This window comes from Bufo bufo, chromosome 7 (genome assembly GCF_905171765.1).
Source record: "Bufo bufo chromosome 7, aBufBuf1.1, whole genome shotgun sequence".
In the NCBI taxonomy this organism is placed as follows: domain Eukaryota; kingdom Metazoa; phylum Chordata; class Amphibia; order Anura; family Bufonidae; genus Bufo; species Bufo bufo.
This window is the reverse complement of record NC_053395.1, coordinates 196639417-196700364: the sequence shown is the minus strand read 5'-3', so window position 1 is coordinate 196700364 and position 60948 is coordinate 196639417. Positions and strand designations below refer to the sequence as shown.

Below are 60948 nucleotides of genomic sequence, written 5' to 3'. Positions count from 1 at the left end.
TATACCTGGAAAACATTCAACCTTTGTTGAAGGGCAGATGGTGTACGAACTCCAGCTCTTACTAAGATATAGCATGTCACCCACTATATCTGAAGGGGGTGCATAATGAGAAAATGAACTATCTGAAAAAAAAAAAATTACTACAAGTATACAGTGCTTTTTTAAATGTTACCAAATACTATGCATTAAATTGACATTTCCTGTTCCTGCAGCTCACTGTGAAGCTTTGCTGCATAGACTGGAGCAGAGGTGGCAGAGTTATCTCATTGTCATACGAGAGTCAGGAATGCAGTGACATTTAAAGCAGAAATAATAAAACATTTTCTCTCTTCTACAGACTTAAGCCTCATTCACATGTCCGTGCTCAAATCTGTGAAAAAGGTGGTCAGCGATGTCTCCATGAAGATGGCCGTCAAGGACCCGTTTGTGGTCCGTGGGACCGTTTTTTGCTGTCCGTTTGTCATCCGTGTTTCACGTACACTGTGTAGCCGGAAAAAAAAAAACATTTTCAAAGCATCTCTTCCTAATGATTAATGAAACACATGTTGCATCCATGGTTTTCATGGACCTATAGACTATAATGGGCGTGATGGATCCATGAACACGGACAAAATAGAGCATGCGTCCATGCTAAAACCACATACCCACGGACCATGCTAAAACACGAATGTGTGAATACACACATTAAAATGAATGGGTACGTGTTGTCTGTGGTGAACACTTACAGCACACGTACGTGGAACACTGACCTGACGTGTGAATGAGGCTTTACAGCTAACTAATGAAACTAAAGTCCCCTTTCAGAAAGGTACCCTGGCCAGATGCAAGGCAGGAAAGACTTCTATTATGACGGAATGCAATACGGAATGCCTCTAATAGGCTTCCATGGTGCATGCCGTCATAGAATTCCGTTATGGTCCGTGGTAATGGAATCCATTATGGAATTCTTAGATAACCCGAACGCTAAACTTGCAAATCGCAAGTTCACTCAACACTAACTGTTATCTTGCCAAAGAAAGATGAACATAAGAAATAAAACACTACTAATGAAAAACGAAATGAAACACTACTAATTAGCACATAATGTATTTATTCATGGGCAAAATTGCAAACAGATTGATAATCACCTTGATTAATCACATAATACAATTCTCCATCACAATTTGTCATAAAACAGATATATATATTAAATAAGAAGTCACTTAGATTAGAGTCAGGTCTTTCTTTGGGATGGGAGGCTCATTTGTAGGAGTACCAATACCCAAGAAAGAAGGTGGATAACTAAAAGACGATCGAGTGTTCACAAGACATCTTTATCAGACACACGCTCAGCCTTTAATACCTCGAGTGCCTTATGAATCGGGAACGGCGATTACATTGCCCCCCCCCCCATCATTGAACCCCTCAGATGCTGAGTTCATTGCTGATCGCTGCATCTGAGGCTACAATTTAGGCCTTTCAGGGGCTAAAAATTTAAATACTCACCTTATTTTACAAAAAAAAAGTATATTTTGTGCATTCTAATGTCATCATTGAACAACCCCAAATGTTACGCTACAAGGACAGTTTTTCTCCAAGACAGTTTTAATAAATGAGGGCCATAGTGCTATAAAGTCAGTCTTCTTCTGCTCCACCCTTAACCAGCTCTCATGCGATGTATAAAAGCACAATTAATGAATTCATTTTCAGGATAAAACCAAAGTAATATTTATCTTATTCCCGTATAATACAACCCCTCTCCTCCACATCATTTCAAGCTCCAGAAAATTGCAGGAATCCATCATCTGCATAATAGTCCAGAGAAAAAGTCCCACTGGTGGACAAGTCACAGCAGCCAGAGATTAGCAGTCTTGTGTTCTGGAGAAATGTTGCATTTAGTCAGAGTCACTGTCATCAGACAGAAAACTAAACTGACGGAACTTGATCGGGAGATCTCTCCAAACATCCAAAGTGTCCTTGGTCATCTTCTCATCCTCATACTTGATGACAAAGTTACAGATCTTCAGGCAGGGAACCTCAGTACCTTTGTGCACCATTATAGTTCCCCATGGCTGTGGAACAAATATAATAAGGACATTAAGAAAAGCATTACAGTTTGTCACCCATGCAGGGAAGCCATAAATGATATGTCCTTCTTTGAATTCCATTTTACAGTTTATATACAGACATAGGGGGTCTTTTACGAACTGAAGAAAACTGGCATACATCTGTCGCAGATTGTGGCACAAAGGTTATTTGCAACGCGTTCTGTGACTTTTCCTTACTCATGCCAGGTCCAAAAAAAGGGGGGGGTGGCATGTGCGGGGAAGGGGGCATGCCTGTGTTTGGCGTAGAAAAATCTCTATTTCTACGCCAGCAAGGAAGCTGGCGTAGATTTAGACTGGCACCTCTACATAACTTTGGCGGAACCACCGTCACTGTCTAAAACGCCAGTCTTAATAAATGAACCCCATATTCTACATACAAATTAGAGTGACGTTTACTAGTCACACCCTATATTACATTCCAGAGCTGTATTTACACATCTGCTGGTCGTCATTGGAAACAGTCAACACATTTGTTGTCAGACACACCCCAGATTAACACCAGACACCAGTGCAGTGCCTGGCACATGTACCTGGGAGAACCTCTTATAGATCATAGACTTGGCCCAGAAGCTTCAGGTAATGCCTCTGTTGAGGGAGTTCAGCTCTGAAGCTTTAAAGAGTTACTAAACCATTGAATGAAATTTTAATATGATGTCCCTAATTCCCTAAAAACCTTTTTCCAATATACTTTATTCATTTTGTACATTTATTAGTGTTTACTCTACCTAAAGTGCACCATTCACTGTGTGCTTAAAACTCAGTTCCCCGTACACCGCTGACAGGTAGGAAAAACGCTAAGAAAAATACAAAATTAATAAATAAAGTATATTGGAAAAAGGTTTTTTAGGGCATTAGGGACATCCTATTAAAATTTCATTCAAAGGTTTAGTTACTCTTTAAGAATTTTGAATGCAGCTCTGAACTATAATACTGGGACTGTAAGGGCTCTTTCACACTTGCGTTGTTTTGTTCCGGCATAGAGTTCCGTCGTCAGGGCTCTATGCCGGAAGAATCCTGATCAGGATTATCCCTATGCATTCTGAATGGAGAGAAATCCGTTGAGGATGCATCAGGATGCCTTCAGTTCCGGACCAGAACGTTTTTTTGGCCGGAGAAAATACCGCAGCATGCTGCGCTTTTTGCTCCGGCCAAAAATCCTGAACACTTGCCGCAAGGCCGGATCCAGAATTAATGCCCATTGAAAGGCATTAATCCGGATCCGGCCTTAAGCTAAACGTCGTTCCGGTGCATTACCGGATCCGACGTTTAGCTTTTTCTGAATGGTTACCATGGCTTCCAGGACGCTAAAGTCCTGTTTGCCATGGTAAAGTGTAGTGGGGAGCGGGGGAGCAGTATACTTACCGTCCGTGCGGCTCCCGGGGCGCTTCAGAATGACGTCAGGGTGCCCCACGCGCATGGATGACGTGTCGCATGGATCACGTCATCCATGCGCATGGGGCGCTCTGACGTCATTCTGGAGCGCCCCGGGAGCCGCACGGACGGTAAGTATACTGCTCCCCCACTCCCCACTACTACTATGGCAGCCAGGACTTTAATAGCGTCCTGGGTGCCATAATAACACTGAACGCATTTTGAAGACGGATCCGTCTTCAAATGCTTTCAGTTCACTTGTGTTGTTACGGATCCGGCGGGCACCTCCGGCAAATGGAGTGCACAACGGATCCGGACAACGCAAGTGTGAAAGAGGCCTAACTCAGAATCTGTAAAAGATAAGCAATGGAATGTCCTATATGTTCAAAACTACTCAACTTGTTATGCACATTCATTGTATATACTGTATAAACTGTTACAGATGGACATTCCCTTTAAGTTACTTGAGAAAATTGTTGGTCATAGGCTACCACATAAGTCCATCATTAAGTATGGAAAGCTTTATCAGATTTATAGTTATAATTCATCAAATATCCTTTAAAATATAGACACTTACCCGACCACAATTGTTGCAAATGATTTCACCATTTGTTTGGTAATCTGCAAACTTCTCTTGAAGGGTTTTATTTTCCCATTTTTTGTAACGTTTTCTAAAAAAAATAAAAATAAATTACTACAATATACACTGCATGCAGAATTATTAGGCAAATGAGTATTTTGACCACATCATCCTCTTTATGCATGTTGTCTTACTCCAAGCTGTATAGGCTCGAAAGCCTACTACCAATTAAGCATATTAGGTGATGTGCATCTCTGTAATGAGAAGGGGTGTGGTCTAATGACATCAACACCCTATATTAGGTGTGCATAATTATTAGGCAACTTCCTTTCCTTTGGCAAAATGGGTCAAAAGAAGGACTTGACCGGCTCAGAAAAGTCAAAAATAGTGAGATATCTTGCAGAGGGATGCAGCACTCTTAAAATTGCAAAGCTTCTGAAGCGTGATCATCGAACAATCAAGCGTTTCATTCAAAATAGTCAACAGGGTCGCAAGAAGCGTGTGGAAAAACCAAGGCGCAAAATAACTGCCCATGAACTGAGAAAAGTCAAGCGTGCAGCTGCCAAGATGCCACTTGCCACCAGTTTGGCCATATTTCAGAGCTGCAACATCACTGGAGTGCCCAAAAGCACAAGGTGTGCAATACTCAGAGACATGGCCAAGGTAAGAAAGGCTGAAAGACGACCACCACTGAACAAGACACACAAGCTGAAACGTCAAGACTGGGCCAAGAAATATCTCAAGACTGATTTTTCTAAGGTTTTATGGACTGATGAAATGAGAGTGAGTCTTGATGGGCCAGATGGATGGGCCCGTGGCTGGATTGGTAAAGGGCAGAGAGCTCCAGTCCGACTCAGACGCCAGCAAGGTGGAGGTGGAGTACTGGTTTGGGCTGGTATCATCAAAGATGAGCTTGTGGGGCCTTTTCGGGTTGATAATGGAGTCAAGCTCAACTCCCAGTCCTACTGCCAGTTTCTGGAAGACACCTTCTTCAAGCAGTGGTACAGGAAGAAGTCTGCATCCTTCAAGAAAAACATGATTTTCATGCAGGACAATGCTCCATCACACACGCCCAAGTACTCCACAGCGTGGCTGGCAAGAAAGGGTATAAAAAAAGAAAATCTAATGACATGGCCTCCTTGTTCACCTGATCTGAACCCCATTGACAACCTGTGGTCCATCATCAAATGTGAGATTTACAAGGAGGGAAAACAGTACACCTCTCTGAACAGTGTCTGGGAGGCTGTGGTTGCTGCTGCACGCAATGTTGATGGTGAACAGATCAAAACACTGACAGAATCCATGGAAGGCAGGCTTTTGAGTGTCCTTGCAAAGAAAGGTGGCTATATTGGTCACTGATTTGTTTTTGTTTTGTTTTTGAATGTCAGAAATGTATATTTGTGAATGTTGAGATGTTATATTGGTTTCACTGGTAAAAATAAATAATTGAAATGGGTATATATTTGTTTTTTGTTAAGTTGCCTAATAATTATGCACAGTAATAGTCACCTGCACACACAGATATCCCCCTAAAATAGCTAAAACTAAAAAACAAACAAAAAACTACTTCCAAAAATATTCAGCTTTGATATTAATGAGTTTTTTGGGTTCATTGAGAACATGGTTGTTGTTCAATAATAAAATTAATCCTCAAAAATACAACTTGCCTAATAATTCTGCACTCCCTGTATTATTCATAGGCTGCTGTAATGAAACATACATTTATTTTTGCTAATGCATACAGCATCTGGACGCCGCACATGCCAGACACCTGGAGCAGCGCATCCTCCAGCAGGAGCTTCTCCACCAACTTAAAAAAGGGGTCCGCAGAACCCCGAAACGCGTTGTCTCAATAAAAACCTACTGATTTGAATATCTCTGGTTGCGTTTTTGCGCCTCTGATCCACGCCTCCACTCAACCTCCCCAGTCCAGTGGAAGCTTACCATATTTGCTGACCCAGACGGCGGCCTGGCCCCCACCAAAGGAGAATACGGACGAAATCGGCAGCACCAACCAGCTAGATCTAATCACCCCTATTCGCCTTCATTGTGGTTGCACCCAATATTAGGTGCAACAAAAACAGGTGAGCAGAACCATACTTCCTGTGTTTGGAGGCTTTTTTAACATACTCACCATATGAGCGCCTTTTTCCTCTTGTGGCCATGTTTTGCTGATTTAAGTGAATGGACCAGGGCTGCAATACCAAGCACAGCCAATATTCAATGTACGGCGCTTTGTTTGGTAAGCTGTGGCCCTCACACTGCAGCCTCTAAAAAAGAACCTGGTTGCTGGGTGTCGGATCCTCACCGGTCAAATATTGATGACCTATCATATGTATATTACAATTGATGACAGCTATCCGCTAAAAAGAACATAAAATACATACTTGAACTTTTGGTCGAGAACAACGTGATGCATGTCTTCTATCACACGAATGTCAAGTCCAGAACAAACGAGACTCTGACACTTTATACACCAGAAAGTAACTTTCCCAGGGTTCTTCTGGTAAACTTTTTGCAAGTCCTTCTTCTTCTTTACTTTTCTTTCAACAATGGTTTGCTTCTGAAATTCTTGGATCTTCAAAAAAATAAAAATAAATCTTGAAGACACTATGGCCACAATGGATTTCTGATGTGGAACTTTGAATTCCATAAAAACACAACAAGCGTCACCTCTAGAAATAACTGAATTACCTTTTCAGCAAAAATTTTAGGGTCCATCGTCTGCACCTTTTGGATAGCTTTATGCATCAAGTTTTCTCTGTAAACATTAACACTGTCATGATCAATAGCCCCGGATGACCTAGAAGCCACCAGGACAACAGCACTTTCTTCAGCTCTGGCTCGCCCACGGGCCTAGTGGTCAAAAGGAGAACATTGCTTTTATTATTCAATGACAGAATGAAATGCTAAATCAAAGTTGTATTGAATATCATAAATGATTAGCTAGTTAAGTATATATAGATAGTACAGACGGAGCGCCCAAAACCTGCTCATCAAATCTGGGTGGAACCAACAGAGGTACAAGCCCAGAGAGAGCAGACCGTGCCAGTAGTGTGACCAGGAAGCTGTGAAGGATGAGGCTCACTTTCTGCTGCATGGCCCCAAATACTCAGCAGGAGACTGTCTGATCTCTGCCCAGACCTCCATGGAGGAGGAAGAGACACTCTACATACTACTGGGGAAAGAGGAGAACACAGCGGCCATAGAAGCACAATATATTACTGCCTGCCATAGATTGAGAGGAGCCTGATGTGTTACGGACTCTTATACCCCCACATAGATGTGTCCCATCCCCCAAAGCTACCCTATAAACCCACCCTGGATGTGTCCCCATCCCGACCCAATTATTTCTTACTTGCTTTGGCTTTTGGCAATGCTAAAATGCATTTAGTCCTGACAATAAAGCTGATTTGAATTGATAAATAGATAAATGAGATCGATGATAGATAGATATGAGATCGATAAATCTGAAATAGATAAATATGAGATCGATAGATCTGAAATAGATAGATATGAGATCGATCGATCTGAAATAGACAGATTGATATGAGATAGATAGACAGATTGATATGAGATAGATAGATAGATAGATAGATAGATAGCAGCACTATAAGTTTCAGTCTGGTGCAATTCCTCCAAGACTGGCAGTACTAGGTCCCTCAGTATAAATTTGCAGAAAAGAGACAGCACTCCAAAATGTGGTAAAGGGTGGTGGACCTGTGAATAAACGCAAGTAATGGTCCACACCCTTTACCAAATTTTGAAGTGATGCCTCTTTTCTGCAAAATTATAGATATATAGATAGACATATAACAGTATAGAGAGACTTGTAAACAATACACATATGCATACATCTACAATTACCTGCACCATTGCAATTTCATTGTGGATACAACCATACACGATAACTATGTTGCATTCCTTGATATCCAGACCCTCCTCGGCCACACTGGTTGCAATCAGTAGGTTCAATTCTCCGTTTTTAAATTTTTGAATCACTTTCTTTTGCTCATTCTAAAAACAATGACATATATCATAATTGATAATATATTATCAAGAGAAAGGCTGAGACTTAAAGATTAGGCGGATCTATTTCTTAATATAATTTGGATATATCCATACAAAGAGGTTAGAGCAGGTGGTTGCCATATCCCTTCCTCAACATGCCACTGAAACTGGATTGTACTGTAATTCACTGAAAAATTAACCTACTTTTTTTTTATTTTTATAAAACGTAACTTTTATATTAGATATTTACTAAAATAGGTCCAACAAATAGATAATATTGTAAAGGACTGCAATTAGTTATCTGGCAAATAAACATGCATTAAAGATACATAACACCACATTCACCATATATAAGTGTATCTCAGGCACTGAATTTGTTATAACCACTCACGGTTTGATGCACAAATACTCCAGGCTGGTGTGGTGGGTCTGGGTTCTGATAGGTGGATCCAAACGATCTTAGTTGTAGAATCGTTCACTGTAAAAAGGATCCAAAATGTTTAAGCGGTGTTATCTTTTTCCCTTTTTCCAATGAAAGAAGGGAATGGGAGTGGGAGATATGTCCCTATAGATTCTATCAAGCCCTGCCTGAAAGCGGAGAGGTCTCCCGCCTAAATGCGAAAGAATCACCCCCTAGAGGGCGACCCCACTTATCGGTGGCTGACCCTAAGAACAACTTGCCCTATAACTCCCAGTTCATGTATTAGAGATATTTCAAGGTCCCGACGCGTTTCCTCTGTCAGTATGATATTGGCAGATTCATCGGGGGATAAAGAGGATAAAGATACAGCTCAATGGCTGTTAGCTGGATAGCTCTTGCTGATGTTCAAGCTGGTAATGTGCAGTCCAGAGTCTTTATCCCCTGATGAATCTGCCAATATCATACTGACAGAGGAAACGCGTCGGGACCTTGAAATATCTCGAATACATGAAATGGGAGTTATAGGGCAAGTTGTTCTTAGGGTCAGCCACCGATAAGTGGGGTCGCTCTCTAGGGGGTAATTCTTCCACATTTAGGCGGGAGACCTCTCCGCTTTCAGGCAGGGCCTGATAGAATCTATAGGGATATATCTTCCATTCCCTTATTTTCATTGGAAAAAGGGAAAAAGATAACACCGCTTAAACATTTTGGATCCTTTTTACAGTGGACGATTCTACAACTAAGATCTTTTGTGTAAAGGATCTCCTGACACCCCGACTGGGTACCTCCGGTGATGGATGCTCCCGGTGCCTCCCGAGGACTCCAAGCACTCCGCTCGACACCGATACCACCACAGGAACCAGGAACAGGAACAGCTCTTACAAGAGCTAGGAGTAGTTTGATGGTCCTGGCTTGTTATGGGAGACTTTTTCAGAGCTGGAGTTTGGGAGCCCTACACAAGCCCGGTTCCGTGATCTCTTGGAATGGAGGGAGAGCAGGTATGACTGGGACAACACTCATGAGATTGAGCAGGACCTGGTCCACCTGGTGACCCGGGAGATGGAGCTGGAACAGGGCTACCAGCAGCTGTTCCACTCCAGTGAGAAGGCTCAGCAGGAGAGCAGAGTGACAGACCCAGAGCCAGACCTCTTCAGCTGGGAAGATATTGTGGAGGTTTACTGGGAAGAACCCCAGCGGCAATGTGATTTATTGGGAATTGGGAGCCCAGTCTCCATTCCCCAGCGGCAGGCTGAGTTACAGGGGGCAGAGACAGTCGGTCCTGTCCTCCAGCGGCAGAGTGTCCAGCAGGGAATAGAGAGCCCAGTCTCCTTTCCCCAACAGCAGGACACTGTATTGGGAGCGGAGACGGTCGGTCGCCCTCCCCAGTGGCTGGAAGTATGTATGGGAGAGGAGCTCGTTACCCCCTCTCCCCAGCCGCAGCTTAACGCACCAGGGGGAGACAGTAAGCCCCACAACAGTGCAGATGGGACTGTAGTCTCTGCACTTACAGCACAGGGGGTAGGGACAGTCGGTCCTGTCCCCCAGCAACAGGGCTGTTTAGCCAAAGGGGAGACAGTCGGTCTCCCCCCACAGCAGCATGGAGGTTTATCTAAAGGGGAGACAGTTGGTCTCCCCCTCCAACAACCAGGCTTCTTCCGTGGTAGCGCTGGCACCAGGGCAAAGTACCACTGGTCTCTGCCCACTCAGCAACCCACCAAAGCAGTCTACCAGTCCTCCACACAGCCGTGGTGAGGCACATGGACATGGACAGGTTTATCCCTTGCTCAGGTGTAGTAACCATTTATTGTGGGTGGGCTGTACTGCTGTTTCTGTTTTGTGGGTGGGCTGCTGGACTAACAAGGGTACTGACCGGCAGAAGGTCAGATACCCTGTTAGTCTGTTTGGAAAAGGGGAGAAATGTGGCGAAACCAACCTCGCCACTGGGTGGTGGAGAAGCCTGGTTGCCAGCCTCTTGCCCCAGGATTATGGGCCCTCTCATCAGCCATGCTTCCTTTGTTCACAAAGGACTTTTACTAACTTTTGAACCCCTGGTCTAATTCGTGCCATTTTGGGATATGTTAAATGTCTGTGTTTACTGTAATGGTTGGGACATTGTATATTTGAGTAGTGATGTCTGTCCTATTGTCTCCACATGTGTATTGGCGATTTCCCTTTGTCCTGAGAGATAATTGAATTACTCCTCGGTTGTCTCCAGGACAGAAGACATTGTGTATTCTCCTGCCTGTGATAATTACATCAACCCATTGTGTAAGGTAATTGTATCACAGGCAGAGGGGAGGATTTTGTGTGGGAGTGTTTTACTGTATTGTACGTGTTTATTGGTTGTTTTTACAAAACCCTGTGGGTGGTACTAGTGTGTAACAATGTTATATAAGAACAATAAACACACATCTCTGGCTGTCCACTGCTTGACCCTCTACACGGAACCTCGTCTCGTTCTTGGGGGGATTCACTGTATGCTGTTAGAGACTGATTGCTAGGAGTGTAAGCCGCTTGGGTGCGTTTCCTATTCGTCTGCTAGCAGCTATTTGTGAGGTTCCGTTCGGAGTTTGGAGCATTCCCTTGTATGCCGTTACAGTTTGGATCCACCTATCCGAACCCAGACCCACCACACCAGCCTGGAGTATTTGTGCATCAAACCGTGAGTGGTTATAACAAATTCAGTGCCTGAGATACACTTATATATGGTGAATGTGGTGTTATGTATCTTTAATGCATGTTTATTTGCCAGATAACCAATTGCAGTCATTTACAATATTTATCTAATTGTGGGACCTATTTTAGTAAATATCTAATACAAAAGTTAAGTTTTAAGTAGGTTAATTTTTCAGTGAATTACAGTTTATAATACCTACACAAATATGCATTAATACCACTGTGAATTTTGGATTGTACTGTACCTGAGTCATGGATTTATAGTCACTGTTGCCTCCGGCTCCAATGATGTAATGTGCTCGGACGCCCACTTCTTTGAACTTTTCATTGTCACCGATCCACTCAGACAGAGCGACAGCACTCTGCCGAGTCTTGGTGAATATAATTCCTCTGGCTTTGCTATTCCTGGTAAACTCTTCCATGATGGATCTTCTAAGTTTAATAAGTTTCTCGTTTTCGTACTCTTCTTTCTCAGACAGTTGCTCAAGTTCTTTCTTGTGTTCTGAGTAAATATACAGTAAGTACTTAATATTTCACAGATGTGCAGAGTCTGAATTGATAAAGTATATCCTTAAGGCCTCCTGCACACGACCGCATCTGTATTGTGGGCCGCAAACCACGGATTCTCAAAATACAGATACTTTTTGTGTGCATTCCACAATTCTCACTTCCATCACTACAAATGGCTATTCCACTCCTGAGGATAGCGCCTGGATGGAAAATACTAATAAAAAATGTATGGCAGCACATGATTACACATGCAAAAAATATAACTAAAGGATTGGGCATTATTCTAGAATAAAGTGGTAATATACCTACTGTACATGAAGAATGTAAGCTCTTTGCGCACATTTTTGATCAAAGGTGTGTAGGGCCCTTCTACCAACGCCAAGGTGACCTCTGCAGATGGGTACCTAACACTAACGTTAGTAGATGGGCCCAACATACGTTTCAAAAATGTGCGCAAAGAGCTTCTATTTTTCATGCATAGTAGTTATAGTACCACTTTAATCTAGAATAATCCCTAATCCCTAGTTTTATTGTTTGCATACGTAATGGTGTACTGCCATACATTTTTTTATTTGCTGTCTGCATGTTAGCTTTATGGATGTACACCTGTGACTTTGGATGTGCTAGTCTAAATTTTCTTGTAGTATGTTTGGAGGGTAGCTCGCTCCTTTAGATTAAGCACTCCCCGCCCATCTGCCCAGGGCTTCTTAGCAGAGTATAAATATAGCTGGTTCCTACACCGCCCTGAACATTGTAGGCTTAGGCTAGGTCCAGGAGAGGCAATTCTGTTAGTGTTAGGAACCCATCTGCAGAAGCCACCTTGATGTTGGTAGATGGGCCCGAAACACATTTGATCAAAAATGCAAAGAGCTTGCATTTCTCATGTATAGTAGGTATAGTACCACATTAATCTAGAATAATCCCTAATTCTATTGTTTGCATCTGTAATGGTGTGCTGCCATGGTGTGTTTTTTTATTTATCATGTTAGCTTGGATGTGCTAGTCTAAATTTTCTTGCTGGATGGAAATACAGTCGTGTGCATAAACCCTTCATCTTGGGGCTACTCTAAGAGTCCATTTACAGGGACAGATTTTGGCGGTAAAAAACAACAATCAACCATAGGGCAAATGGGTTGGTGCCGTTTAAGGACCTTTTGCACAGGTGGATACAGTAATTGCCTGTCACAACTAGACAGCTGAGAAGCTCTGACAGGAGTCGTTCAGATCCTCCCCCTTGAGTTTCTTTGTTTTGGTTTCTGTTTCTCACCTTGTTAGGCTATCTCAGCTGTCATGCAGTCAGACTCATTACCTCCCTTTATATTCTCCCCCATAAGGTAGTTGGGTGTGGCTGATACAACTTCCTGGAATGAGTGTGCATGCTGTCTTCAGCTCCCAGCTCCCAACTACCAGTTCTCAGTTCGTCTGCAGATAAGTGTTGTTTTAGTATTTATGATTTTCTGTTGTCTGGATCCAGGTGACCCTGACTCCCTCCGTGTCTGTGTAGGGAGCCGTTGGTCGTGTCCCCTCACTATTGTAGGGCCTTCAGGTTCAGATAGCCGAGGTACGTGGATATGCGCCCATTCACCTTTAGAGTGGTCGCATAGGCTGAGCAATAAGGGAGAGCGGCAGGTCGATTGCAGGGGTCTCCCTTTTTGTTCCTTAGTTGTGGATCCAGTGAGTCATCGTATGTTATTTGTATCATCTTGTTTCCTGTACACCATCCGTGACATTGCCTAGACTATCACCACATGAATAATCTTTACTACTTACTCTTTGTCAAAGGCCCTTAAAGGGTCACTACAATCAAAACATTATAGCACATTTTAACAGTCTATCAGTGAATATTCTAAGTTTTTTTTATATAATAAACTGGTGGTTGGTTTTCTAGATATAATCTTTTTAAGTCACTCTATGTATTCTACTTTCTGTCCTGGCTCTTTACTTTCATCTTTATTTGCATTTTTAGCACAGCAAACCACCTTGCTTGACTTTCTCAGTCAGACTATTACTCCGACCAGAAAGAGCCCCTGTCACGGCGGACAGGAACTCAGATACACAAACAACCAAATACACAAGTGTCTAGGCTAGATGCTGGGGACAGGTCACCTCCTAGCACATCCCTGACTTCTCTCCCTATGCTGCTAAGCCCACTTTCAGACCTTAATGGTAGGAATGAAGTGTCCACGTGCCTGGACTGCAAACACCCTAGAATCCCTGAGATGGTGAGAGGGGAGAAGGGGCAGAAGACACACAAATAGCCTAGACCGCAAACAACACAAACAGAAATAAAACTTAACTGAGCTGGAACAGACAATCCTTCCTTCCTTGAATCCAAGGCCAGACAGAAAGCTATAACACGCACAGCCCTCTGGGATTGAAGGCAATTTAAGCCAATGACCCCACCCAGAGCACCTGAAGGAAGGCGGATCCAGTATGATTCCAAAACAAACAAAAGGTTAGGCACGTGCTGCCAATCTGACAGACCTCCGCACACCGTCCGAGCCGGGCATGACAGTACCCCCCCTTCTACGGGTGACCTCCGGGCACCCTGGACCAACCTTATCCGGGTGGGCTCTGTGAAAAGCCCTAACCAGTCGGCTGGCGTTGACCTCCAGTGCCGGAACCCACATCCTCTCCTCGGGGCCGTATCCCCTCCAGTGTACCAGATACTGAAGGGAACCCCGAAGAACTCTAGAGTCAAGAATCCTGGAGATCTCGAACTCTAAATTCCCATCGACCAGAACAGGAGGAGGGGGCAATGGCGATGGTTCCACTGGTCTCACATATTTTTTCAATAAAGATCTATGGAACACATCATGGATCTTCCAAGTCTGCGGAAGATCCAGTCGAAACGCTACTGGATTGATCAGCGCAGATATTTTGTACGGGCCGATAAATCTTGGACCCAGTTTCCAAGATGGCACTCTGAATTTAATGTTTTTAGTGGACAACCACACCAGATCACCCACACACAGGTTCGGATCAGTCACACGTCTCCTGTCAGCCATTCGCTTATATCTCTCACCCATCGTCTCCAAATTCACTTGTATCCTCCGCCAGATAGATGATAAGGTGGAAGAAAACCTTTCCTCCTCTGGCATCCCAGAGGAACTAGTCCCAGAAAAGGTACCAAACTGAGGATGAAAACCATATGCGCCAAAAAATGGCGACTTACCCGTGGATTCCTGTCTACGGTTATTCAAAGCAAACTCCGCTAAGGGCAGGAATGAGGACCAGTCCTCCTGATTTTCCGCCACAAAGCACCTCAAGTAGGTCTCCAGGTTCTGATTAGTACGCTCCGTCTGACCATTCGACTGTGGATGGAAAGCCGAAGAGAACGAAAGTTGAATGCCAAGCCGAGAGCAGAACGCCCTCCAGAACCTGGAGACAAACTGCGTGCCCCTATCAGAAACCACATCCGAAGGAATACCATGCAATCTCACGATATTGTCAACAAAAATTTGCGCAAAAGTCTTGGCAATAGGCAGAGCAGTTAACGATATAAAATGAGTCATCTTGCTAAAATGATCAACTACCACCAAAATTACTGTTTTCCCAGAGGAACTCGGCAGATCCGTAATAAAGTCCATGGACAAGTGTGTCCAAGGACGAGACGGAATAGATAAAGGAAGGAGTGACCCAGCCGGTCGAGTATGAGCAACCTTAGATCGTGCACAGGTCTCACAGGCTGCCACGTAATCCTCAATGCTCCTACGTAACCCGGGCCACCAGAAACTCCAGGACACAAGGTCACAGGTGGACTTACCACCAGGATGTCCGGCAAGGACAGTATCGTGATGTTCCTTGAAAACCTTGTATCGCAGTTCTTCGGGAACAAATAACCTCCCTGGGGGACAGGAACTAGGAGCCCCCTCCTGAGCTCCCAACACCTCTATCTCCAATTCGGGATACAGGGCGGAAACCACAACCCCGTCGGCCAAAATCGGAGCAGGATCCTCTGAATCACCTCCCCCAGGAAAACTGCGAGACAACGCATCTGCCTTGATATTTTTGACCCCCGGACGAAAAGTGACAACAAAATTGAACCTAGTAAAAAACAGTGACCATCTAGCCTGTCTAGGGTTCAGACGCTTGGCAGATTGCAGGTAAGCCAAATTCTTATGATCCGTATAAACAGTAACGGGGTGAGAAGCCCCCTCCAACCAGTGACGCCATTCCTCAAAGGCCAATTTTATAGCCCAGCAACTCTCTATCTCCCACATCATAGTTCCTCTCGGCGACCGAGAGCTTCTTGGAAAAGAAAGCACACGGGACCCATTTGCCAGGAGATGAACCCTGCGACAGCACAGCTCCCACCCCCACTTCTGATGCATCCACCTCCACCACGAATGGTTGAGACACATCGGGCTGCACCAGAATGGGAGCAGACGCAAAACACTCCTTAATAGTAGAAAAGGCCTGCAATGCCTCCTCCGACCAAACAGAGACGTCAGTGCCCTTCTTTGTCATATCAGTCAGAGGTTTAACAATGGTGGAATAGTTTAGAATAAATTTTCTATAATAGTTAGTAAACCCCAAAAATCGCATCAAAGCTTTCTGATTCTCTGGTCGGTCCCATTCCAGAACCGCCCGGACTTTTTCGGGGTCCATACGAAAACCAGAGTCGGAAAGCAGATATCGCAAAAACGGAAGCTCCTGCACAGAAAACACACATTTTTCCAATTTGGCATATAACTTATTCTCCTGAAGGATCGTCAAAACCTGTCTCACATGATCCTGATGGGTCTTCAGATCAAGAGAGTAAATTAAAATGTCATCCAAGTAAACCACCACGAACCTCCCCACCAAGTGATGAAAAATGTCATTGACGAATCGCTGAAATACCGCTGGCGCGTTCGTCAACCCAAGAGGCATAACCAGATTCTCAAAATGACCCTCGTGCGTGTTGAAGGCCGTCTTCCACTCATCCCCTTCCTTGATTCTGATCAGATTGTAGGCCCCTCTCAAATCCAACTTGGAGAACACCCTGGCACCAACAATCTGATCGGAGATCAAAGGAAGGGGATACGGATCCCGGACTGTAATGCGGTTCAATTCCCGAAAATCCAAACACGGTCTCAGTGATCCATCCTTTTTCTTGACTAAGAAAAAACCTACTGCCACCGGAGACTTAGATGGCCTAATATGACCTTTTGCCAAACTCTCGGCGATATACTTTCGCATGACCTCTCTTTCAGGTTGGGAAAGATTGTAAAGGCGAGACTTTGGCAACTTAGCTCCTGGGATGAGATTAACTGGACAATCATAGTCACGATGAGGGGGCAATTCCTGGGTCCCATCCTCCGAAAAGACATCCGCAAAGTCTGAGAGATATTGAGGTAGAACCGCAGTGGACACCCCTGAGATAGATGTGCCAAGACAATTCTCCGCACAAAACTCTCCCCAACCAATAATTTGTCTTGCCTGCCAATCAATAATTGGATTATGTTTTGTCAACCAAGGAAAGCCTAGGACCAAAGGAGCAGGCAAATTCCTCATGACAAAACAAGAAATAAGCTCTACATGTGAATCATCCAACCTCAACTGAATATTATGTGCAATATGAGTGAGACTCCTTTGAGAAAGAGGTGAAGAATCTATTGCAAACACTGGAATCTCCCTTTCCAAAGTGCACGTACTTAGACCCAGATTTTGAAGGAAAAGAAAGTCAATAAGGTTTAGCCCAGCACCACAGTCAATGAATATCTCAACAAAGAATTTTCTTGAGTCTAGCGCCACCATGGCTGGAAGGAGAAAACGAGAATTACAGGGAGCTTGCATATTTGCTTGTTCCACTACTCCATTCACGCTTCCAAGAGTCAGGACGGTTTCTCTTTCTTTCATATCATCACGTGATTTAACAAAAGGACAAGCAAAAACAAGATGGTCACTTTTACCACAGTAGTAACATAGCTTATGTAATCTCCTAAAGTTTCTCCTACCAGAACGAAAAGATATCTGACCCAACTGCATGGGTTCCTCCCCTACCCCAGAGTTATAAGTAATATCACCCTGGGCAGCAGGTGAGACAAAACCACATGCAGAAGGGATACCTTGCACGGAGGGACCCTTACACCTCTCTCTGATACGTCTATCCAACCGTATAGCCAAAGACATTGCATTCTCTAGAGTATCCGGGTACTCATGAAAAGCCAGGGCATCTTTCAACCTTTCAGATAACCCCTAACAAAACTGACTACGTTAGGCGGGGTTGTTCCACCCCGACTCAGTAGCCCACCTCCTAAACTCTGTGCAGTAAACCTCAGCAGTATGTTTACCCTGTAGTAAGTTACGCAATTTAGATTCTGCCATTGAGACCCGATCTGGGTCATCGTAAATCAATCCCAGGGCTTTGAAAAATTCCTGCACCGACCGGAGGGCCAGAGAACCGGGCGGCAGAGAAAAAGCCCAGGATTGCGCGTCCCCTTTAAGCAGAGACATGATGATACCAACCCTCTGACTTTCTTCACCTGATGACAATGGACGCAGTCGAAAATACAGTTTGCATGACTCTTTAAAGCAGACAAAATCATTCGCACCCCCTGTAAATTTCTCGGGAAGAGCAACTTTAGGCTCCCCACCAATTTGACCTGCACCTGATGCCAGAACCCTCTGACACTGTGTGACCGAACCACGCAGATCCGCAACCTCCAGGGACAATCCCTGCATGCGGTCAACCAGTGCATCAATTGACGCCATCACAAAATCGCTGAGTCACAGTATGGCGTGTTATAATGTCACGGTGGACAGGAACTCAGATACACAAACAACCAAATACACAAGTGTCTAGGCTAGATGCTGGGGACAGGTCACCTCCTAGCACATCCCTGACTTCTCTCCCTATGCTGCTAAGCCCACTTTCAGACCTTAATGGTAGGAATGAAGTGTCCACGTGCCTGGACTGCAAACACCCTAGAATCCCTGAGATGGTGAGAGGGGAGAAGGGGCAGAAGACACACAAATAGCCTAGACCGCAAACAACACAAACAGAAATAAAACTTATCTGAGCTGGAACAGACAATCGTTCCTTCCTTGAATCCAAGGCCAGACAGAAAGCTATAACACGCACGGCTCTCTGGGATTGAAGGCAATTTAAGCCAATGACCCCACCCAGAGAACCTGAAGGAAGGCGGATCCAGCATGATTCCAAAACAAACAAAAGGTTAGACACGTGCTGCCAATCTGACAGACCTCCGCACACCGTCAGAGCCGGGCATGACAGCCCCCCTCTAGTGACTCAATTAGAGAATCACACATTGAGGGATGGGAAAAAAAAACTAAAATTGGCCCCAAGTTGTAGACAAGTCCAAACTGACAGAAGGCAGGGCAAAACAAGTAGGCAGAGCCAACAGAAGCCACAAGTAGGTAGGGACAACAGAAGTAGGCGGGGCCATCAATACTATAGTGCAGCACAAAATACCGTCCCAGCAAAACCAACTACCACAGTGGAAATATTGGATAAGGGGGCTCACACTAGGAAAATTGGATATTTTGGGTTCTCTAGAAAAATCATAGAAAAACAAGTTAAGTATAAAAGTAAGGCAGGAACGCCCACTACTGGTGCTGTAAAACACAGAATTTATTTAAAGTAAAAACACTCCTCTTTTCTAATCAAATACACACTGGGTACATATACTGTATATTAAAAACACAAAATAAAATAAGTGTATGGTAAAAACATCGATAACGAAATCCCCCCAAAGACAAAAAAAAGGCAAAGCCCAATCAATACACAATGGAGCGCTTACTATATTGGTTATATGTATCGTGTATGAGAACCGGCAGGAGTTAAATATATGGCCATCTCACATATACTCTACATATATATCCCTATTTGGGTAGGTCAAGCAACAAGATCCTTCTTGCTTAGCACATATATATGCATATATCTTAGTGGTAGTAGGTTTATTTATGGATAAAAATGTTAACGAAGGATTGATTTCACAAAAATATATACGGAAACCCTATGAACAAAAAAACGCAATAATGGCGCATCATAGGACATTAGATCTACATAGGGGATATTGGAAGCACTATGTGCAAACAAAGGGACATTATTCCATGTGATGATAAAATCCAGTTCAGGATTTATATTCAACTCTGAAGATTCTCATTCCGCTTTTTAGGTCTGACCCACATTGAACCCTATAAAAGGTAACTGGAAATGACACAGGTTCTAAGCCACTGATGAAGAAGCAAGAAGCTCTGAAACGCGTCTGGTGCGATCCTGTGTCATCTAACCAAAGATTTTCTGGTCCTGACCAAGCAAAGTAAGGGGTACCCTAAAGGAGTAGCGCTTTATATCTACAGCTCAGCCTCTGTGCACGGAGGTTTGAGCACGGAACTTTGATCACCTGACTGTCACAGCCAGACAGCCCAGAAGCGCTCACAGGAGCTTTTCAGATCCTCCTCCTTGAATTTCTTTGTTTTGGTTTAGTTTCTCATCTCGTTAGTCTATCTCAGCTGTCATGCAGTCGGACTGATTGCTGCCCTTTAAGTTCCTCCCCATAATGCAGTAGTGTGCGGCTGATACAACTTCCTGGAGTGTGTGTGCATGCTGTTCCCAGTTCCCAGTTCCCAGTCCTCAGTCATCAGTCGTCAGTCGTCTGCAAGATAAGTGCTGTTTATGTATTTATGATTTTCTCTTTTCTAGATCCAGGTGACCCTGACTCCCTCCGTGTCAGTGTAGGGAGCCGGTGGTCGTGTCCCCTCACTATTGTAGGGTCTTCAGGTAATAGATAGCCGAGGAACGTGGATATGCGCCCATCCACCTTTGGGGTGTTCGCATAGGCTGAGCAGTGAGGGAGAGCGGCAGGTCTATTGCAGGGGTCTCCCTTTGTTCCTTAGTTGTGGATCCAGAGAGACATTGTTTATATGGTATTGTCTTGTTTCCTGTACACCATCCGTGACATTATCAGCCGCCAAAACCGTCTCAAGCATGGATCCGGTTTCACTTTTGGCTGAACGCTTTCAGGGTCTTGCTTTGGAGGTAGCTAATCTCCGTAAGACTTTTTCTCAGTTTCAAGTGACCGGTTCAGCTTGCGTTCATGGAGTTTGTGCTGAGCCTAAGATCTCGCTCCCGGATACGTTCTCTGGGGGTAGTGAGAATTTTGTGCATTTTAGAGAGGCTTGCAAACTCCATTTTCGCCTTCTTCCCCATTCTTCTGGTGATGAAGAACGGAGGGTGGGGATCATTATATCGCTGCTCAGGGGTAACGCTCAGTCCTGGGCCTTTTCGCTGCCGGAGGGGGCACGGCCCCTCCGTTCAGTGGATGAATTCTTTTTAGCCCTGGGTCAGATATATGATGATCCGGATCGTATTGCTCTGGCTGAGTCTAGACTACGTCTGTTATGCCAGGGTAAACAATACGCAGAGATATACTGCTCAGAATTTCGGAGATGGGCAGCAGATACGGGTTGGAATGATGCTGCACTCCGAAGTCAATTTTGCTATGGTCTTTCAGAGGGATTGAGAGATGCATTTGCCTTTCATGAAAGACCTACCTCCTTGGATTCTGCTATGTCTCAGGCTGTTCGTATTGACAGGCGTCTTAGAGAGAGGAGAGATCTCTCCTTCCTGTCATACTCAGTCCCGGGACAGTGCAGCGGTCTCATTCTGTGCACAGGGGTCTCAGTCGCTGTCAGCCCCTTCTGAGCAGGAGCCCATGCAGCTGGGGTTGATTGCCTCTGACAATAGAAGATTCAGCCCGCAGGGGAGGGTTTGTTTTTGTTGTGGAGGTATAAATCATCTGGCAAATGTTTGTCCCTCTAGGAGATTCAGGCAGTTTTCTGGGAGTAATAAAGAGACAAAAAGGAAAAAATCTTTTAAAAATGTTCCGTCTGTTACTATTGGCAGGGTTGAGGCGGAAATTGAAGGTTTCCCGTTTGCTTGTAGTTCCTGTTTTGTCCTGCCTGCTAGGGTGGCGCTAGAGAGCAAGAGCGTTTTTTGTGAGATTTTTGTGGATAGTGGAGCAGCTGTCAACCTCATTGATAATCAATTTGCAATAACTCATGGTTTCCAGGTATGCACTTTGGGAAAGGATATTCCTGTTTTTGCTATTGATTCAGCTCCACTTTCTCAGAAATCATTAAAGGGCATAGTTCACAATATCCGTTTAATTGTGAGTGATGCTCATGTTGAGGATGTGTCATGTTTCGTCCTTAGCGGTTTGCCTACTCCTCTAGTGTTGGGGCTACCCTGGCTCACTAAACATAACCCCACCATTGATTGGCAAGCGAGGCAAATAAATGGTTGGAGTAACTTTTGCAGAGAGAATTGCCTCATAACATCTGTTTCTGAGGTTTCTACTAAGACTGTACCACCTTTCCTCTCTGAATTTTTGGATGTCTTCTCTGAGAGTGGAGTTCAGGGTTTACCTCCGCACAGGGAGCATGATTGCCCTATTAATCTCATCCCAGGCGCCAAGCTGCCTAAATCTCGTTTATACAATCTCTCCCAACCTGAGAGGGTCGCTATGTGTGCTTATATCTCTGAGAGTCTGAGAAAAGGACACATACGACCCTCGAAGTCACCTGTTGCCGCTGTTTTTTTCTTTGTTAAGAAAAAAGATGGTTCTTTAAGACCTTGTCTGGATTTCAGGGAGCTGAACAGTATCACTATTCGTGATCCTTATCCGCTTCCTCTGATCCCGGACCTGTTTAACCAGGTTGTTGGGGCTAAAGTCTTTTCCAAATTAGACCTAAGAGGGGCATACAACCTGGTTAGGGTCAATAGGGGATGTATATATGTATATATGGTACAGCATCAATACTATGTATATGTGCTAAGCAAGAAGGATCTTGTCGCTTGACCTACCCAAATAGTGATATATATGTAGAGTATATGTGAGTTGGCCATATATTTAACTTCTGCCGGTTCTCATACATGATACATACAGTATAACCAATATAGTAAGCGCTCCATTGTGTATTGATTGGGACTTTGCCTTTTTTTGTCTTTGGTGGGGATTTCATTATCCATGTTTTTACTATACACTTATTTTATTTTGTGTTTTTAATATATGTACAGTATGTACCCAGTGTGTATTTGATTAGAAAGGAGGAGTGAGGAGTGTTTTTACTTTAAATCAATTCTGTGTTTTACAGTAGTGGGTGTTCCTGACTCACTTTTATACCTTACTACCACAGTGCAGCATAAAATACTGTCCTATCACCATACTGAGGATGGCGATACAGTCAGCATTTAAATTACTCAAAGGGTCAGATGGTGATGTCCCTGGCCAGCCACCATGAGTAGGGCTCGGACAGCCCCCTGGGTATTGGCACACCAGAAACTTTCCCTGTAGGGTATATGGCCAGTTCACCCCTGCACAAGTTACACTGATAAGTGCAATGCTCTTCTGTGGCCATTTTATCTAGGCAGATCAAGAGAACAATATAGCTGTCATAGTGTTATCCCAATTCTACATATACTACTATACTAACAGATAACATCTTCCCCTTACAGCAGCAGTAAACTGAGCATGGATTGCCTATTTATATATTTTATCTCTGTGCTGACTGCTACAGAAGATCAAGATTTTGTATTTCATTTTTAATGGCATAGTACTGCTGATATTAAAAAGACAAACAGCCAAAACTTTTTAAAAATTGTTTTTGATGAATATTGATTTAAAAAAAGAAAATAATAACCCTTTCTGGTGGAAGTGTCCCTTCAATTGACGGTTATCAGTAGACCTCACCGTTAAAATGTATCTGCCTTGCACAATAAAACTTCTGTTAAAAGGGCATTTGATTGCAGTGGGCCCATAGCTGGGACCCCACTGATAACTAGAACTGGATCTCAAACCTCCCATTCCCCATTCCTCCTCATTGCAATACCGCAGTGAGAAGGAACATCAATGGAGCGGTAATCACACATGCCTATGGATCCAAGAAAAACAGCTGAAAGCAACGCCACAGATATTAAATGGATTGGCAGGGTGCATGTCTGACCACCGATTCATACAAGCCCCTCTACATTGTAGTCATGTAGTGATAAGGAATGGGGATCTTGGCACCCCTGTTCTAGTGGTCGGTGAGGTCGCCGCGGTGGCTCGTCTGGGAATCAGACCTGTTGTCATTGTAATGTTGACCAACCATTTATTCAGCTCCTATCAAGCAAACAGATCAGCTCTTACCAAAGAATAAGTCCATCAGGAATCTATCCGTCTCATCGATCTTTTCAGACAGAGAGGCTCCATCAGACTCATTCAGCATTATAGCCCTTTTCTTCTCCTCAGTATAGAATTTCAGAAGATGGATAAATGCGTCGCTCATGCGGATCGTGTCATAGATCTGCAGGGCATCATTGTACTTCTTCAGATGATGTGCGCAGACGTGCTGCCTACGATTCTCTTCCTTGGCAGCTGGAAAGAAAGTTGTGATAAGTAAGATATGTGACGCGGTTATTGCTTTGTGCAGCTTTAACAATTGTAAGCACTGGCCACCAATGAATTTAAAACTGGGGAGGGAGGGGGGTCTGGCCCCTGCTGCCTGGCAGCACCTGATCTCTTACAGGGGGCTATGATACGCACAATTAAACCCTCAGGTGCGGCACCTGAGGGGTTAATTGTGCGGATCACAGCCCCCTGTAAGAGATCAGTTGCTGCCAGGCAGCAGGGGGCAGTTATGTACACAGTTCTTTTAGTATATTCTAACTTGAAGCGTCCCCATCACCATGGGAACGCCTCTGTGTTAGAATATACTGTCGGATCTGAGTTTTCACAATGTGATGCAAGCATTTTCATTATAGGTGCGGATCCGTCTGTGCAGATACCAGACGGATCCGCACCGAACGCAAGTGTGAAAGATACACTGGTATAGATCATACCATCGTATTACTGTACTGCGGCGGCAGCAGAAAGCACACCGCGTCATAGCAACCAATGACGCCGTGCGCTCCTGCACTCAGAAGAAATCCAGGCCGGTATCACACGGTCTGTGTTCCACGGACGTGTGCATGAGACTTTAGTAACTACTTGCATTCCTTTTTGTAATAACGATTCTTTTTTTATGACTATGATGTGCCATTCTTTTATTATTCCTGAATTAATTACTAGCAGTTTGCAATTAAGGGTGTTTACCGGTGGGGGAAGTGGGGGAAGTGCCCCTGCACAGTGTGACATTATCCAATCAGTGCTACCAGTGTCAGACTATGCAGGGACATACCGCCAGTTGGTACCACCCATGTGGACCTTCAGTACAAACTGCTAGCAATTCATTCATAACTTCCACCAGAAATAATAAAGGAATGGCACAACATAGAGCCATAAGAATAGATGTTCCAGAATTGTCATTACATAGGGAATGCATAGAGTTGCTAAAACAGACATGTCAGGAGAGATGAAAGGTCCTCTTTAACCTCTTGCGGACACAGGGCGTACCTGATGCCTCGGTACTTAAGGACACAAGGTGTACAGGTACGTCCTGTGTATTTCCGATCACCGCCGGTGTAAAAAAAGCCATTTTTTGTCACCTTACATCACAAAAAGTGTAAAAGCAAGCGATCAAAAAGTCATACGCACCCCAAAATAGTGCCAATCAAACCATCATCTCATCCTGAAAAAAATTAGCCCCTACACAAGACAGTCGCCCAAAAAATAAATAAAACTATGGCTTTCAGAATGTGGAGACACTAAAGAATCTTTTTTTTTTTTAAATGCTTTGTTATGTAAAACTGAAACAAATAGCCCAAAAAAATCATATTTGGTATTGTCGCATCCGTGACAACCTGCTCTATAAAAATACCACATGATCTAACCTGTCAGATGAATGTTGTAAATAACAAAAAATAAAAACTGTGCCAAAACAGCTATTTCTTGTTACCTTGCCTCACAAAAAGTGTAATATAAAGCAACCAAAAATGATATGTACCCTAAAATAGTAATAGTAGTCAAATGGGACATGGCAGCTTAAAATTATCCCAGTGAAATCTGCTTTCCAAAAAAACATATGGTGTTCCTTTCCTTCTGCGCAATGCAGTGTGCCCATACAGCAGTTTACGACCACATATGAGGTGTTTCTGTAAACAACAGAAACAGGGCCATAAATATTGAGTTTTGTTTGGCTGTTAACCCTTGCTTTGTAACTGAAAAAAATTATTAAAATGGAAAATCTGCCAAAAAAGTGAAATTCTGAAATTTCATCTCTATTTTCAATTAATTCTTGTGGAACAACTTTGTAAAATCAGTTTTGAATACCTTGAGGGGTGTAGTTTCTAAAATGGGGTCACTTTTTTGGAGTTTCTACTCTAGGGGTGCATCAGGGGGCTTCAAATGGGACATGGTGTCAAAAAAAAAAGTCTAGCAAAATTTGCCTTCCAAAAACCGTATGACATTCCTTTCCTTCTGCGCCCTGCCGTGTGCCCGTACACCAGTTTACGACCACATATGGGGTGTTTCTGTAAACTACAGAATCAGGGCCATAAATATAGAGTTTTGTTTGGCTGTTAACCCTTGCTTTGTAACTGGAAAAAATGGATTCAAATGGAAAATCTGCCAAAAAAGTGAAATTTTTTAATTTTAGCTCTATTTTTCATTAATTCTTGTGGAACACCTAAAGGGTTAACAAAGTTTGTAAAAATCAGCTTTGAATACCTTGAGGGGTGTAGTTTGCAAAATGGGGTCATTTTTGGGTGGTTTCTATTATGTAAGCCTCACAAAGTGACTTCAGACCTGAACTGGTCCTGAAAAAGTGGGTTTTAGAAATTTTCTGAAAAATTTCAAGATTTGCTTCTAAACATCTAAGCCTTGTAACGTCCCCAAAAAATAAAATGGCATTCCAAAATGATCCAAACATGAAGTAGAAATATGGGAAATGTAAAATAAGAACTATTTTGGAGGTATTACTATCTATTATAAAAGTAGAGAAATTGAAATTTGTAAATTTGGACATTTTTCAAAATTTTGTAAATTTGGTATTTTTTTATAAATACAAATGAAATTTTTTTTTATCCATTTTACCAGTGTCATGAAGTACAATATGTGACGAAAAAATCTCAGAGAGGCCTGGATAAGTAAAAGCGTTTTAAAGTTATCATCACATAAAGTGACACATGTCAGATTTGCAAAAAATGGCCTATATACTTTCCTTGGCATCCAGCTGAACAGGTATTTGGGAGGAGCTTTGTGAGGTGAGTCAGCTGCTCTCAGCTATTGAGCAACTCTTGTAATGTTCTCATAAATATTAGCTGGCTAAGAGCGTCTGACAGGCTAAATTCTCCTCACAATGCTTCTCCCATTATTCTTTCTCTGTCATTTTTGGATTAGCTTTGAAACATTTACAATAAATATGCTCATATAAAGAGATGGCTATGCTTCCTCGTAAAATCATAACAGTGAATGTCTTTTTGAGGGTTCCATAATGTCTTTTTCAGCCATATTATTTCCTGTTTCAGCTACACAGCAAGATGCATTTCTCTCACAAGCAGGGGTTGTCTCTCTTCTGTGAAATCTGGCAGTACTGAACTACTGTGACACCCTTTCCCTTACTTCATGTTTGTTTTCAGCTCTGGAGCTCACAGAACAGATAAGAAATGGTAAATCACACTTACAGAAAAACTGAATGCTACTATAATCTTTAAATGCAGTGTAGAAGCAGTTCTTTTATCAGACTTAGGATCTCAGTTAGCTCTGGCATGCCTCCACCTCCCCTGTGTGTCTGTTACCAGGGACGGATCTTGCCTGACAACAGGCAGTAGACTGCAACTCAGGTGGAAGTGAGACCCCTAGTGGCCATGACTTTACAGCTTTTTTTCATGCAGATGCAGGTAGATTTTCTAAATGAAGTGATTTAGAAATGTGCTACATTCTCTATTAAATGAAAATTATATTAAAATATAGCTCTGTATTTGTAGGATTATATACCATAGATAAATGATATGCAAAATGTCCATTGAATCACTCGCCTTACCTGTTTTCATTTTCTGAACTACCCACTGTTCATAAGATTGGGAGCCATGATCATTTGGTGGGTACAAATCACTAAAAGTTTCAATACTTTTCATCATATCTTTAATTTTGTCACCAAATGGGTTCTGTAAAGAAATAAAAGTGCATGAAGCCAAATAAAATAAGTGACTGTTTTGGATTCAAGTATTGACGAATTCAGACAAAAATTGGATTCCACTGGCCATTGCAACCAAATTCCTGCTTAGGTTAGAAATGAATGCAGTGATCTGATTGGTTACTATGGAGAAAGCAACTATTTTTGTCTGCACTAGATAATGCAAAATAAATCATGCAGAAGTCGATTCAGATTCTACATATATCCAAACTTATTTTATAAAAGTATAAAACTCAGGCCTACCATCACCACTAGGGGTCTCCCTGCATACAGATGTCTATATGTCCCAGTGAACAAATTACTAAAGTCGTATGCGGTAAGCTCCTACACTCCCCCTCTTGGTGACTTGAGGCAGTCAGAATTTTCTAATTTAATTCTAAATAAAACGGGATTTGGAGCAATGTATCGGAAGAACAAAGCTCTGGTACCTACAAACATATATTATGAAATTAAACAGCATGAGGTTTTGGTCCTAAAAATGGTCCTAAAAATGAAACTGGAGGTCACCAGGAAATTCACTAATAAACCAGGCACAATGCCTTGTTGTGCTAGCTCAGCTGAGAGTAATGGTACCTTTCACTTAGCGATCCATTGGTTCATTCTGAATACAAAGTTATTTTAATCCATATACAAATGAGCAGTTAAAGGGAACCTGTCACCAGGATTTTGTGTATAGAGCTGAGGACATGAGTTGCTAGATGGCCGCTAGCACATCCGCAATACCCAGTCCCCATAGCTCTGTGTGCTTTTATTGTGTAAAAAAAACTATTTGATACATATGCAAATTAACCTAAAAGAGTCATATCTTACTTGTGTGACCAGAGAAGAGTCATATTTTCAAGCTCTGACTCATCTCAGGTTAATTTGCATATGTATCAAATCGGTTTTTATACACAATAAAAGCACACAGAGCTATGGGGACTGGGTATTGCGGATGTTCTAGCGGCCATCTAGCAACCCATGTCTTCAGCTATGTACTCAAAATCCCGGTGACAGGTTCCCTTTAAGTGCAGCAAGGGCGGGTCCAAGCCGCTCTGTGCACCCTTGCTCCTCCTGCTTTCTCTGCCAGTCCCTCCCTGTCCTTCTTGATTGACAGGACCAGGCAAGATGACTATGCAAGAACTTGGCCCTGTCTGAGCAGCCAGCAATTTATGAGAAAACATGCAGGCTGCAGGAGACAAACCGAGCAATTTTTTTTAAATAAAACCAAATTTGATTTTTTTTTTCCAAAAATGCATGCATTTCAGTAATCATAAAACATAAATCTCGATAGTGTGATGAATAGTTAATTGACAACCCTTTATTTAAAGTACTGTGGGATGGTGATGTTCCAGTGCTCACTGATGGTCTTTGTTTACTTCCCTGCAGTGATGACATCATAAACATCCACTTGACTGCTGCTGCCAATCTCTGGCCTCAGCGGGCTTGTGCTGTACATGCTAGTCTCACCGATGAGGCCAAGGATTGATGCAGCAGTTATGGGCATGCATGACATGTCATGAATAGAAACTGCTGGGACCACCAGAGCATAGGTGCTTAGGTTATTATTATTTTTTTTATCACATTTTCTCCCGTTGGCCACATTTTGTAACATCTCGAACAACCCCTTTAAAGAGTAACGGTACTTTGAGTTATAAGTATTAAGGGGAGTGTTGTTAAACTTATCCAGGGAAATTATCTTGCTGCCTGTTTTGGGTCTGGAAGGAATATTTCACCCATCAGGAAAAAATAGGGTTCTCCTTTGTCTTCGTCTAGATAAACCTTTTGGGACTGTGAAAGACTTTTTTCAACCTATTTATGTACCGTATGTAACTGTGTAACTATATGTAATCATGTAACTATCTCAGGGGCCTATTACACTGCCCGATATTCAGGCAGTGCTTGCGTCGATGAATGAACACCTCCATTGGCGCTAATATGCACAGGCCTGATTACACAGCTCGATGCAAACTTTGAATGTGAGAGGAACGATTGTTACCATAGTTGTTCCTTCCTCATTCTCTTCTACTCATTATTGGCAGCACATCCGTGATTACACAGGGAGATGTGCTGCCAATAATCGGCCAATGAACGGGCATTTACTTGTTCCTTGGCTAATCGGCTGCTAAATTATACAGGCCAATTGGACCTAAAATAATGCAGGCTGATAGGGCCCTTACTGTGTGCAAGTATGTGAAAAACGTTACTATCTAAAGGCCCCTTTAGACTGCCCGATGTTTAGGCTGATTATTGCTAACGAGCATTCATTTGATTTGGTGTAAAGGTGCCGTCGATTACCTGATAAACAAGCGAATCGCTCGTTCATTGGGTAGTAGGATCATTCGTATGGCACCTAAATCATAGTTTACCGGCAGCAGATCATGTCATCTAAACAGCCTCAGCCTCTGCTGCCGGCAAACAATGATTCTGTATGGGGACGAGCGATGGCATTAGCGATTGCTCCTCTCCATACTGTGGAGGAGATCGCTGCATGTAATATCAGCGGTCTCCTCCACTAACGAGCAGGTGATTGTCGGGAAGGAACGCTTCCTTCCGGACAATCATCTGCTTAATTAAGTAGTGTAAAGGGGCCTTAAGGGGATTGTCTGAGTTATTTTTTTGTTCTTTGTATGTTTCTAACTAGGCAAATGTAAGGACTTTACAATTCACTTACTTTATCTCCAGTTGCTGCTTTCTCAGATTTCACTGAGGGTCACATGACCTATGAAGTCAGCTCTGATGATGTTTCGTGCACAAGCCTGAGAGAGCAGATATGTCTGTACACGAGACGTCACTGTGCTGGCCACGCCCCCTGCACTGCCATCACTGTGCTGACCACGCCCCCTGCACTGCCATCTGCTCTCTCCCTGGATTCTTAAGGAAAAACTTTAACCCCTACAGCAGCACAGACTCAGGGCTGAAGGCTTTACTGAGTAGCTGCAGGCAGTGAGGAGACAAATGCTGGGCACAGGAGCTGACAGAGGAGTTCTGCAGAGCATTGCACAAGAACAGGTAGGGAGAAGATCCGGTGTGTATCAGCAGTGTCATTGTACAGCTGGGACTTTTAGTCTTACCCATAAAACATGCTGCAGAGTCTCTCAGCAGGCAGACCTGTCACTCAGGGCAGGACTTGTATTCACTCCCTTTGCAGAGCTGGGGAGGGGCACAAATATTCATAAGGAAAACCTCAGAGATTGTTGTTATTGCAGGTAAACAAAGGGCCAGAAGAGAACCAGAGAAATGAGGAAAAATATTTTTTTGCCTAAAACTTGCTTAGTTATATATTGCTGCCCATCAGATTTACAGTGCTATATATATTTTTTTTATAACTCGGACAACCCCTTTAAGAACCAATAAACACAATGATTACCTTATTGTTATCTTCTGCAATCTCAATTTGCTTGTATGGCTGCTTCACTTGGTTCTGTAACTGAGCAATGTTTTCTTGTACCGTCTTAATCCTAGAATCAAGGTTGGCACAAATCTAATAGGAGAAATTATAACATACATTTAGATGATATACTGTATTACTGTTTACTTATACATTGTGAAAGAAATAAAAATGGCAGAAAATATGGACATCAGTTAGCATTGTGCCTTGGACACGTATTATACGGATTAAAAATGATAAGCTATTGGCCCTTTGTAGTGTCTTTCTCTATGATGGGACATCCAAGCAGGCTGTCTCCTTGATCCAAAAAAAATAGCAGCTGACCATCAGTTAATTTCACAGTAATCCAGATATGATTGGGTGTGGGCAGTGTCAGCCTGAGGTTCCTTGGGCCCAGCAGAGGAAATTATTCTCAGGGCCCAACCCCTATATTATCAATAAAGTTTAATTAAGTCAGCTCCAAATGTTTTTTTTTTTTGTCCTGGACCTCTGGAGCCCACTATGGTATCAGAGTCTTGGCCCACCTGAGGATCCTCTGGTACTCTGGTGGGCCATTCCGACGCTGGGTGTGGGTGCATGCTACTGATAGAACAGATGACGCCTGCAATTACTGACAACTTGGGAAAGATGTGATTCCTACAAGCAGCACTGAGAAAAAGTTTTATTTTACAACAGTTCTTGGTTGTCAGACTTGACAGACCCCAGAATCATTTTGCTTAGCACTAGCCTATCATGCACTAGAGCAGTTAATTTTCCTACATTTTCCAGATGCAAAAACTATACTTCCCAGAAAGCAAACAGATACTGTAGATCAAAATATACAGACATTGAGCAAAACAAGAGACAGTAATGCTAGGAGATTCCAGCTCTGAAGTCTGAAGAATTGAGGATGCAGCTCTAGACAGTACTGTTTATCGCGAATATCGGCACTTCGAGAATTCGCGAAGATGTAGCATATAGTGCTATATATTTGTAGTCGTGAATATTCTAGATTTTTTTTTCCATCAGTACCCTCCCTTCTTGCTTGTGGGCCAATGAGAAGGCTGCAATTGTTTTGTCTGAGCTTAGAAACATCCCTAGCAACCAATAGAAAGCTGCCTACCCCTTACTATATAAGAACCTCCCGAGCAGCCATTTTCTGCTGTTTTTTGCAGTTCTGTGCAGATGTGCTTTCATCTGGATCCTATTCCTTATCCAATTACATTAGATAGTTAGCTCATATATATAATACATATAGTTAGTGGGAGATAGTCAGTGTGCGGTACGCCAGACCTGCAGGGCAATGCGATTGTGAGGTCACGGTCAATGGCAAGCGAGGGTCACTCACAGTTATATATGGAACCCCTGGGCAGGCATACAGCAGTGAAGGAGAGGCTGGCACAAAAGTCCTCTGGGGCACACTCTGTATTTAGGGACCAGGCCTGGTGTCGGTTGAGGTGCCCTGGATGTTGCAGGTGTTTTTATGAGCCTGGGGCAAGGTCCCTTTAAAGTTCGTGACGCCAGTGCCAATTGGACGGTGGCACACCGTATAATAACAGGTGGAATAACTGAGGAATCAGTAGGTAAACCAAACGTCTTTTTACTGGAAATTCACGGTGCAAACTTTACACATACAGTTCAATTTATAGATGGTTGTAATGCAGCTCCTCAGACAGTTCTTTCACAAGCAGGTAGACTTCAGATGGCGGCAGGAAATAAACAGGCAAGATACTTGGAGGAACACAATGGTGACTGCTTTACAGTGCAACCCTACTCTATCCCCTTCAGCTATTCTAGCTGGCTGGATGCCAAGGCCCGGATGCCCAAATGCTGGCTTTTATCCTTGGTATATCGTTCCTTTCTCCAATATAGGTACTTGCTGTATTCTATATAACTCTGTCCATCATGGTACTTATCTGACCTGGTGTTGACTGGAATAGACGGGAGGATAACTGCTGGTTTTCCCCAGGAGGTGTTATCCTGCTACTGGGGTGTCTTCAGAGCTAACCTAGGCTCTCTTTATCCACAGGTAGGCTAGGATCCCTCTACTAGCCCCCTGGTTACAGCTAACAGCCTGGACTGTTCAGCTGCATGTCAGGAGAAGGCTCTGCCTGGTGCCTTCTCACTGGTCTCTGCAGACTCCTGACCTTGAACTCGAACCCTGAGCTGACTCCCTTTCCCTGTCTGGACCTGAATACTTATACTAAGGCAACTCTAGCTCCCTCTAGCGTCTAGGATGACTAACTACAGAGACTAGGCCTGATACTACATAATACAGGGGAAACATTACATATAAAGCAATACTTTACAATTTACATAATATATGCACAATGGGAAATGACACTCCTGTCCCTAGTGAAAAGAAGTCACGCACACCCCAATTGACCCTCGTGTAGTGCCCACGCTTAGTCCGTGAGGCCACTACAAGTGTAGGTTATATCCTGATATAGTGTAGCTAATAGGTTCCAGTGCAAGGTGTTAGGTAGTGTGATAGGAATTACTGTTTCTCTGCTGTCCATACATACATGCTACAGACATAGTGCTGTGATGTCACAACAATACTTAGTGCACCAATCAGTAATATCTACTCAGACCTGATAAAATGTGAAGTTGCATGTATTGCGAGAAAAATATGCGCATCATTAGTGCCGATTTGCGCAGTCGTGAAAATAATGACTGGAGATCAAGAATTCTAGAATTCGCGAATTTATTGCAAATATTATGTGAAAAATTTGTGAAATATCGCAAAACGAATATTGCCTATGCCGCTCATCACTACTAGACAGTACTACAGTCTGTAATTCGAGAAAAATCTGAAAAAATGCATTCAAATTTATAGATAGACTCATTCAATATGAACATAGGAAGACAGGCACTCTATATGAGGTCACCAGCAGATATCAACAAAGGACAAGGGATAGTGTGTATATGATAAAACTATATTTATTTGGGTAGTAATAAAAACGTTATCAATATAGGTCACTCCCAATGTACAGGGAGAGGAGTGGGTGGTGTAAAATAGATAAATGGATAAATGAATAAAGAAAAATAATGTGAAAATGTGATGATAAAACACCCTGTATTGGGCTATAAGTCCAGAATCATGGTATGTAGAACTTTAAATATTAGACAAATATAGTCAATAGTCTGAGCTGGATTCAATTGATTAAAATAAGTAAAAAGTTAGTACAAAGATCTAAATTGTGACAGGTTTAAAAGGATATGTCAGCAGCATTCCAGATCCGATGTATGTGTATACACAGCTATGCGAAAGTTATTTTACACCACCCACTCCTCTCCCTGTACATTGGGAGTGACCTATATTGATAACGTTTTTATTACTACCCAAATAAATATCGTTTTTATCATATCCCTTGTCCTTTGTTGATATCTGCTGGTGACCTCATATCGAGTGCCTGTCTTCCTATGTTCCTATACGCCTGCCTTTTCTGACTGGGTGAGTCAGCTTAGACACGTGCACCTTGCATATTGCCCACACAGGAGAGCCACCGTTTTCCCTCCAAACTATTTTATTCAATATGAAGACTGTAAAATCAGCAGTGGACACATGCACTATAGACTTACTTTTAAGATGTGCTCTTCAGCTTTCTTACTGTTATTAGCCCCGCCAACACCTGGCGATGCCGTCAGTCCCAGAATCTGGGGAAGTGGGACCACTGGCTTTTGCAACTTCTGCAACTTTTTGTTCTCCTTTTTCTGTTGCATGTAACGTAACATTATATTATTGTAGACACCGCCCTTCTGGGTGTGGTGACATTCATCAATGATGAGGAGGGAAACATCTGAAACACAAAGCCTGAATGAGCAAACTTAGGCCCCCTACATGTCTCCATACTGCCATCTTGGAGCAGAACTTCTCAAACGATGAGGAAAAATTTAAAATGATATGAAATACATGAACGGGCTGGATCTGCCAGAGTAAAATGCACTTTTTGTTAGTTCCTCCCTGTTCTGGCTTATAGTTGATGGTCCACAGTGGGAACACATACTTCTCCATCTATATACTGTACCCTAATAGGACATAGAGTTTTCTTCAGGAGTTAGATCCTTTAAGGATGCATTAAACTCACATAGGAGGGTTCACGGCAAGAGACCCAAAGCTAAAAGGGTTGTTCCACATTGTAAAGCCATCCCTGCCGCACCATTCACTGCTGATAATAGCCGAATGCTGTACTTGGCTGTCTCTGGCACTCCCATAGAGAATGAATGGAGTGGTGGGGTGCATGCTTAACCAGGCTTTCCATTAGGACAGAGGAACGGGATCCCCTTTCTCAGGATTGGTGGAAGACCTACGGTTGGAGCTCCACCAATCAGTTATCCCCTATGCTGTGATAAGGGCATACCTTTACAACCCCTTAAATAACTGCATCCAGTACAACTGAGAGTACTGGTGACATCAGGATTGTTCATGGTAACCTATAGGCAACAGGGATTACAGTCTGAACGCAATTCAGTTAATTGGACTAGGATCATTTTGATTTTCAGGACCAGGCATAGTTTTTTGCATACGTTAGTTTAATTTGTTGTTTTTTTCATGTATGATGCAGACTTCTTTTCTTATTATTTTTATACACATATATGCTTAGGCCTTTTTAAATTTTTAGGCCTATAGCTTGAAAAAAAATAGTAATAAAAATAAATAAATTTAAAAATCCACTTACATTTTTATTTTTTTTTGGGTAATTTCGTATTACCCATAAATAGATTTTTTTATATGTGTCCCTCATTGTGTCCCGCCGAATGTCAGGTCAAAGATTTCCATCAGCCCTGGAGAGAAGACAGAAGTGGTCAAAAATGACTTCTGTCTTCTCTCCAGGGCTGATGGAAATCTTTGACCTGACATTCGGCGGCCTGTACATACAGCCGGCTAAATCCCACACAGTAAATGTACTATGGCACAGGCTTTAGTGACCTGGACTACCTGCTGTAAATATACTTTGGGCGGTCCATAAGCATTTAAAATGGACAAAATTGGACATTGTATAGTACGGTACATGGTGATCACTTTCCAATAAAGCTTGAACCAGCCCTGTACTTCACATGGATCCGGGTGATCTCCTCATTCATTGCTCTAATTGCTTTGCTAAATTCCCTTAATTTAGCAGAGGGGTGTGTCCTTTCTCACGGAGTGTGTGTTTTCTGCAGCAGCTTTCTCTCTATCACAGCTCATGGGGCCTGTCCTTTCTGCTGCAGCTCTCTCCCTGTAACTGTCCCAGCTTCTAATAGTAAATATGGCTGGTGGCAGTTGAAGGATGGAACTGAGCATGGGAGACCAACCGCTGTAGGTGGGGCACCATCAAAGAAAATATCTCACAACTGGAGCATTTTTTGTAACAGAAAGTTAATTACAAATGTAATCAGTTTATCATGCAGAATTAACGTAACATTTAATGGCGGCACAACCCCTTTAAGGAATAATAGGGTATTACTAACGTACCAGACAGTTGGACTCCTTCTTCTTCATCTTCTTCTGCTTGCATTAGGGAATTCTCCAATATCTGGGCTGTGCAGATAATGACATCATGCTTCTTCACAACATCAGGAAATGAAATCTTCAACTGGCAATCTCCACTTATTTTGATGACATGGTAGCAATCCTTCATGTATGGATAGAACTCACTGCGGAAATGCTGATCAACCAAAGGAACCTAGAAAACATACAACCTTATGGTTTGGTTCTTCGTCTTCTCATGTTCATGATCTTGGTGATAATACCTCTGGCGAAACCAACCTCGCCACTGGGTGCTGGAGAAGCCTGGTTCCCAGTCTCTTGCCCCAGGATTATGGGCCCTCTCATCAGCCCATGCTAAACTTAAACCTCATGGCGATTTGACTGTGTTTGTGGCATCTGAGCGCTGTTCGGATATATTGAGCGCTCAGATCCAAGCTATCTGGGGATAAGTTGAATGTGGGGGTTCTGTTCAGTTTGATATTTTTGTGTAGTTTTGCTGTTGTTGTGAATAGAGGTATTTTCTGTACCTAGTTGGCTTACCACACCAAGTTAAGCTAATTATCTCACACAGCCTAAGGCCTCTTTCACACTACAGTGTGTCCATTTCAGTGTTTTGCGTTCCGTTTTTAACGGATCCGTTGTTCCTTTTTTTTGGTTCCGTTGTGTTTCCGTTCCGTCGTTCCGTTCCGTTTTTCCGTATGGCATATACAGTATACAGTAATTACATTGAAAAAATTGGGCTGGCCATAACATTTTCAATAGATGGATCAGAAAAAACGGAACGGAAACGGAAGACATACGGATGCATTTCCGTATGTGTTCCGTTTTTTTTGCGGACCCATTGACTTGAATGGAGCCACGGACCGTGATTTGCGGGCAATAATAGGACATGTTCTATCTTTCAACGGAACGGAAAAACGGAAATACGGAAACAGAATGCATACGGAACACATTCCGTTTTTTTTGCGGAACCATTGAAATGAATGGTTCCATATACGGAACGCAAAAAACGGACCGCAAAACGGAAAAAAAAAACGGTAGTGTGAAAGAGGCCTAACTCTGTAAAAACTGGTTTTGGGCAGAAAAGCCATGCTTCCTTTGGTCACAAAGGACTTTTACTAACTTTTGAACCCCTGGTCTAATTCGTGCCATTTTTGGATATGTTAAATGTCTATGTTTTATGCAATAGCTGCACAGTTAAATATTCTTATGTCTTTTACTGTCTTTTGTTACCATGTGGCTAATGAAGTTTTGCCTCTGCCCTTGGAGATAAATTGGATTACCTCCCAATTGTCTCCAGGACAGAATACATTGTGTAAAACCGTGTATTCGCCTGCCTGTGATAATTACATTAACCCATTTTGTAAGGTAATTGTATCACAGGCAGAGAGAAGGATTTTGTGTGGGAGTGTCTGAGTGTATTGTATGTGTTTACTGGTTGTTTTACAAAACCCTGTGGGTGGTACTAATGTATATATAAGAACAATAAACACACAGCTCTGAGTGACCACTGCTGGACTCTCAACACGGAGCCTCGTCTCGTTCTTGGGGGGATTCACTGTATGCTGTTAAAGACTGATTGCTAGGAGTGTAAGCCGTTTGGGTGCATTTCCTATTCGTCTGCTAGCAGCTATTCGTGAGGTTCCGTTTGGGAGTTTGGTGCATTCCCTTGTATGCCGTTCAGGAGTTTGGTGTTCTGTAAGTAGCTGTGCCTGTAGCTCTGGAAGGGGAAGATCGCCTAAAAGGTTTTAACCCCTTTTAGGCCCGGGGTGCTGTAACAATACCCATTATGGTTTCTTTTAAAGGCTATGAACACCTTCTGGGGCAAATTTGTTATGATTGTATCCTATTTATTTTGGGCAAAAAAAAAATGTTTTGCAATAGATCTTTATTAAAAATTTTCATCTGTTTCTGAGATACAGGGGTAAAAATCTGTCTGTTTGCAGGCTGTCAAATTTCTGTTTTCTTTGAGCTCCATCATTTGACGTCTTATGTGTAGCTCTTATCTCTGATCTACTGACCTCAAACACTCATTATAGCTCAATTCTTTTCAAAGTGCTAAGAATATGGCTTCAATAAGTGTTTATGAGTTCAGGAGATCAGAGATAAGAGTTATACCTGAGCCGTCCGGGAATTCAAAGGAAACCAAATCTAAAATTCTGAAGACAGACTGATTTTTAACCCCGAAACTCAGAAATGGCTGAATATTTTTAATAAAGAACTACTGAAATGATTTTTAGCCCAAAACAAGTAAAATGAAATCATAAAAAATGCTCCAGAAATTGTTCATAGCCTTTAATTCAACTCTTTCTTATGTATAATAATATATAACAGGAAAAAGTAGCAATTTGCATATCGTATACCTTGTTGACCAAGACAATAACTTTTGCTGGCAAGCCATTCTTCTTTCTTTCATCCAGATGGTGCCTTGCAATGTACACCGCCACTCTGGTTTTTCCACTTCCTGTAGGCAGGCAGATAATGATATTCTCTCCATCTAAAGCTGGCTTGGCTACTTCCATCTGGTAATCTCGAAGTGTCATTTTAGGAACCGGAGAGGCTCTGCCTTTTCTCATACTATGCTCGTTTTCTTCTACTGTGAATGAAATTCATTAAAAAGTCAAAGTGTTAGGGTAGACATATTAACAAGATGGTTAAAATGAAAAAGCTATATGGAGATGGTTGAAACTCCCCCTCCCCTACATCTGAATGGTGGTATCAATTGAAATTAAAGGGACATCTATAAACTTCCTGGATACTATTTGCACAATTGCAGGCTCCAGTATCTGAATGGCAGACCTCATTTCATTAAAGGGATATTCTGGTAGGTAAAAGTTATCCCCTATCCACAGGATAGGGGATAACTATCAGTTCAATACAAGAACAGGGGCCCCATACCCCCTGCAGGCCCCGTACTGCTCCTCTGAAATGACCGGAGTGTCCGCTTATGGGCCGTATGGGGCCTGCAGGGAGCACGGGGCCACTGTTCTTATGATTGGTGGGGGTCCCAGCTGTAGGACCCCACCGATCTGATAGTTATCCCCTACACCAAACTAGTTTATACACATTTTGGAATCTCTGTTTTCCTACCCCGGGGATGGACTTATGTATTTAGCTGTTTAATATTGGATCTGCAGTTTCCAATTGCCAGTCCTTTGTCTTAGACCTTTCCTAGGGCCTAGAAGTTTAGAGTCTGCAACTGAGCAAATAGTTTGGAATTGGTATCTGTAATTCTTGTGGTCGGCAGGTCCACATAATACATTTGATTTCCCATGCAGTACTTTTTTCCCATCTAAAAAAAATGGATCTCAGACGGAAATGGCAACATAAATCGGAAATGCAACAGAATCCGTTTTTTTTTACAGGATCCTGTTTTTGTTTTTTTTCTAAAACAGACATGTCAGGACAGGGGAGTTTTAGAAAAGGGCCACAATGTTACACCTGACTGTGGTGACCTGCTCATTAGTTTGAAGCGTTGCTGCTGCTAAACACTGACAAGGGCAGAAGGATCATAACTAATGTGACTGTATGAGCTTCACGCTGAAGCTGTTCTCTACTCCATTGTGCACTGACATTAACTTACAAAGAACTCACGTGGACGGAGATCGGAACGCTCACCCCCACATTACATACTGTATTCTGTGAGTCATACAAACACATGAAACCTAATAGATTTCTGCACTATTTAACAGACTCAATACTTGTGAATTGTGATTTTATATTAATATATAGCCAACGCATGATGGAACTGTCCTCCTTGCTGAAACATCATAGTTTATTTTACGTTGCTGGTATAGTTGTGTTTAAAGTAGTTCTCCATGCCTTAACCCCTTTGCTACCAGCACTGTACATGTAGTACAAGTGCAAACATGGCACCAGCTCGCGCGTGCAGCGGGCGTCATGGCCGGCGGGTCTCCGCTGTTTCAAATTGGTCAAAATGGACAATTTGCCATTTTTTCATCGCTTCTCTTACCCCCAAAAAAGTTATAAAATGTGATCAAAAAGTCACACACACTTCAAAATGGTATCAATAAAAACTACAGATTGTTGCATAAAAAAATTAGTCCCCACACAGCTCAGTAGATATACGGTAACTATAAAAAAAAGTTTTTGAAATTTAAAATTAATTTTTACACTATTTAAACATAAAAAAACATATATCGTACATATCTGGTATCGTTGTAATCGTACTGACCCAGAGAATAAAGGGCACAGGTCAGTTTTGCTGCAAAGAATACGCCATGGGAACAAAACCCGTAAAACCATGGAAGAATTACAGGGAAAGAGCGACAGCTGAAAGCACACACCTTCCCCCCTCCCCTTGAGCTGTCATAGGGAGAGAGCTGCAGTAGAAAAGACATGTCCCCTGAGAAAGGACACCCCCCCTTAGATGCCAGCCTGAAGAAATCTAGCAGAACATTTGGAGCAATGAATGGGTTAGAAACAGATTGCCTTCTGCTACATGATATCCGATTTTCCTTTTTTAGATCAATCATTGCATAACCCCTTTAAATATTAATGGAGGTCAGGATAACTGTGAAAAGTGGGGGACAATCAGCTGATCAGATGTCTTTAACATCATGACCAATGGTCATAAATATGGTATTTCGGCATTTAAGTGAATAGGACTGAGCTGCAAAACCAAGTACGGCACTGTGCTTGAGGAGCCTCAAACTGCTGATTGTTGGGGGTGCCAGGAGTCAGATCCCCACCGATCAACTATTGATGACCTATCCTGAAAACCTCTTTAAAAGAAGTTCAGATTAAACAGGGCTGGCAGTAATGGTGCCTGTTATAGCAGCAGTTGTATATCATTTTTTAAAAAGCTTTACAAAGAAAACTATCCGGCCAAAACTCCCCCAAAACTGTAGTAACTCGATGGAAAAAAATGAGGTTTTGGCACCCGACCCTTATCAAGTCTGGGTACGTCTAGCTTACCTGAAGCCAATCATCATTAAATGCCAACGCTACCCCATTAAAAGAGCAGAGGGTCAATGGACATAGTTACACCTCGCAGACTTGTTTGAATTTCTGCCCCAAATCTGCTGTGTGGGAAAATACCCTAATGAAACCAAAAAAACATTCTTTTTAAATACAAGAAAGAGAGACAGAAATTCCATGTTTCCTAGGAATTCAGCATTCATAACCTGGAAAAGTCTTCAGGTTGATGTTAATATAAGCTGCTTTACTTGAAAAATGTTCACCATTATTTTACAGATCTCTACCCTTAAAGGGGCTGTATTAAATTAGGGGGGGAAAAAAGTCCTTTTTTTCTATCCAGACAGAGCCACTGTCATTGACAGATAACTGGTATTGTAAAAATACTGACCTATATTTTTATCCTTTGACTGTGACAAGCGTCGAGTTGTCTTGACCACAACCCCACAATCAGCGCAGTCAAGTTTTCAAAACTATTTCACCATCCGAACTGCACTAAAAACTCTGGTCTTAAAAGAAAACAATCAGGAAATCTAATTACATTAACATTTGCAAAACTAAGGAAAAAAATGACAAATGCTGAATAAGCAACTCTGCTCGGAACAACATGTCCTGGAGGGACACGGGGAGGTGGGCAGGGAAGTTTAGATGGGACAGAACCTGTTCCGGTCAATGTATAGGAGGCAGCACAGTAAAGACGACCTCCTGTTTCGTAACTCGCTTCCTACAGACATATTTATGTGGTTTTGCAATTTCTTTTACGATCTCCATACATACTGTTATGTGTCAGAATATCTCTTCACTGTTGATACACTGCAGAGGAAATTCAACTTTCTTGAACTATTTTCTTTCCAGTGGACACCACCTAAGCACAAACTTCTACATAACCAGGACCTTCCCAGAACCAGGGGCAGGGCAAACAAATGCCCAGGAGCCTGGCTGTCCCTGGCTGAGGCACCACTTTCAACTGCATCTGCGTCCTCAGGAGTTGAATACAATGGTGAAGCTCCCAGCTCCATTATTCACCCGGTGCCTGGTGGTTTGGTGCTGGCAGGCATCTAGCCGCCAGACAGACATGAGCAGATCTGCACTGGGAGGTTTACTCCATTCATCGTGGGAACGTGAGCTAGGTAAGTATTCATTCTGGAGACTGGAGAAACTTAAGAGGCATGATATTGTTTTCAAGGCACATAAGGGGGCAATATTCTGTGTTGGGGGCACAGCAAGGGTGAAAACTTACCACTACAAAAAAAAATGGCTGTTCGTCCTGAGTCCCTTAGGCTACCAGCGCCGTACATGTAGGGCACTGGTGTGATGTGTAAACATGATGCCCGCTCGCATGTGCAACGGGCATCATGGTCTGCAGATATATGCTGTTTTCATACAGCAGAGACCTGCGGCTAATTACCGTGACCGGCAATAATGCCGATCGCGGTAATTAAATGCTTTAGATGCCGCGATTAAGTGAGATCACCACACCTAAATGCGCAAAAACCCAGAAGCTCGCGCTTCAGGGCTTTCTACCTATGCCCTGTGTGTCCAATCCGGGCATAGGTAGTTGCGCTAAATACTGGTAGCCTTACTGAGTAGGCTAACAGTATTCAAACTGCAATTCTTAATTTGGCCACCAGATGGCAGGCCAGGATAAGAAATGAGCAAAAGTGAGCAAAATAAGCTAATAATAAATTCCTGATAAACCCCCAAAAAAATCTAATGTATTAAGCTCATATATGAGGCACATAATGATCACAAAAAATAAAAATGTTAATATATATGTAAAAAATATATAAAAGTTTAAATCACCCCCCTTTCCGTATAATTAAAAAATAAATACCCAAATAACAATAAATATAAACATCATGGGTATCACCGCGACCAAAAATGCCAATACTATTAAATATTTAAAAAAAATTCCGATACGACGAATGGCGTAACAGAAAAAAGGGTCAAAATGGCCGATTTGCCATTTTTTTTATTGCTTCTCTTACTCAAATAAATTTTATAAAATGTGATCAAAAAGTCACAAATACTCCAAAATGGTATCAATTAAAAGTACAGATTATTCTGCAAAAAATTTGCCCCTAAACAGCTCAGTAGACAGTAAAAAAATTATGGGGGTCAGAATATGGTGATATAAAAAAAAATCGCAAAGTTTTAATTTATTTTTACACTATTTAGACATAAATAACCTATACATATGGGGTATCGTTGTAATCGTACTGACCCAGAGAATGAAGGGCATGGGTCATTTTTGCCATGAACAAAACGTCGTTAGAACAAAACCCGTAAAACGGTGGAGGGATTGCGTTTTTTTTCCAATTCCACCCCATTTGGAATTTTTTTTACCGCTTCCCAGAACATTTTATGCCATAATTAATGGTGGCATTAGAAAGTACAACTTGTCCCGCAAAAAATAAGCCCTCATACAGCTATGTGACTGGAAAAATAAAAAAAGTTATGGCTCACGGAAAATAGGGAAGAAAAAAATGAAAACGCAAAAACGAAAAAACCTCCGGTAGCCAAAGGGTTAATATGTAAGATTTATTTTTTTACCACGAAATGCTGCAAAACAGACAAGCGAAAAAACACTCCAAAACTCATAAACCTCTCAAAAACACAAAAAAAACAGTGTGACAATAGCTTAATATTGACCAACATCTAAAAAAATGTAAAATGGTTGCAAAAGACAATATTATTATCGTATTTTACCTGATCCCTTGCTGCAGTCAGGGCTGTCTGTTGACTTGCTAAAACTTGAATCCAAATCTGAAATAAAAAATCATTTAATTGCATTACTTTTTCCATTACAGCGCTTCCTCCACTCTATTTCTACGCAAGCTTGGGTTCACATCACCATTTCGTTTTCCGTTATTCTGAACTGTCAGAAGAACAGAAAAAAAACTAAACAAAAAAAATCCGGATCCTTTATATTGAGCACCGGTTGTGCTGATTTTGCATCCGTTTTAGCCATTTTCCGTCTGAGATCTGTTATTTTAGATGGGAGAAAAATAAAGGATCCGTTTTTTTGTTTTGTTTTTTCTTCTTCCGACGGATAAGAAGAACGAAAAAACTAAACGGTGATGTGAACCCGGCTTTAGCGTGTCATCTGTCAGGTCCTGGGAGAAGGCCAGGATTTTGTGTGTATTTTGCAAGGTGCTGTGATGCATCAATGAACTTATAGCGTATGAATATTTCAGCGACAAAAAAGTAGACGAATGCAGTTTGACATCTCCATGGACATCTGCACCAAAAATATCCACTAGAAAATATTGGGGCACTTTTATCAAGCTAGCCTGTTTTTGGCTATAAAATTAGGTGTATGTCCTTCGTCTGTCTTTCTTTTGCCAAGTATTTATTAAAAGTCGTACAGCCATTGATGAAGTAGACTTACCTCTGGCGGTTGTTTTTTTATTAGTTAGACAGGTTCATATTCACTTAGACTGGTCTAATTTACTTGCGCAAGAAAAAAAGTTGCATCTTTGTGGAGAAAAGTCGCATGTCTCTAGAAAAATACGACTTTCAGTGCAAAAAAAAGTTGCACTTCATTACTCAAAACAGACGACGAAAAGTACTCCAACCCTGGGGTGGCCTAGAAATTAGACCTACATAAATAGGTCGGAAAGAAGTCGCAAAAGTAATAAAACTTCTGAACTAGGCTCAAGAATCAAAATAGTCGAATGAGACGCAAAAGCCTCCAAAACAGGTGCAATTTCAGTAGTAAATGTGACTAAAAAAATAAGTCAGTCTAACGGCTCATGCACATGAACAATTGCCGGCCAGGCCTGTATTACGGCTCGCAAACAGCGGGTCCGCTATCAACGGGCAGCGGCCATTTGTGCACTGCAATCCGGAAGGTGCGGAATGGAGGCACGGAACCTTCCGTCCATGCCTCTGCACCGCAAAAAAAATAGAACATGTTCTATTTTTTTGCAGTGCAGACCGATCACGGACCCATTCAAGTTGAATGGGCCTGCATCCGTCTGTGGTAGCCATTCAGATGGTGCCCGTGCATTGGCAACAGCAATTTGCGGTCCTCAATGCACAAAATGGGCGGCACATGAATGAGCCCTAAAACAGCATTTTTTAGACTAAACACACTAAACACTTTGGTAAATGTGCCCCATTGTGCGTTGGTTTTGTGTTATAATAAGTTAAGATAAGTTTCCTCCTATTGGAACTATAATTTTTTCTCCAATTAAAACTCCCATCCTGAAAAAGCTTGAAAACAGCGCCACCTGCTGGTACATTTTGAATATGTCAAATCCTGTTTAGTTCACGGTATTTACATACGCCATCCATGCAGCAATTCAGTTAAAGGGATTTGCCACATGAGACGTTTGATGATATAGTAATGATTTGTAATTGACTTCTACTGGAGTTTGGATCAAGGGGTCAAATACAGTCTTAGGCCTCATGCATACGACCACGTCATGTTCTGCGGTCCGCAAAACACGGATGCCGGCCCCGTGAGTTCTGCAATTTGCAGGAACAGAACGGGCTGCCCATAATAAAAATGCCTATTCTTGTCTGCAAAACGGACAAGAATAGGACATGTTCTATCTTTTTTGCGGGGGCCACAGAATGGAGCAACGGATGCGGACAGCTCACGGAGTGCTGTCCGGATCTTTTGTGGCCCCATTGAAGTGAATGTACATAAGATTTGTGTCATTTCATACACTTTGCTAGTACGGTAACACACTTTGTTTTTTCCATGCAGAAAAAAACGCAACACGTGCAGGTGGCCTAAGTGTGGCGCACACAATGTGGATTTCGGGCGCTTTTTCTGCGCAGATTTACGTGTAGAAAATGACCAGCAAAGTGTATGAGATAAGATGACTCGTGTACACTTTGCTTTCTCCTTTTGTGCAGATATGGACCTGCCGTGTGGATTTAGAAATCTGCAACATGTCAATTGTTTGCGTGATTTTTGGTGCGGATTTCACCTTTTTTCAATGGAAGAGTGAGAACTGCGGCAAAACCACATCAAATCCAAAAATCGCAAGTAACAAATGTGGCTTTTGGTACGGAAACGCTCAGAAATCCTCACGTTTTTTGTGCGGGTATTCTGTTTTGAGCAGGTACTCTATGGTATTAGGGGGTCATTTATCAAACTGGTAGCAACCAATCAGATTCCACCTTTCATTTAGGACAGCTCGTTTGGAAAATAAAAGGAGGAATCTGATTGGTTGCTAGGGACAACTAAGCCAGTTCTACTCTACAGCAGTTTGATAAATGACCTCCTTAGGCCTCTTTCACACTTGCGTTGTCCGGATCCGGCGTGTACTCCACTTGCCGGAATTACACTCCGGATCCGGAAAAACGCAAGTGTACTGAAAGCATTTGAAGACGGAGCCGTCTTCCAAATGTGTTCAGTGTTACTATGGCACCCAGGACGCTATTAAAGTCCTGGTTGCCGTAGTAGTAGTGGGGAGCGGGGGAGCAGTATACTTACCGTCCGTGCGGCTCCCGGGGCGCTCCAGAATGACGTCAGAGCGCCCCATGCGCATGGATGACGTGATCCATGTGATCACATGATCCATGCGCTTGGGGCGCCCTGACGTCACTCTGGAGCGCCCCGGGAGCCGCACGGACGGTAAGTATGCTGCTCCCCCGCTCCCCACTACACTTTACCATGGCTGCCAGGACTTTAGCGTCCTGGCAGCCATGGTAACCATTCAGAAAAAGCTAAATGTCGGGTCCGGCAATGCGCCGAAACGACGTTTAGCTTAAGGCCGGATCCGGATCAATACCTTTCAATGGGCATTAATTCCGGATCCGGCCTTGCAGCAAGTGTTCCGGATTTTTGGCCGGAGCAAAAAGCGCAGCATGCTGCGGTATTTTCTCCGGCCAAAAAACGTTCCGTTCCGGAACTGAAGACATCCTGATGCATCCTGAACGGATTTCTCTCCATTCAGAATGCATTAGGATAATCCTGATCAGGATTCTTCCGGCATAGAGCCCCGACGACGGAACTCTATGCCGGAAGACAAGAACGCAAGTGTGAAAGAGCCCTTAGTCTTGGAGGCTATGGACACTTTTTACCATTTTTTTTATAGAAAAAATAAATAAATAAAAAATAATAAAATATTTTAACAACTTTACAAAATGTTACCCTTCTGTGTGTGCTGCTCCAGTGCTGACCTACGTGTTGTCATGCTTACAGACTACAAGCCCTTTGTCTAGTTGGTGAGCGCTTCCGTGGGGTTTCTCTCCGTGCCTCCGCACCGCAAAAAAATAGAACTTGTTTTATATTTATGCGATGCGGACGGATCACGGACCCTTTGAAGTTGAATGGGTCTCGATCCGTCACGGCAGCAAATTGCGGTCCCTAATGCATGGAACTGCTGATCAACGGCCGTGTGCGAGAGGCCTAAGAGTATTGCCGGAATTTTATATTTTAGATACAATGAGGAAATAAAAATTGGTTGTGCAAATAATCCTTAAATAGACCGTCCAGCCACCAAAAGAAAAGAAAATGCTAAAAAAAAAATACTACATTAATACATTTCAACGCCATTCCCATTCTGATAAGCCCCTTGCAGACGAACGTCGCGGATTAGGCCCGGATGCGTTGCGGGTGCGTTCATGGAAAATCGCGCGATTCCGCTAGCAAGTTCAGTGAGTTTTGTCTGTGATTGCATTCCGTTGTTCAGTTTTTTCCGCGCGGGTGCAATGCGTTTTAATGCGTTATGCACACACGTGATAAAAAACGGAATGTTTACTCACAACTAGTGTTGAGCGAACTTGTGTTTTAAGTTCGGCGTCTAAAGTTCGAGTTCAGGTTATCGAAGTATCCCGTTATGGATTCTAAATTCCGTTATGGTCCGTGGTAGCGGAATCCATAACGGGATACTTCGATAACCCGAACCCGAACTTTAGACGCCGAACTTAAAACACAAGTTCGGTCAACACTACTCACAACATCTCTTAGCAACCATCCGTGAAAATGGCATCGCATCCGTACTTGCTTGCCGATGCAATGCGATTTTCACGCAGACCCATTCACTTCTATGGGGCCGGCGTTGCGTGAAAAACGCAGAATATAGAACATGCTGCGATTTTCACACAACGCACAAGTGATGCGGTAAAAATAAAAAACGCTCATGTGCACAGCCCCATAGAAATGAATAGGTCGGGATTCACGTCACGCATTGCACCCGCGTGGAATACTCGCTCGTGTGAAAGGGGCCATACTTCCCGGGCTCCTGCGATGACATGTTGACATGGATATATCACCTCTGCGGTGCTGACACCAGTGGTCACACATCCATGTCATCGATGGAGCAAGAAGTGCAGAGACCAGCGCAGCATCCGGGAATGGCGGGGATTGATAAGGTATGTATGGCTTCTTATATCATTTTATAGCATTCTACTGTAAGTTTTTTTTTATATGTAAGTGGCTGGACAACCCCTTTAATGCTATTAGGGCTCATGCACACGACTGTATGTATTTTGCGGTCCACAAAAACACGGATCTGCAAAAAACACGGATGACGTCAGTGTGCATTCCGTATTTTGCGGAACGGAACAGCTGGCCCCTAATAGAACAGTCCTGTCCTTGTCTGTGATGCTGACAATAATAGGACATGTTCTATTTTTTTGCGGAATGAAAATATGGACATACGGGAAAGGAATGCACATAGAATAACTTCCGTTTTTTTTGCAGACCCATTGAAATGAATGGTTCTTCATAGGGTCCCAAAAAAAAAACGGAACAGACACGGAAAGAAAATATGTTCGTGTGCATGAGCCCTTCTAGACATGTGGCTAGGTGTATGACCCACTACTTACCAGACTGAGAACACTCGGAGTAGGACATCTCACATACGCTGCTCTCGCCTGTCACATCATGGCTGTCATTCTGCCGGTCAGTCACTTCAGAATGTGTGCTGTCATCTAGACAATTGCTTTTATGATTTGCAGGGTCCACATCCATTTCCTCAGCCCCATCTGTTTTGGAAGCAATACGGCTGTTAAAGGCTTGTAATCGTGAGATGTACGGGAAAGGGATAGCTGACAGCTACTGGAGATGTATGGGCAGCTTTAAACTGAATACCCAATATGGTCCACCACCAATGAGGCCAGGTGAGGCGATCGCCTCAGGCAGCACCAGGTAGGGGCAAGAGGGGGGGGGGGGCAGCCAATGGGCCATGGTCTGAAGAGAAGGGGTTAGGTTAAGAAATTGGCATGGGGGGGGCGCACAAGGGCTAGGTGCACCCCTGGGTCCGTCTAAGGTCGCGTTCACCTCTCCAGCAGCAGATCCGGCAGAGACAAACTTGCCGTATTTCTCCGTATCTGGCATTGCTGGATTCTATAGTTCGACGCCGGATCCCCATTGACAGTAACGAGGTCTGGCGGTGACCTGGCTGGGTTTCGGCCAGACAAAAGCCATTGCATGGACCGGTTTTGTGTCTGGTCGACAGCTGCCATTTGTGCCGGATCATTGAGGTGGTGAGGTGAGAATGTGGCCTTATTGATCTAGTGGGCGATTGGAAAGTTGGAGAAAAGGAAAACGGTACAGATATCATGTTACCTATAAATTCTTCATATGTGCCTCCCGTTAACTCTTTAATGAGCTCCATCCTTCCCAGCTGATTTAATATAGCCACAAACACTTTAAACCAGTCCTTCTTCTTAGTGATCCTGCTGAGAAGTTCCCTGTTGGCGTCAAAGGCGTTCTGTTTTCCATTTATCTGCAATAAATCATAGTAATACAGATGTAACAGGGAACTTCATTCACCCAAAAACTCATGTCATGCAGTCGAGGAGACTGGGTGAGAACCTTTGACTTGTCTGCACAGTGTGAACCTGGCTTAGGGTAAGGGATGTCATATACAGGCCACTAATGAGTGCAGAATGACCATGTTTAAAGAAAATGTCTCACCAAAAATGTTATCTGCCACCAGATATTTCATTTTTATATAACCAGTTTTTATTTTCTGATCGCAGATTTTTTTATTCTATTTCCTGAACATTATTATGGGGGCGGCCATCTTTGCTGAACTGTTCTGAACAGCATTTAGAAAGCATCAAGAAAATTGCTTTACGGCAGCCCCATGGGCCACAGACACAATGGTCAGGAGAGGACCTCAGTGACTTCTATGGGAGAGTTTTCTAGGCATGCTCTGTGTCCTGTGCAGAGGTCATTGTACAAAGAAAGAATAGATAAGCTCTGACATCACCTACTGTGAATGATGGATCCTGTCTTATCTATACACAGAGGTGATATATTAGAATTACAGATAAGCAGATAACTGCAGTAAATTGATCTGTACAGACCAAGAAGTTGCGCCTATTAGCTTTGTGGCCGGTTCAAAACCTGCAGGATTTTATGGTTTTTGTGTAAATATAGATTTTGACATGGAAAATAAAGCTATATACGTCCTATCTGCACATTCCCCATGCAGATAGCACGTATATAAACATTATGGCAACTCTTTAATCCAAGCGCTGCAAAGCGCTTGAATTAAAGCTTCTGCCCCTGCACTGCCGATGTCATGGACAATGCAGAGTCCAGTAATGCCGGCAAGGGACCAATTAGAGAGGTCCCTTGCCAGCAATCGCTCCGATTGCACAGACTAACCAATTGGATCGCTGCAGTGTAAAAGTGCCGGTTTTAGGCTCTGATCTGCACTCTGCAGATCAGAGCCTGAAATCAGGTACTATATGCTCCATGCCTCCAATCTGTGCCCCCAATATGTGAGCCCCCTGCCCCGATCTGTGCCCCCTTCTGTGCGCCCTGCCTCCAGCTTTGCCGGCCGTGCACTGTGTATGTGCCGGAAACTCTTCCCGCCTGCCCCTATCCATGGCCTCTGTCCTCATCCATGGCCTCTGCCCCCATCCATGGCCCCTGCCATCTGTGTCCCCTCCCCAGTTCTTACCTGTGCCCCCTTGTGCAGTGCCCCTGCTGTATCTGCTGGTGGCGCCTCTGTTCCTGAGACGCCGCCATCAACAGCGAGTGTCAGGTGTATGCTGACACTCTGCTGTAATCTCTTAGATGACGCTGTCAGCGGCATCCAAGGGGTTAACAGAGGGAGGGGGCTCCCTCTCTCAACCATCGGGCTGCAGCACTGCGATGGTAGCGACCTGATGGTTGTCATGGCCAGTGTTGCCATCTATCAGTGTAAAACTGATAGTATTACACTTTGCAATGCAAGAGCATTACAAAGTATAGTACAGCCATCAGCCCCACTGGATCTTCAAGATGATCATGGTACCAATCCTGCGTGGTGAACGCTGTAAAAAAATGTAAATAAACAGTGCCCGAATTGCTGTTTCTTTGCTTCACCTCCCAAAAATATTTAATAAAAAGTGATCAAAAAGTCATATGCATCTCAAAAATGATACCAATAAAATCTACAGCCCATCCCACTAAAAATAAGCCCTCAAACAACTTATGTTGATGGAAAAATAAAAAAGTTATGGGTCTTAAATTTTGGTGATGTAAAAAAAAATATATAAAGTATAATAAAAAGTGATTTTATGATTTAAAAGTGGTAGAAAATGAAAAAAAAACTATATCAGCCCACAGAATAAAATGATTGTATTAAATATACCACATGGAGAACCCCATGAAAAATAAAAATAAAAAACACTGACAGAAATGCAATTTTTGCCCGCTTCACCTCTTAAAAAAAATAATAAAAAGCCACATAGACCCCAAAATTGTACCAATAAAAATTACTGCCCATCCTGCAAAAAAATAAGCACTCACGGAGCAACATTGATGGAAAACGCTAAAAGTTATGGGTCTTCAATTTGGTGATGCAAAAAAAAAAAAGTTTCATAAAAAGTGATTTTATTATATAAAAGTGGTACAACATAAATAAAACAATATAATTTTGGAATACAACCATCTTATCAAGTATACCACATGGAGAACCCCATAAAAAATAAAAATAAAAAACCACTGGCAGAATTGAAATATTAGCCACTTCACCTAATAAAAATGAAATAAAAAGTGATCAAAAAGTCATATGGTACCCAAAAAAAAATGAGCCCTCACACAGCTCAGTCTACAAAAAAATAAAGAAGTTATGGCCCTTAAAATCTATTTCAGCAAATGTCATGTTAGAAAATGCAGATGCCTCTCCTTTCATTTTGAATTCTGCCGTCTGCTGATACAGCAGTTTACAACGACATATGGGGTGTTGCCGTATTCAGGAGAATATAGGTAACAAATTATGGGGTGAATTTTCTCCTGTTATCCATTGTTAAAGTGAAAAATTTGGGCTTTTTCGTGACTTTTTCTCGTAAAAATTATAATTTTTCGTTTTCACAGCCATGTGTTTCTAAATATTATGAAATGCCTCTGAGGTAAAAGTGGTCAGTAAACCTTTCAATTAGTTATTAGAGGGGTGTAGTTTCCAAAATGGAGTCATTTATGGGTGGTTTCTATTATGTAAGGACCTCAAAGGGACTTCAGAACTGAATTGGTCCTTGAAAGTCGGTTTTGAAAATGTTATAGAAAAGTTGAAAAATTGCTTTTTAAATTCTAAACCTTTTGGAGGGTTTCTACTGTAGGGGTGCCTTAGTGTGCCTTCAAACATGACATGACACTCAAAAGCCATTCCAGCAAATCTGCTCTCCAAAAACCATATGTTGCTCCTTTCCTTCTGAACCCTGCCGTGTGCCCATACAGCTGTTTACGAGCATAAATGGGGTGTTTCTGTAAACTGCAGAATCAGGGTAATAAATATTGGTTAGTTTTGCTGTTAACTCTTGCTGTGTTGGATTAAAATAAAAAATCTGCACAAAAACTGAAAATTGAAAATTTCACCTCCGTTTTTCTTTAATTCTTGTGGGACAGCTAATAGAGTTAACATAGGTTGTAAAACCTTTTTTAAGTAATTTGAGGGGTTTAGTTTCTAAAATGGGGTCATTTATGGGTGGTTTCTATTATGTAAGGACCTCAAAGTGACTTTAGAACTGAATTGGTCCTTGAAAAAGTCGGTTTTGAAAATTTTATAGAAAAGTTGAAAAATTGCTTCTTAAATTCTAAGCCTTCTAACAACCTTAAAAAAATAAAATGTGATTTTCAAAATCAGACATATAGGGAATTTTAAGTAAAAACTATCTAATGAGGTAACATTATCTGACTTTAATGCGTAGAAATTCGAATTTAGAAAATTACATTTTTTTCAAAATTTTCTGTAAATTTGGGATTTTTTATAATACAAAGGTAAAACTTATTGACGCAAATTTAGCCCTAACATTAAGTACGAGATGTCACGAGAAAACCATCTCAGACTGGCTTGGATAAATAAAAGTATTCCAAAGTTATTAGCACATAAAGTGACACATGTCAGATTTGCAAAATTAAGCCTGGTAACGAAGGTGAAAAATGGCTTGGTCTTGAAAGGGTTAAACATAAAAACGGTATTTAAACAATAGGTCATTTTCTGATGACCCATTCACTTTAAGAGGGCTTTCACATGGGCTAATGTAAAAAGAATGGGGGATGAATGATAGTTATTACGATCATTCCTCCACCTTTCAGTTTGCATGTTGTCGGAATCACATCCCTTGTATACGGATTGGCCATAGACCTTACAGGGAAATTTCCCGGTGAGCCGATGACCAGGGGGCCCCCTGAGCCCGTCTCACGGCTGCCCAGTGGAAGTTTTCCGGGATGTATTTTGTGCTGCTGGCAGTATTTTGTGATGGTCTGTGGTATTTGGCTCTGTTGGGGTGGTATAATGTGCCACAGTATGGTATTGCTGGCCCTGCCTTCCATCAATTTGGACCCGACTACAAAACAGGGCCACTTTTAGTATATTTTCCAGGGCCACTTTAAGTACCCAGTCCGCCCCTGCTTGTGTCTATGAGGCTTTAGTGTGCATTAATAGACATAAAATAGTGTACAAAGCAAAATTTATTTGCACATGGCGCCACCTGCTGGTCATTGTGTATATTGCAGTTGGCAATTAAAAATAAAATAAAAACACAACTACTGTACTGTACCAACTCAATAAGAAAGTGCTTTTGCTTCTCACAGGGGATTTCTCAGAAGAATAACTTTGTCACATAATTACAGGATATTTAAAAATTTTAAAGTGCCTGATCCGTGGGGCTCTCACAACTGGGACCAACACTGATCACAAGAATGGAGGTCTACTTGGATGGAGCAGCATTCGAGTAGAGCTTCTCCACTCAAGTTTCTATGGAACTGATTGAGATAGCTGAATACAGAGCTCAACCATCCCTGTCAGGCCCATAGACTATGTATAGTCTGCTCTATTCAACCTTGGGGAGGGGGAATACAAAAAAAAAAAAAAAAAATCAGATGGCAATGTGGATTCCCATTGAAAACAATCAGGCATAGATATTAGTGTAGAATGTGAGTCTAAATTTGTCTGTGTGAATACGTTAGTAAAGGTACAGGAAATAATTAGGAATATTATATTGTCCGTGGTACAGAAATTAAAATGTGGTCATGTGAAATTATTATATATGGCAGGATAACCACCCCACAGTCACAGCTCAGCTATCCTTCACCCTTCACATTCAGCTTGCTGCCCGAGTTCTATATCCAAATACCCTGCTCAAGGCAGAATGGCTTCTTGTCTCCCCCTGGCACCCAGCATACGGCCCACCAGCCCCGCTAGTTACCGCCCTGCTTCTAATCTCAACTCAAAAACTAAGGGCTCATGCACACAAACGTATTTTCTTTCCGCGTCTGTTCGTTTTTTGGCGGACCGTATGCGGAACCATTCATTTCAATGGGTCCGCAAAAAAAACATAAGTTACTCCGTGTGCATTCCGTTTCCGTATGTCTGTTCCGCCCAAAAAATAGTCCTATTATTGTCCGCATTACGGACAAGGATAGTACTGTTCTATTTGGGGCCAGCTGTTCTGTTCCTCAAAATACAGAATGCACACGGATGACATCTGTATTTTTTACAGCTCCATTTTTTGCAGACCGCAAAATACATACGGTCGTGTGCGCGAGCCCTAAGAATCCCGCCCTCATTTGAAATCCCGTTTTCTGAGGTTGGTGAGCAGTTATGTTTATAGGCCTAGGTTAAAAAATAAATAAAATAAAAAGCAAAAACAAGTCATTTTGACCATTTTGTAAATATAGAAATACTATTATGCACATGTATATAAATACTGTATGTGTTATGTAAATATATTACCCATTCTGAGTAACATTATCTTTCATACTCCACTCACACTAAAAGCTGCATTTAAAGAAGTTCCCAGAATTATAATATTGACAGCCTATCCTTAGTTAATTCATGGTTGATCTGGCACAGCGCCATGCATTTGGCAGTGGCTGTGCCTGGCATTACAACTACCTGCAGCTCAGTCCTATAGAAGTGAATGGGACAGAACTGCACTACAAGGTACAGACACTATCAAAGGTGCGGCACTCTACCTGGTAATCAATGAAGGGGACTCGCTGATCAGTAGGGGCGCCAGGAGTTTGAACTTCAGTGATCTGATATGGATAGTCTATCCAAGGATAGGCCATCAAAACTGTAGTCCTAGAAAACCCCTTTAAAGGGGTTGTTCCACTATGACAACTGACACCACAAGATAGGGGATAAGTGTCTCCCAGTGGTCAGACCCCAATCAGAAGAATGGGGGTTCAGTGGTCCCCATCTGAATGGAGCGCGACCTCGCATGTGCACTGACGCTCAATTCAGCTCTATGGGGCTGCCTGGGTTTGCCAAGTAGTCTCATACAGCTGTATGGAGCGACGGACATGCATGTCTGTCACTCCATTCAAATAGGGTGCATGGGCCGCCGTAGGCCCCAACTGTTGCACCCCCTGCCGATCAGACACTAAGGCTCGGATATGGCAGTGAAAATACAGCCAAGTCACAGCCATGTCTCAGGTGTGAGTCACATGTTGCGCACAACTTACATTGAAGTCAATGGAGTAAAAATCTTGTTGCGTGACATATGTCTGTGTGCCAGAATGGGACAACCCCTTTAAGGCTAAGACTACATGGCAACAGAAAAGTCTCTTGTACTGCTGGTCAGTGGTGTTGCAATGCAATATACTGCGACGTAACTGTTGCAAGAAATCCAAACTTTTTCTCAATATAAGGCCTCATGCACATGACCGTTGTTGTGTTCCGTGTCCGTTGTTCCGTTTTCCGTGATTTTCTGCGGACCCATTGACTTTTAATGGGTCCGTTGAAACTCGGATAATGCACCGTTTGTCATCCGCGTCCGTGATCTGTGTTTCCAGTCCGTCCAAAAAATATGACCTGTCCTATTTTTTTCACGGACAACGGTTCGCGGACCCATTCAAGTCAATGGGTCCGTGAAAAAACACGGAGGCACACAAGATTGTCATCCGCATCCGTGCGTCCGCGTCCGTTTTTTTCCTATCATTTTCAAGGCAAACTTGACTTAGATTTTTTTTTCACTTTTGATGTCTGGTGATCCTCCAAAAATCCCCCCCACAGTGCCCCGTCCCTTAAAATTGAACTTCCACAGCAGCCCACCCCCTTAACTTTGACCTTTACAGCAGCCTTCCCCTTTAACAGTGACTTTCACAGCATACCACCCCCTTGACAGTGATCTACACAGGGGCCCATCCCCTTAACAGTGGCCTTTACTGGATCGGGGCGTCTCCTTTTGAACAGCTCACTCTAAGACGGCAGTACTGTACTGTCTGAGTGTGAGCTGCAGGGAGAAAGTCACCCCCTCCCATCCCTGCAGCTGACAGAAGTTAATTTTTAAATTCATTTTTTCAATCCCTGTCAGCTGAGGAGTGGAGGGGTTGTGGCCTAGCCAGATCAGGGGCGTGGCTTAGCGGGACCTAGAAGTTGATTTTTAACTTCATTTTTTCAATCTCAGCCAGCTGAGTGGGAGGGGGTGTGGCCTAACCGGTTCGGGGGCACGTCCTTTTGAACAGCTCACTCTAAGACAGCAGCACTGTGCTGTCTGAGTTTAAGCTGCAGGAAGAAAGTCACCCTCCCTCCCACCTCTGCTGCTGACAGAAGTTGATTTTTACCTTCATTTTTTCAATCCCTGTCAGCTGAGGAGTGGGAGGGGCGTGGCCTAACCAGATCTGGGCGTGGCTTAGCAAGACCTAGAAGTTAATTTTTAACTTCATTTTTTCAATCTCATTCGGCTGAGGAGTGGGAGGGGCGTGGCCTAACCAGATCGGGGCGTGTCCTTTTGAGCAGCTCACTCTAAGACAGCAGCACTGTGCTGTCTGAGTGTAAGCTGCAGGGAGAAAGTCACCCTCCCTCCCACTCCTGCAGCTGATAGAAGTTTATTTTTACCTTCATTTTTTCAATCCCCTTCGGCTCAGGAGTGGGAGGGCGTGGCCTAACCAGATCAGGGCCGTGGCTTAGTGGGACCTGGGGGTGGGGTTTTAAGTCTTTTGAGGTTGGACATATTGTGGCAGGGGGCGTGTCTGGGCTCCTTACTGCAACAGTGATGCCCCTCTGGGCACCTTACTGGCTCATTTGCATACCAAATAAACTAGATTTTCAGAGGATAAAAACATCTATTGCTAGAACAAAGGCACATCTGGAAATAAGGTACTAAGTGCTATTAGGCCATGGCTTTACTGGTGACAGATTTCCTTAAAGCTCTCCTACAGCAGTGAAGATAAATGGCTGGGTTGTTATGGAAACCTGGAGTAAAACTGTGTATGTGGAGACTGGAGGACCTGCGAGCTTCTATTGGCTGATAATGGTCATGTGACCAAGCTTCTATTGGCTCATGCATTTTTTTGGGAATATCTCAGGAACGGTACGTCCTAGAGAGCTAAGACCTGGTCTAAAACCTTCCCAGACACCTGATGTACCTGTGTGCCAAATTTCGTGATTGTCAATGCGACGGTGCAGATTCCTTTAGCGGACACACACTCAGCTTTATATATTAGATGACATATAAGTCAAAGGAACATTGAATGTACTGTTCAACTTTTGAAAAACTCAATAAAAAGTATGTTTAAAAAAAAATTAAAAAAAAATAAAAGGAGACGTGACTATTTTTACATCTAAAATAGTCACAAGTCCCTTAATAAATGGCCCCCATGAAGTCAGCAATATGTACTAGCAGTTTCATTCTAACAAAATTCTGAGTTTAACTTTGGATGTGATTGGAGAAGAAAGCACCATCATGTACAAAGTTCAAAATTAGTACAAGAGAAGCAAGCAAAATGGATCGACCCTTGATGTAGGCAGAAATACAAGAAAAACAACAACATATAATTGCTTCAATTTATCCTGTATCACTGAAAATCTGTCTAGTTATGCAGCAATACGGTATATTGCTCTACAACAGGCATGCTCAACCTGCGGCCCTCCAGCTGTTGCAAAACTACAACTCCCAGCAAGCCTACAGCAGGGCATTGTGGGAGTTGTAGTTTTACAACAGCTGGAGGGCCGCAGGTTGAGCATGCCTGCTCTACAGCAACAGATTCTGCAGCAGCAATACCTAATGAACGCACCAGTGCAGGGGTCAGCGACCTCCGCCACTCCAGCTGTTGTAAAACCTACAATTCCCAGAATGCTCCATTCACTTTTATGGAGGTTCTGAGAACAGCTGAGCAAGTGTGCACGCTGAGAGTTGTAGTTTCGCAAACCGCTGGACTAGCTGCACTACTTGGACAATTTCCCTTACTCCAAATAAAAAAAAGAAGAAGTTACAAAAACTCACAATGTCCGCGTCCTCCTGGCTGCATATTTCTTTACTGAGGCAGATCGCTGTCGTCTCTTTAGGCTCCAGTTTTTTAAGCAGTCTTGGAGATAGCCAAGAAATCAGTTTCTCGCAGTAGTCGTACTTGGCCTCTTTTTGGGGGGGTGGTAGGTTTTCGGGGCTCAGGTACATTTCAGCTTGGGTACATTCTGCCTCCCTGACAGCAGTGACAAACTCTTCAAACCAATTGGGCCTCCTGGTTTCTGATAAGAGCCGATCCAAGAGCATTCTGGCGGCCTCCTGGTTCTCGGTGGCAGCTCTGGCTCTTAATACTTCTTTAAACTCCTGATCCAGACTGTGCATGTAGTCCAGCACCGGTATCACCTGGATGTGGCTGCAGATCCTGGATCTGAACATGACTATCATGTTTTCATGGATCTCGTTGCTGTTGTCTTGCTGCATAGTTGCTTTTCGGCAAAGCTGACGCGACCCTTTTCGGCAAAGCTGACGCGACCCTGTAGAAGCTTGTGTCTTCTTCTCTCCTGCTGTGCAGATAATACCGTCTCATGCATGCACTGCAGTATTGGAGTCTGTCTTCCTGATCTTCCCCCTCCCAGTTTATATAGAACTGGAAGTCTGGTTTCAGTTTCGTTTCTCTGTTCTATTATCTCAAAAGTCCTGCCCTGCTCTCTCAGCTGGGGCTTTCACTCGCTGCTGCGTCACAAGCTGGAAACTAAAACTGCCTGAGGGCGAAGAGAAGGGATCAGTTTCTATTCTGATCCATAAATGATACATCATAAAGACACATTTACATGGGCAGAGCAGGCAATTATTAGTAACGAACCACTCTTTCCTGATAATTGCCTGCTCGAGGGGAGAGGTGCATTCACATGCAGTAATCCCTCATTCCCATAGGGAGTCATTGGGGTTCATTTACGAAGACCAGCTTTTTATGCCAGTCTTTAACTCCCCTTGTGCACTAGCTTTGCTGGCGGATGATGCTCCTAATTTATGATGAGGCGTGCGCCTCATAAATAGGCACACCTTCAGCAGTCCATACGCCTTGTGTAAAAAGTAGACCATCTCCCTTGGCTGCAGTAATTTCTTGCCAAAATGTACACCTCTTTTTAGTAAATTGTTTGGGGCCAAAGTCCTGGCATCTTCTGCATGCCCCCGCCACACTCTCGACACTCCTATGTGTTGAAGGCGGCGTGAAAACACCAGTGCAACAAAATATTTTTTGCACGAGCGTTCAAATAGTTGCAGAGAGGGGGTCGTCAAAAACTGGAGTAAAAATGTTTGTCGCAGTTTACACAAGACAACGGGGTCATTTACAAAGACCAGCGTTTTATGCACTGCTAGAGAAGTTGCCTAATTTAGGATGAGGTATGAGCCTCGTCATAGATTAGGTGTATCTCCAACAGTCTGTGCGCCTGGAGTAAAAAATACCCGTGACTGAAGTACTTTTTGCTCCTCTTTTACATCTGTTTTTATTTGCCAGAACCAAAGTCCTGGGCCCGACCCGGACCCAGCCCTCCCATTCTCAAGTGGATGCACGGCGTAAAAACTCCTATTGTCAAAAAATATATTGTCACACTAGTGTGCTAAAAGTCGCAAAAAGGGGTCTTGCAATTATTTTTATGACAAATACTGGCGTAAGAATATTAGTAAATGGCCCCCATTGTACTTCCCAGAAGTGGTGATTTTGGTGTCAGCATCAACAATGCTTTGATGCATTGAAAGAGCATTTGGTCAATCAACGGTGACTGGCAGCAAATGTACAAGGGACGATTAAAGGAAACGAGCATTCATTCAAATGTTTTTTGTAATAATCAGCTCATATAGGGTGACTTT

The 60948-nt window shown here is 42.8% G+C and overlaps 1 protein-coding gene across 2 annotated transcripts; it reads right to left on the bottom strand.

Moving 5' to 3' along the window:
* Positions 1–1496: 1496 nt before the first annotated feature.
* IFIH1 (interferon induced with helicase C domain 1) lies at positions 1497–59689 on the bottom strand. Of its 2 annotated transcripts, none has more exons than XM_040439249.1 (16): positions 59116–59689; positions 50015–50174; positions 49273–49431; positions 44191–44247; positions 38907–39139; positions 36529–36739; positions 34656–34873; positions 31071–31184; positions 27569–27692; positions 23797–24024; positions 11392–11648; positions 7906–8055; positions 6733–6894; positions 6426–6616; positions 4036–4129; positions 1497–2051 (listed from the first exon to the last, which is right to left on the bottom strand). In XM_040439249.1, the coding sequence occupies exons 1-16, from the start codon at positions 59554–59556 to the stop codon at positions 1875–1877; spliced, it is 2976 nt and encodes a 991-aa protein (XP_040295183.1). In that variant the 5' UTR covers positions 59557–59689; the 3' UTR covers positions 1497–1874. The 2 variants fall into 2 exon arrangements, with proteins under 2 accessions (XP_040295183.1, XP_040295184.1); XM_040439250.1 differs by having other exon boundaries at positions 44191–44248; positions 49280–49431.
* Positions 59690–60948: the final 1259 nt, after the last annotated feature.

Bases quoted from the DNA above. Each gene is read 5' to 3' on its own strand.
- IFIH1 (XM_040439249.1), bottom strand. From the start codon at position 59,556: ATGCAGCAAGACAACAGCAACGAGATCCATGAAAACATGATAGTCATG. The intron at 34,874-36,528 runs GTACGTTAGTAA...TTTGTGTTTCAG, and splicing joins AGAAGGAGTCCAACTGTCTG to ATGTTTCCCTCCTCATCATT. The intron at 4,130-6,425 runs GTATGTATTTTA...TATTTTTTTTAG, and splicing joins GTTCTCGACCAAAAGTTCAA to AAAACGTTACAAAAAATGGG.